Source organism: Cryptomeria japonica, chromosome 6 (assembly GCF_030272615.1).
Source record: "Cryptomeria japonica chromosome 6, Sugi_1.0, whole genome shotgun sequence".
NCBI classification, from domain to species: Eukaryota; Viridiplantae; Streptophyta; class Pinopsida; order Cupressales; family Cupressaceae; genus Cryptomeria; species Cryptomeria japonica.
The window spans coordinates 95,906,428-95,978,516 of record NC_081410.1 but is presented as its reverse complement, the minus strand read 5'-3'; positions in this window follow the sequence as shown (position 1 = coordinate 95,978,516).

Genomic DNA, 72,089 nt, shown 5'->3' with positions numbered 1-72,089 from the left:
ATTTTTTCACGTGTTTGGGCCTTTTTTTTTAGTGTACCCAAGTTTTTTTATAGAAACTCGCTGAGTTTTTGGAAAAAAATCGATGAGTTTTTTGCAAAAACTCGAGCGAGTGTTTTGACGAGTAAAAGTCGTAAAAACTTGAAGAGTTTTCAAAACTCGCTGAGTACTCTGCGAGTTTGCCAACTATGGTCCAGAATGAGGTAGCCAACAAAGGTGGAAGTTTCACAGTGATGGTACAATTCCTAGATGCAGGATTGTAGCCTCCAATATGCTCTACAATTAACACTCGAATCTCACTTCAATTCAGCTTCAACTTCAGAGAAATGGCAACCTAGTGTTTTATGATAATCCTCAATTCACCCAAACTACAACTGTCATAATTTTTTTTAACTCATCTCAACATGCAATCCTAGAATGGAATTTGCAAAAAACAAGAGGTAAGGGTTTTCATCCTGACCTCTTAGTTGCCTTCATGGATTTTCAAAGTTCACCCTTGCTAGCTTGAAATCTTAAAACTCGAAACATCAACAGAGTATCTAAAATCAGGCACTCAAAATGAATCCTAAAATGCAAAGGATAGTGGACGTGACAATGGGAATCCAATCTTGATAATAATTTTTTCATAAATAAACATAGAGCAGTATATGTGGTATAGTGTTAATTAGGTGTAGCTTCCACCTAGTGCACTATATAATTGTCTACAACAATGATACATTTCACTCCATGCTTTATTGTTGATAGTAATATAGGACCTCCAAAATCAATTGAACACTTTTCAAATAGCTCTTTTGATAACACAGGGATCAAATTGTGATCAGGCTTCCCAATCAAATGAGTGTGCATACAAATAGGTTGGCCACCAAGGTATTGCTTTCAACACTTTCAAAGAAACAAACTTTCCTGTATTGTGCCCTATGACTATTATGCCTTCATGACACTCAAGTAATGTCTTCAAGATTATGGTGTAGTATACATCAACATAAAACTTCATCAACACTTTGTTGGCAATTGACACTCAATTGGTTGGTTTCACTATGTTGTCATTGATGGCAACATGGCAATTTATTTCGGCTTCATATTTTGGGTTAATTGTGTATCGACAAGCACTTCATAGACACTTCATCGACACCAACAACAACACCGATAGGTTCAAAGGAATTCTCTGGTTACCGGCAATGCAAACTGACATGGTTTAGGATCAGGTTATCGATATTGGAGGCCGACATCTTTTTGGATCCGACATTGACATTGGTTTTGATATTCATGTATTTATGTTATCTAGGCGACATGTATATTGACATTGTAATTATCTTTGTAAGCCGACATAAGGCATGATGAATTGTGAAGGGTATATAAGTCAGTAGGTTAGATCATTTTGTGTAATGATTGATAGGAGAATAGGATGATGTTTTGTAATGTGAAACATATGAGAGAGATCATGTATGTAAGGATATTTATGTAAGGGGTATTTTGGTAAAGGGTTTAGGGTTTCAGACCGGGATAGAAAGAGCTTAATCGGAACTATATTCAGGCATAAAAGAGGCTATCTTTGCAGTTCAATCATTTCTCCAGATTGTAGTATGGATTTGTATGTAGTTAGTGAGGCTCCTTTTTGTGATTGAGCAGTGTGCTCTAGGCTATAAGCCTTCCTGCAAATGCAGGCCCCTATATTTTATAATATTTCTTCATATGGCCAATGAATTGATATTGTGGGTCACAAATCCCACCATGGTTTTTTCATCTTTGAGGTTTTCCACATATAATTATGTGTGTTATGGTATCCATTTATGTGATTGGCTTATTGGTTGCTTTACTTCTTTCGATTTTATATGTACCAGTATACCGGTTGGTGTATGCATGTTTTAATAAGGTTAAAATTGATTATTCTAGTAGAATACTGATTCAACCCCCCCTCTCAATGTTCTTGGATTCCAACAATTGACATCGGATCCTTGTGCCTCAGAGGAAGTTTAACAACTTGAGTAAGATCCTGAATCCTGAATCCATGTATATGAGTTTGGAGAAGCAACTTGAGGTGGCACTTAAAGATTATGATGCTAAAAGGATGAAGAACTTAAAACTACAAGATGAATTGAATTCTAATAAGGAATTTATTCTTGTCCTATAGGAGAGGTTGTCATCTATTCAAGCTAGGAGAAAGGAACTTTTGCAAAATCAGGATGATGAAGAGAAAGATGCACTTAAAGAACAGTGCCAGAAGCTGAGTCAGGAGAACATGGTTATGAGAAATGGAATGAGAGCTATAACTATGAGAATGTCTAAGGAGATTGAAGACTGAAAGAAAAAAGAAGAAAATCTTGTTGTATCTCTGAAGAATGAATTTGAAGAATGTGGTAGGTTGGTTCATGAGAATGATATATTGAGAACTGATTTAGTACAATCCTAGAGTAATGAACAAGAGATTGAGAGACAAATGATAATTTTGAGAGATGATCTGACTAGTTCAAGTCAGTATAAAGAAAAATTCAAGATTAGTTCAACACAAGTAGATGAGTTATTGAAGAGACAAAGGCAAAATTGTGATTCTAGTGGACTTGGATTTGAATAAGGATAGAGTTCTGGTACTGCAAATGAAGATCAAAACCATAAGGCACTAGTAAGGAAGTTTAATGCTTATAAATTTAATGGTAGATGTTTTGTTTGTAATAAATTTGGTCACATGGCTAGGCAATATAGAAATAGAGCAAATCAGAACCCTGATTCTGCTCTCGGTCAATGTTCTAAATGTAATAAGTATGGTCATAAGATAAAAGATTGCAAAATGAATGTAAAATGTTATGCATGTGGAAAATTTGGACATATGGCTACTCAGTGCAAGTCAAGCAATTATACAGGTTTTAGTAAAGCAATTCAAAAGAACAATGTTACATGTTATGCAAGTAATGAGGCTAGACATATTGTTAAATTCTATAGAAGCAGAAATCCATCGGTTGGTAATGGAGAATCAAATGAGAAAGGGAAAGAAAAGGTTAATGAAATCTAGAAAGATCGTATGCAAAGATGGGCCAGGAAGACTGAAGATCAATCTATAGATGGTAATGCACTGATTACTTATCCGACAGAGGAGGTTTCTCTTGCACCGGTAGGTAGCTCAATTGGTAACTGAGGCAGATGCCTTAGGGGTAGGCAAAATTCATGAAGATGCTACATATGCCCCGGGAAGAGGTTTTGGAAGATGTTCCAGACATTGGAGATGCTTATCTGACATGGAAATTTTTGTTCAAGATCTGGTACCTTTCACTAGAAGTCATTGATTGCAATGAAAGATTAGGGTTTTTCTTGAAGGATAAAAGATTGAATCTACTTCATTTTTTATCACCTTGCATTCAGAGCGATTAAGAGTGATTTAGAGAGATTAAGAGAGATTGAGAGAAATTAAGGGTGATTTAGTGTGATTAGATATCTTCTTGATCAATTCAGAGTGATTAAGGGCGATTCAGTGTGACCGGATATCTTCTTGAGCAATTTCACTAGCGATTGAAAGAGGTCTTTAGGGTTTCTGACCAACAATGATTCACATGTATTTATCTTCAATCATGGAAGTGGGACCATAATCTATACCTATATATGTTATAAATCCGATTGTAGTTGAGGTCAAGGACCGTCCCAAGATGATTTTCGATCAATTCATAGCAATTAAGGGCGATTCAGTGTGATCGGATATCTTCTTGAGCAATTTCACTAGCAATTGAAAGAGGTCTTTAGGGTTTCTGACCGACAATGATTCACATGTATTTATCTTCAATCATGGAAGTGGGACCATAATCTATACCTATATATGTTGTAAATCCGATTGTAGTTGAGGTCAAGGACCATCCCAAGATGATTTTCAAGCAATATCCGCATGTGGCTACCCTGGACGATTCGGTTGGAGCTTTTTCCTGTGTCCTAGAAGGAGTCATGTATGTTGAAGATGTAAGAGCTTACATTTACTGTCATATTGAGGATTTGGGAAAGACTGATATCAAGAGCATGTACATGAATGAGTTAATGAGAGATTTTGGAAAGATTAAACCTGAATACCAACATATTGTTGATCTAGGGTTTACCAGCATTCTGGATATTCCAGAATTTGAAGATGAAATTGTTAGGTATGTTTTGAGCAGAGTGCATGGAGAGTTTATTTGGTTAGATAGACCATATAAGATTACAAAGGAGGCCATCAGAGCAATCACTAGTTTACCACAGGTTGGACAATGTCTGGAGAAGAAAATTTCAAATGACCAAGTTAACAAGATTATCGACACAACATCAGACAGGGAGTCAATGAGAATTAGTACTATCACCAATATAGACATCAGATTAGGAAGCATGGTCATCAGTTAGAAGGTAACACAATCAAACTGGCTAAATTTTGTTTCTAGCTCCTACATTTATGCAGCTTATAAAATGATGAGGGAGAATGAAAAGATAGATCTATGTGGCTAGATGTTAGATGAACCATTTATTAACCTAGGAAATATTAAAGGAGAAAAGAAGGAGACTTTCCAGTATGGTAACTTAATTGTTTGTTTAATGCTATTTTTCATCAATGAGACTCCCAGTTTTGGGAAGAGACAATGGGCATTTGATATGCCGATAGGGAGGCAACTGAAACAGTCTATTGCTACATTAGGTAGTCAAAGAGATTACAAAGTATGGGGATATTTTAAAGCATTTCAAAAGGCTATAAATTCTAGGATGAGGGTTCCTAAGCACATTGTTGAGAAATACTCAACTAACATATGCTTCATGGTTAAGAAAAATGAAACACTCATGGAAGCGATGAAACCTCAGAAGATCTAGATTGAGGAGATGGGTTATGAAGTTGATGCTCATATACTTGATGCTTATGCATAGATGTTAATTGATGCACCGATAGATGAAATTGTAAAAACCTTTGGCACTACTAAGAAGAAGACACAAGAGGTTGAAACTGAGTTCAACTAGAAGAAGAGAGAGAAGTAGGAAGGAAAGGCAAGTAATTTTGTTGAAAAGGTTTCTCGGGACATCAAAAAATTAATTGATGCTATCCGGGAGAAAGACAGGAAGAGAAAAGAACCAAAAGTATTTGTTGAGTCTATTGTAGTAGAATTTGCATCTGAAGATGACACACCCCTGGCATTCAAAAGGGTAATAAGGAAGAAAAATGAAGAAACTAAGGTAGAGGCTAAGAAGCAACCAGTTAGGAAAGTTACTAACAGGGTACCGGCACAAAAGAAAGCACCAAAAGTAACACCTTCAGCCCCATTCGATACTGGAAGGAGAAAGAAAAAGGATGACATTGATTTGGCAATTGAATCTGGTAATGTAACTATCATTCCACCAAAGACTTGTGCAGAGTTAGTTGATGAGATTACTAAAGATGGTATGTTAAAGAATGTATAGTTTTATTATGAACATTTAGAAAATGATGAACAAAGAGAAGTAGAGGAAACAGTTTTTTTATATTTGGATATTTATAAGAAAGCCTTGATAGAAATTGAAAACCAAATACTGACACAGTTGTATGATATGTTAGATGCTAGAAGACTATTAGCAATGCAAGAGGACATGTTATCACTGTTTTAAAATTGGGTTCTTCTTTCCCCATAATTGGCTGTGGTACCTTGAAAATTTTTGAATAGGGTGTAGTCCCAAGTGCTTCAGCTTTGTTCTAAACCTTGGGGTTTAAAGGTTTTTGATTTGTTAGATCTCATCTTTCTTTGTTAAGCCCTCTGGTTTCTATTCTGTCGTTACTTTATTTCACTTAAGTTATGGGTCGTGGGGTCGTAGGAAATGTTCCCCCTTGTTATTTGCCTAGGCGGTCACGTTGATTATTTGAAAAAATTTCACCTTGTATGATTTCATTCTAAAGTGTCGGGCCCAATAATTAGTGATCAAATTGAGAAAGGATCTGACAGTTGGCGCTATTTCACAAGGGTAAAATGCTTCCCCTTTAAGGCCGTGAAATAGCGAGAATGAATGTCAGTCGTCCATGTGTCATGACGAAGGAAGTAAAGGGTGTAGTTGTCAAAGAAAGTGGGGCCCCCGTGGTTTTCTTCTGGCGTATTAAAAGGTAGCATGTGGCACGAGTCACTACAGTCAGCAGGTTAGGATTAAAGGTTCGAAGTGGGCCCCAGAGATGACCTGGTAGGTACAGCTGTTAACAATTCAGTGAGACCCCGTGGTTTCTTTCTGGCAAGTGATAGATTGACAAGTCAGCTCCAAAAATGATGAGGCGCCAGGTGTTCATTACGTGTCTGCAGGTCCACCTCTTCTAAGAGCCTTTAAAAGGGTTTAAATGCTGATCAACTTGAAATATGATCCAATGGTCCGCGCTGATTCGCAAGGGTAAAGTGCTTCCCCTTTAAAGCCACGAAATAGCGAAAATGAATAAGAACCGTCCACGTGTCGTGATGACATGCGGTCTGAAAGCCAAATGTGGGTCCCTATGGTTCTCTTCTGGCAAATAAGAAAATGACAAATCAGCTCGGCAAGTGATAAGGATGCCATGTGTTCATGACAAGTCCACGGGCCCACCACCCTTGAAAGCTTTTTCAAAGAGTTAAATACCAATCAACTATAGAGATGATCTGATGGCCCGCGCTATTTCGCAAGGGTAAAATGCTCACTCTTTAAGCCCGCGAAATAGCGAGAGTTAACGAGGGCCGTCCACGTGTCATGATGATGACGTGAGAGGTAGACCTGTTGAGATGAAAGTGGGGCCCCTCGCGGTTTCTTTTGGCGAATGACAAAGCGGCAAATCAGCGCTGCAGGTGACTGGATGCCAGGTATTAGTGACGAGTCATTGGGCCCACCATTCCTGAGAACCTTTTAAGAGGATTAATTCATGATCAACTTGAGGGATGATCTAACGGCCCGCGCTATTTCACAAGGGTAAAATGCTCACTCTTTAAGCCCGCAAAATAGCGAGAGTTAATGAGGGTCGTCCACGTGTCATGATGATGACATGGCCAAAAAGGAAAAATGTGGGCCCGTCACAGTATAAAGGGAGACACTCGGCCGGTATCAAATAGAATGCGAAGGGATTTTCTAAGCCAATGGTTGGATGCCGCGTGGTATTATGTAGCCAATAGAAGAATGGGACCCAGACTAAAGACAAAGCCGTCAAAAATGAAAAGGTAACAGTGAGACAATTGCAGGAAGGTTGCGACCCGTTGGAGCTAAAATATGAATTCTCGTATGAATTCGATTTTGAAGGGACGGCCGAAGCATGCGGAATCAATGTTATAGTTAAGGCCCAGAATACAAGTATTTGATTTCCTAACAACCAAGTAAGGATATCTTTTAAAAGATTTTGCAGAAGAGCAGACGTAGAGTTATCCTTTTCAGATACAGAGCAAGCGGTTCAGTTGCAGAGAAAATTCCTTCAAGCAAGCATCAGGTTCTCTCATGTTTTGAAGCAATTCTTGTGTGGCTTTTTAGATAAAATCATTCTCGTATTGCAGGATTGTTTGAGAGTGTATTCATTTTCTTGTATTTTCCAATGGCTCCTAAAAGGGAATTTTCTGGCAAGGTTGATTATTTAGAAAGAAGTGTATGTGATGATTTTTTAGAACAGTTGACATTGTCAACTAACCAAGCATCAAAGGCCAAAGAGTTAGTGCCCAGGGCTCCCCGTTTGAAGATAGGAGAAGGATTATATGACAAAGGTAATTGGTTAAGAGACCCACAGGTTGGACTGTCCGGGTTGGGGCTGTTTAGAGTCGGATTTGGAATGAGGAATTCTCCTGCTCCTCAAAATAGCATTTGGGAACTAGATGTCGGGAAATTAGTAGTCCCAGGGGTGTTCATGGATACAGATTTGTTAACCCAAATGGAATTGAACTATGATTCAGTCACAAGATGCATCCGAGATGTAAATGGGAAAACCCTTGTGGAAATCAATGTAGAGGAGTTAAGAACAGCGTTTGGGCTCAATGAGTTTACAAACTTCCTGGAACCCATAAATTTCACACAATTAGCCCAAGTGTACAGTGCACAGAGGAATCATCTTAGAAATGGGCCTCTTAAAGAACTATTCCTAAAAATAGGAGGGTTAGCAGTTGTAGGGCCCAACACACAAGAGTCTTTTTCATTGAGTATGTTTACCCTAAGGGCTAAAGGAATGTATTGGGCACTTTGCCAAGTTCTAGGAGAGGATGCTGAAGCAAATATGCCAAATCATTACTTGTTAATGATTGTTCAGATTTTGAATCCTTCTCTTGCTATCACATTTGATTATGCTTCTTATATTGCCGATGCTATCCATGGAGGGTTGATAGGAATAAAAAATGGAAAGGTGGATAGGCCATTTGGGTGGTATTCACTCTTGATGCACCTTTTTCTCTTCAAAGGTGGTGATTATTTCGCCAGTGGAATGGACCTGGTAAAAGAGAAGGAAGGAGAGAAAATGCCAGTACAACTATGGAGTACTGTGTTGTCATGGGACAGAGAGGATGCTAGTTTCCTAAAGTTCGATAAATATTTTGCATCTAAAATAAGGACTCTCCTTTGCTCTGATAACCCAAGAGTCCCCAAGGTTCTTCTGGAATTCCTAAGGCCAAAAGAATTCACAGAGAACATCAAAATTGTTCATAACTGGGGCGACATGTACTTATATCCAGTCTCCACAGTTTTCAGAGTTTTTGGTTTCAGAGGTACTCCATTTTTGTTACCTTACCAGGTCCCTCTCAAAGTGGGAATAGCTGAGATTCTTAGACAAATTGGTGGCTTACAAGAGGCAGAGCTAACAGGCAGAGGTAAAGGGACCATTTTCCCTGCAGCTACCATAGCCCACCAATTTGTAATTACAAAGGGAGGCTGGAATTGTTTTGAGGATTTCCTCAAACCCTACCATTTATCCACTGCAGTGTCTAGATGTGCTGATCCAGAGGACTTCTTCAATGGTGTGTTCAGGAAGAAGGTAGCATGTAGAGGTAGGCCTCATCAGTTCCAATTTCCTGAAGACCTCATCAGGAATGAATTTGATTTAGATGAGCAGGAGTTGAGAAAAGAGAAGTGGGTGGCTTACAAGAAAGCCTTGGATTTTGTGCATCAATTTGATGCTAGCTATGACCCTTTGTCTAGCTTCTTCCCATTGGAGGAAAAAATAAAAATTTTGGTTCTTTGCTTTGAAGATGTGATGCAAACACTAAAGGAGAAGAGGGAAGCTATAATTAAGAGTAACCCTGAAAAGGCTAGAATGATTTTGGGCAAGTCAGCTTCCACTAAAGCAATCCCTCCTGGTGACTACACCCTGCATAAGAAATCAGGTTACAGTGTGCTGGTGCCTACAACAGGGGAGCCCTCTTCATCCAAAGGAAAGAGGAAGGTACAAGATGTCATTGACATCCAGGATAGCCCGAAGAAGCAAAGGGTGGGGAAGGAAGTGCAATCAGATACACCCTTGTATTCCCCATCCCAATCCCCTATCCACATAGGAGATGAACAGGCAGCAACTGAATATCTCTCGCAATTGGGCAACTTGGGGGAGATTGCATATACCTATGATGAAGTGGAAGAAGGGATGCCAGAAGAGCCCACTGAAGCACAAATGGACATAACCTCAACTGAACTTAAAGGCCAGGAGTGGGATCCTGAGATAAAGAAGGCCAGTAGTGCCTTTTTAGCTGATGACAACTTTGTCACATCTGAAGCATTCATGCAATTCATCTGGAAGCAGCATATAAACAATTATAATGCAAGATGTGAGACAAGAAAGGCAGAGCAGCCCAACAAAGATCCAGCCTCTGTGGAGGAAGAAATAAAATAGGAGATGATGGAAGAATTCAAAACCATCACCCCTGAATAGGGAAGGGATCTAGTAGCACAAGCTGGAGTGCTCATTTTACCAGAATGGAATATTGTTGATGCTCTAGTGCTAGATGCAGTAAGAAAAGAGACTAAACCCATGGAAGGGGTTACATTCAGTAGGGACAATGTTGCACTAGTTATGTGGTCCCTCAAAAGAAATGAGGACAAGAAAGGTAAAGACACCTCAGGGTCAAGTCACCTTGGTGGATTGATGGTTAAAAGAGTACAGAGTACAGGGGTAGTAGAGGCTGCTAGCACTGTGCTAGAAACTGCAAAATTCAGTGTTGCAGTGGCTGAGAAGGAAGCCAAAGAAAAAGACGCCCTCCAGATTAAATTGGAAACAGTTTTGAAGGCCTATAACAATGCCAAGGAGGAGGTAAGAGGCAAAGATAGCATCATTGCCAAATTGCAGAGCCAGCTGATGGGACAACACCAACAAGGTGAGTCTTCAACATTGATGATTGTCTCTTCTCCTGCAAGACCTCCGCCTACTAGCCCCATTATTGAGCTCCCACCATCTCCTGCACCTTCCAGCTCCCAAATGATTGAGATAACTCCCCAAGAATTAGAGAACCTGAAGCAGGCTCGGGCCTTTTATGCAGGGAAATATGAGGAGAAAGTAAAGGCCACAATCTCTAGTTTTGCAGATACAATAAATGCCTCACTGCTTTACAACAATGTGGGAAAAGTCATGGAGATATGGAATGAATTGAGGAGAGATAAGGCCATTTTGACACCCATTTTTGATAGATGGAGGCCTAGGGAGCAAGATTTAGAGTTCATGTGTGTTTCCTATGATGAATCAAGGGCCAATCCCATTATAAAATCTACCTATGATGTTGCTAAAGTTTTAATGCAATTGGCTGCAGATGTGGATAATGTGGATAGGAAGGTCAATCTATGTAAGAAGGAATACACTGATCAGGTTTTTGAATTGCTCCCAGGAATTTTTGCTAATCCAGATCAGCTGAAAGATAAGCAAATATGGCTCACTGAGATAAAAGTCAAGTTGTCAGCAAGGGTCAAGGGAATCATTGATCTTGATGATACCTCTTTCCTTGTTATAACAATACAGGAAATAGAAAGAATTAAATCACATTATAGTTTTCTTAACTCAGAAGTCAACAAACTGAGAAATTCTTGGAAAAGGTTGACTAAAGTTAAAAATGATGTGATTAATTTTTCATGGCCGACAGAAGAGACATATAACGAGTGGGGAGTTAAATATTCCACCCATGATCCGGAGCAGTTGGAGAGCGCCCCTGAAAAGCCAGAAGAGGTTGCAACCGAACAACCTGTTGAGCAGACTGCAGAGGTTGAAAAGAGCGCATAACTGCTTTACGTAAAAATTGTAACCACATCAATTTTGGAAATAATTGTAACAAACTCTCCTCGAGAAGTCCGAAGCTTTGTGCATCCATGTTGTTATAAATGGATACCAGGACTAGAGGGAGAGGGATCGCAAAAATTTTGTAAGAAAATGCTACAGAAAATTATCTGAGCTTTTCAACGTTTAATGGAGAAATAGAACTTTTGTAAAATCTCTTCAAATGAATATCAATATACAGGCCATCAGTTTTGAGTAAAACTCTGTGTTGTCTTCAAGTTTGTTTACAAATTTATTTACTGTTTTCATTCTGAACAATCCAGGATTTTTCTGTTTGATTGAAATTGCAAAGCAATCTCAGTATGAGTGTTTTTTAGCTTTTCTCTTTAGGAGGGAAATTAAATATGTAGGATCACTCATACCAGTAAATTCTTTGGGAGGAACTTTGAATTTTGAGGACCGTAGTTTAGTTTGTAGTGATTGAATTCTTGTAAGTGTTAGGCATATGCAAGGATTAGTGGAAACCAAGCAGATGGGAGGCATAAAGATATTTTGTTTCAGGAGTTTTATTTGAGTTTAAGTGACTCTGTAACCTTGGATAAAGCACTGGTATTAATCGAAGCTGTTTATTGCATGCTTTGTTGATCAAAAATGCTGAAGTTAAGTATCATTCCATTCTTTGTTTTCAGTTGATTTTAAGGTGAATAAATTCACTGGTTTTCTGGACTGGTTTGCTGTGGATTTATTGTTTAAATGGTGAAGTTACTTCACAAAGGTATACCCGCCTGGGCTCCAAGGAAGCCCGAAGTGTAGAAGGTTTAATCAAACCTTGTCATATGTTGTCTCTGAGATTTCCTTATCTTTTGATGTCTCTTCTGCACCTAGTTTAAATCATATTACTCTAAGGACATTGAAGGGAATCAAATTTTGAGGACAACAGGACAAGCATATAAAGATACAAGAGTTGTTATTTGTTTGTGTTTCTATTGCTCTAGAGGAGATGGATAAAACACTTGAAGTTGCAAATAGGAAAATATTTAAAAGAAAGCATAAAATAATTAGTCTTATGTTAGGAAGAGTAAATGAGATAATCAAGGAGACCCACAAGGCATGGGTTAAGTTCTTTGAAGAGAACTGTGGTTTTTATACTTCACCGGAATCTAAGACAGATACTGCAGACATCCCAGTTGAAGGAAAAGTAAAAGTTATTATGGATACTTCACCCTCAATATTGAAAAACTTTAAGATAGTGGAAATTAAGCCCCCGGTACATACAAATTTATAGACAAATGTTGATATTTTGGCAAATACACATAATGTAAAGGTTGATAATGTACAGGATATTAATTTTGAGGATAACAGTCCTCTGGATACAGATGTACGGGATGAGGTTACAGTTCCTAGAGAGGAACTGACAGTTACTAAGACTACACCAAGTGGCGAAGCCACCAGTGCAAGTGAGGAAACTATAAAGGTTAAATCATCAGAGGAGAAGAAAGAGGAATCCGACAGGGAACCAGTAGTGAGGTCATCATTGTTGGCAATTGACACCTCGTAAGTTGAAAAGAAAAGCATAACTGAGATGAGTTCTACTGAACTCGTGATGATGGCTGCACAGAAAATGATGAAGGAGGGATCTATGGATAAAGGTGTTATTGATCAGTCTATCACTATTTTGCAAAGACTAGTCCCAGAGTACAAGTTTGGCAATGAAGCAAGCCCATCCGATAAGCTTAAGATAATCACTAAACATATTTCAAAGGATTTTCAGTCATTGTAGTAGATTTCAAACCGCCAAGCACTAGAGAGGTTCACATAGGCAAAGAGAGCTACATTTGATCAAATGATTGAGTTTGAAAGGAAGGAAATTAATGATAAGTTGAAATTGATAGACAATTATTTAAAGCAGTGTACAAATATTTACAGAGTATGTTGTAACACAGATTTTCCTACAGTTGATTTGGATAAGAGGATTAAGGAATCTCAAGAGAAAATTGTAGGTATAGCCAATTCTTTTGATGGATTGAATTCATTGACTATATCCATTGATGGTCAGATTTTGGTTTTGGAAGCCCAAGTTTCTGCTCTTGAGAAAGAAAAAGATAAAATCATAAGAAGAGCCAGAAGTATTAGAGGTTTGGTGAGTTCCCGGTTGGATTCACTTAGTGTACATAAGAAGGAGTGTATAGATATGGTTGGTAAGCCCACACCGACAAAGTTAAATGAGAAAGAGTCATTTGCCCATATGCTAAATGGACTTGTATCTATTTCCTGCACTTTCAATTCTAGTTGGGATACTTATCTAGAGATTTTGGAGAAGACCTATCCAAAAAATTTTAAATATATTAAGCTTCGGTAAGGTATTCTTGGGATATTCATTGTACATTATCTTTCATTCTTCATCCCATTTTTTATTTTTGGTATTATTTTTGAAATTTTGATGGCACTGATGTCAAAGGGGGAGTGATATAGATGTGAACAAAAAGAGAAAAAAGGGTGTTGTATACATTAGGGGGAGATATGAAGATATGGAGTATTTTTTATTATGATCATAGATGAATATTCAACTCAGGGGCAGCAGGTTCAAGATGAAACCATGATCATTTTACACATGACTGTTGCCATCAATGCCAAAGGGGGAGATTGTTGGAAATTGATGCTCAATTGGTTGGTTTCACTATGTTGTCATTGATGGCAACATGGCAATTTACTTTGGCTTCATATTTTGGGTTAATTGTGTACCGACAAGCACTTCATAGACACTTCACCAAAACCGGCACTAGCACCGGCACTGGCAGATTGAAAGAAATTCTTTGGTTACTGGCAATGCAGGCCGACATGGTTTAGAATCAGGTTATCGGTATTGGAGGCTGACATATTTTTGGATCCGGCATCAACATTGGTTTTGATATTGTTGTATTTATATTATCTAGCCGACATGTATATTGACATTGTAATTATCTTTGTAAGACGACATAAGACATGATGAATTGTGAAGGGTATATAAGTCAGTAGGTTAGATCATTTTGTGTAATAATTGATAGGAGAATAGGATGATGTTATGTAATGTGAAACATATGAGAGAGATCATGTATGTGAGGATATTTATGTAAGGGGTATTCTGGTAAAGGGTTTAGGGTTTCAGACTGAAACATACAGAGCTTAATCGGAACTATATTCAAGCATAGATGATGATATCTTTGTAGTTCAATCATTTCTCTAGATTGTAGTCTAGATTTGTATGTAGTTAGTGAGGCTCCTTTTTGTGATTGAGCAATATGCTCTAGGTTGTAAGCCTTCCTGCAAGTGCAGACCCCTATAATTTGTAATATCTCTTCATATGGCCAGCGAATTGATATTGTGGGTCACAAATCCCACCATGGTTTTTCCTCTTTGAGGTTTTCCACGTATAATTTTGTGTGTTATGGTATCCATTTATGTGATTGGCTTATTGGTTGCTTTATTTCTTTCAATTCTATATGTACCGGTATGCCGGTTGGTGTATGCATGTTTTAATAAGGTTAAAATTGATTATTCCAGTAGAACACTGATTCACCCCCCTCATAGTGTTCTTGGATTCCAATACACTCATCTTGCATAGATGCCTATTTATCAACCAAGTCTACACTCATAGGTGATTAATCTTTTTGTGCATTTTTAAGATGTTTTAGCATTTTGACGACACACAAAGGGTTGTGGGGCTAAATTTTTTCCAAAGAATTTACTAAATTAAAAGAGGTGGAACTGACAAGCATTTAGTTTTTAGGTGTCTTAGATACTATGCGATTTGGAGATGCCACTGTCAGTCAAAGATTCAAGCTATTTTTCATCCATTTTGTTCGAAGCCATATAAAAGATGCTTTGCCCTTTTTATTTAGGAGGTTGTCATTCTCAAGTACAAATTCTTACGAGGAACCACTAGGCGTGTCTTGAAGACACTAACCTTTTTCAGACCACTACATACATTGTAATTAGTAATTATTAGATGTCACTGATTCATTAAGTATTAGATGTCACTGATTCATATGGATGGTAAAGTTTGAAATGACTGAATTTGTCTCTGTCCATTACAGTCAAAGCCTCCCAACCCACTCACTCCCATTGTAGGTCAACATATTTTCTTTGTTTTAGTGTTGAGTAACTTGCCCCTATTCACAATTAACTTACCCTTGTTCACAACCAAGGTCACGAAAGTAGGGATACACAAACACAAATAAACATCAAATTGTGTATGACACCTTAATAAATTTGAAGCATGTTTAGAGAGAGTCCAATATGCTTCTTGCAAAAAATAAACACATTTAGCAGAGGGCCTAAATGAAAAAGATAATGCAATAATGAATTGCATTCTGGAATAGTGTACCAAATTAGGCCTTCTTGAAAAAAAAGATTTGTTTCATCATGTCTCAAGTATAAAAATATTATGACAATACAAAAGTGCTAGGAAATAAAAATTGTTGATGGTGAAAAAGTTCTTGCAACTAATATTGATGCCAATACAAAAATTGTAGCACTAATCATGAAAAAATAATAAGAGTAAAATTATAATAAAAACTCAATTTATGAAGTTTGATAAATATATAAACCATTAGCGCTATATATAAAATTATTGTAATTGTGTTTTTCTGCATGCTCAATTTGATATTTGGGTACAAAAGAGCATTAAGCACCACTTTTCCTACCTGCAATGCATTTTCAACGTCCACTTAACTTGTGGGCCAGATTAGCTAAGTAACTCATATTCATATACTTTAAAAAATCATGCCAAACCATTTTCAGCAAACAATCACTAGAAAAAAATACCACAATGACATGAGCTCAGTTTGTAATTAAATCTTCAACAGACTCCAATATCTTTACAAAACACCAATATTTCTCTAATTTTCTAGGATGGGTTTCAAGCACAAAAACAACAACTAATAATATAGTACCTAAAAAAATTGAAATTTAAAACAAAGTGAAAATAAGTGATCTAATAATTTATTTATAAGCATAATATGATTTTTAATTTTTGAAGTTACAAGGTACAAACAAGTTGAGAATCACAATTGTAAGTGACAAACATCAATATGACAAAAGGGCAATGCACACTGAAGAAATACATATCCGGTTTCAAAAACAAGCTAAAAAATTAGAGTCATCATCCAATGAGTATTTTCCAACCTACTCTACCCTATTGAAACAACCATATCCTACAACATGAGAACAAACAATCCAAGATGGATATCCTACTACTCATCAACCTGATGTGGTTCCTCAAATTCTACATCCCATTGTTGGAACATGTTTTTTGTTGTGCCAAAAGATCGACTTGTTAACACCCAATACAAATGCCAAAGATAAACGGATTCATGGGAGGTGGTTAGTCCATGTCCCCAATCCAATGGGGGATGTTGGCAATTAGTCCAACCCCCTCCCCCCCCTCAACATCACTTGATGGTATTCGAATAGGTGATCCAACTCTAATACCAATTGTTGGAACATGTTTGTCGTTGTGCCAAAAGATCGACCTGTTAATGCCCAATACAACACTAGAGATAAATGGATCCATGGAAAGTAGTCAGTCCATGACTTGAATCTGAAAGGGGATGTTGGCAATTAGTCCAACATCCATAACACAGTTAATCTCTACTTCTACTTAGGTGTCTTGAGATTAATAAGTTGCAAGGCACAATATGCAATGACAAGCTTTCCATTCTCTTTAAGGCAAATCTATTTCTCTGGAGAAAGTGAGGAAGGTATATGAGGATCAATTCATCCCAGAAGCATATGAACTAGAAACTTGTGAGAGGAGGTGAATGTAAAGTGTGTGGAACAATCCTAGAGGCCCATATAGTCACAATCAACTAGGAGGCATGCCTGATGACAAATTATGCTTGTCAGTCTTTGCTGAAATATTATAGCCATCAAATTGTGCTTGTCAATATTATAGCTATCAAATTGTTCTTGTGAATCTTTGTTGAACTAGAAACTTGTGAGAGGAGGTGAACGTAAAGTGTGCGGAACAATCCTAGGGGCCCATATAGTCACAACCAACTAGGAGACATGTCTGATGACAAATTGTGCTTGTTAATCTTTGTTGAACTATTATAGCCATTAAATTTTGTATATCTAATCCACTCAGCTATGACCTATGGAGATTCCCCTAGACAATACAATTTCTAAAGGACCTTCAATAATTCATTTCTCACCCATTGGTCATCAAGGGGAACAATTTCATCAAGTTTTCCCTCATACCACTTTGGATTCAATGCATATGTAATCATGTGTATAGGGTTCTTCATCTTTTCTCCCCTTCATTGAATGGCCTAAATATATTCACGATAAAACTGTAAGGTAGCATCTCTCTCACAAATAGCAACCTTTGCCTAGTCAATCATTCTATCAATGCACTCATGGTTCTCCCCAAGGATAGAACCATTAGAATCCCCAAATGTGATGACACTTAAAATAGGAGATACAAAAGGTTTGATTTATCTCACATTTGACAAAAAAATATCATTAAACACAGTCTTCTTCACCTGCTCTATCTTTGTCTCCCCACACTGGTTGAATCCTATGTCATAATCACAAGTTGCAAAACTTCTTTCAATGAAAGTGTCCTCCCCAATAGAATAAAGTACAAACCAAATTGGATCTCAATTGATTTGAAGAGTTCCTTCCTCAAAAAAGAATTTCTATAATGCCAATGAGTTGTAGTGGTTGCAAACAAACATCTACAGCTCCCTTACATCCAACACAACCTTTTTGACCCACTCAATGTCCAACAACTTTGAGGGTAACATTGACATGCAAGCAATAGGTGGTCTAGTAGATGTGCATGTAGCTATAGGAAAAACTTGCATCCATTGTTAACTCAATTGAAACAATGTTTTTTAAATAGAAAAATGAAAATAAATATTAAAAGACCTAATCTAACCCTTGCTGACCCTAAAAGGTGACTTCTAAGTCACTAACAACACCCAAAACAAAAGCACGATACATTGCTACCACTCAACTCACTCAACAATAGTTCTTTCTACTCTTTGCTCATGGTTGCAAGTGTTATTTGTTTTCAAACATTGTGCTATCACTATTCCTACAACTCAAGAAGTGTCAAATATATGCTAACAAGATCATGAAGCCTACAACCGAGAGAATCGCCATTTAGGGAAAGGTTTTCTTTCAGTTTTCTAAAAATTTTCTGAAAATATCTTTTGATGCCACATAAGATATTTTTTTTTTTTCTTTTTAAATGTTGTATTATTATTTTCTAACCAGTTGTTCATTGTTTATCATGTAATGGTAGGATAGGATTATTTTGTTATCTTTCCCTATCATTTATTTATGTTTAAATATGTAGATACAAGTATGGTAAGAAATGGCTGAAAGCTCTAACTTTGAGGGCCAAGAGACTTGTGTGCAATTGTTGCTAAAGGAATCAAATCTTGTGGTTGGTTGTGCAAACATGGTTTGTCAAAGGAAAATATTCTCATTTACATTAAAGAGCAAGGGAAAGAACAGTGTGGCGAAGAAATTTCATGACCCACCTTTAGATCTTTAATAGTGTTTGCATGCATTCATTTCCTTTGTTACTATTTTCATAAGACAACCATGGCAACCTCTTTCCTACAAAACAACAAATGAGAGGTATAATAATGCACTTACATGGGTATACAAGTCTGTCTATAAAAAGGTATGCACAATGTTATTGGCCAAAGGAATTTGTAGGGATTTCATTATAGACCATTAGGGATTCATGAGATGAAATAGGGGTGTCTATCATTTCTTGTTGATGCAACGATTGCAAATATAAGCCACTGATTTGTGTCATTGTAGTGTTCCCTAAGAAAGTTATGTTTTTTAAGGTAAGTGATTATGATGGCTAGATAAAGGATATTGAATTCATCAACAACATCATCCAAGAATACATTAAGGTGGCAAGACCTCAAAACATTGTCCATGTCATAACACAATTTTAAAAATTGTAAAGTGTGGGGTTGTTGATTGCAGTGAGATATATAAACACATTTTTGTAAATCATATAACATCCACTCACTCAACTTATGCAAAAGCTTGGAACACAAATCAAGTGGATGAAACAACTCTACACTAAGGTCATTAAGATTCAAATGTTTATGACTAATCATCATTTAACAAGCCATTTCAAGGTCCTTGTAGTTGTTCAAGATAACTTTGCCAAATGAAAACATTTTATTTTGTGCTTTAATTTATTCTTAAAACTTTGATCCAATTTATTGATTTTTTATTGATATTGTAAAGTTGGGTTTTTGAAAGGACCCATACCATTATCTACAAAATAGGAAATTTAAAACGATGAAGCTTGGTGAACCAACAAAAAGAAACAACATGAAACAAACAACTCTAAGGCTGCATTACAACAACAAAGAAGCTGAAAGTAGAAAACTATGAATCAAGAACCCCAGGACCAAGGGAGACCATTCAAATCGAGGTGCTTGAAACCAAAGTGCTCTAAGGAACATTGAAAAAATTCAACCTTCTTTACAATGGATCAAAATTCCTTCTAGTCTATACTCCCTCCATTATATGTTTCTCTTGAATCCGAAGGATCCAAGGGACCATGAGATATCCTCTTTCCTAATACCAAATCCCTTTTTTCTTTAAAAATAATAGGTGATCTCCACCATTCATTTGCAAGATCAGAGGCATGAGTATATTAGGTCTCATCCAAACACCTATTATCCTTATATTCCTCCCCCTGACAATCTTCCTTCAATGATTCATCAAGTACATACAACTTTGAGGCAATAATGACATACAACCATGGAATTCCCACATACTACTCATTGCATCCATTTACCCAATTTTGAGGATAAGGTAATCATAGAAGGGAGGGCGTTTTGGTGACCATAGACACTGCAATAAACTGATCAAAGGAGTTGATGATGCTTGTAAAGACCTCCCAATAATCCAATAGTAATCCAAGAATCCTAACCCACATTGTGATCTTGTTGATGCATTCCATTTCAAGGTTAAAGTGTAGTAACCATTGTTCGAGAAATAAACCATTCTTTCTTAGAAACCAATGGTCATCTAGAGGGTCTGTGCATAATGTTCATAATGTGTGAAGGAGATAAAAAGAAACCCTTCAACAAAGCTATAATTTCAAAATAGCCTCTAAATATCCTTTATGCAAAGCCCTCTTTTTAGACACATCAACGTTTGGTCTAGCATCAACAAATCTTCCTACAAGCGAATTCCTAAGCTTTGAAGTCAACCTTTCAACAATATTATTTAGGACACAAAGTAAAAGACCCTTAATCTCCATCAAAAATCTAGGGGCTAAGCAAGACTAGATAGGTCCAAATCCTTGACAACATTAGCCCACAACTTTGTCGACAAATCACCACCACCAACAACTCCAAAATCTGAACCTATGCAAAAAACTAACCAAACTCCCTAGCCACAAAGGTTTAAGTCATAGGAATAACAACACCCAACAAAGAATCCAACATGGAGCAAGATTCCTAACCATTCTCCAAGGCAAACATTCCAAAAGAAAGGTGCACTAAGGCTCGAAAAAGAATGTAATCAATGTTGAGAAAAGAAAAACAAGGGACCCACGAAGAACAAGCACTCACATTCCTATGTGAAATGCCAACCTAAGTCTATCATCTCCACCAACACCCAAGGCCACCTTACAAAGAGAACCATTATTACTAGCCAACAGTTGCAAACAAGCCTACTGGTAAATCTACTTTTCCCTCTGTGGAAGATATTTCTGATAGAAAGGTAGGTAGATTAGCTATTGCAGTACCAGATGTGGTCATAGATCATAATATTTCTCTAATGAAATTTTCTCTGGTGGGGAAATTTGTTGGACCCAGACCTAATATTGAAGTTGTTAGGTATTTTGTGAAGAGAAAGGGGAGGGTGAAAGCATAGGTTGATGTCTCAGCCCTAGCAAGGGTTTTCTTTTGTCTTTTCCTTCTCCTCTGGTGAAGATTTGGAAATGGCTCTGAGTGGAGGACCCTGGATGCTTGGGAAGTCCTCTTTATCTTTAAGAAAATGGTCTCCAAAAATGGAGCTCAATGATTCCTTTTTTGAATATGTCCCAGTCTGGGTGCGGTTTCCTGGTTTGCTACTTGAATTTTGGTTGGAGGACGTGTTCCCAAGCATTGCTAAATCCTTCAGGGAGCTTGTGGCTATAGACTCTATGACATCAGCATGAAAGAGACTGGTGTATGCGAGGATATGCGTTAATATCTCATTGAAAATGGACCTTCCTAGCTCTATCAAAATAAATTCCAAGCTAGGTAAGTGGGAAAATGTTATAGAGTTTGAATCCATCCCTTTTGTGTGCTTCTCATGTAAGAATGCTAGACATTGGGCAAAGGCTTGTCCTAGTGAATGCTCAGAAGAACAATAATAATGTCAAATAGATCTAGAAAGAGAAGATAAACAAAAATGTGGATGGTAGATTGGAAGGAGGAACTGGACTTCCTAGTAATTCAAAAGATATAACATGGATTTCACACCCTTCCTTGGAAGCTTCCATTGCCAAATGGTGGAATATAACTGTGGATGGTTCTGCCATGTTCAAAGTTGCTAAAAAGTTAAGAAACATCAAAGATAACATCAAGGTTTGGAATAAAAAGGTTTTTGGGGATATTTTTGAATCTAAGAGGAAGCTTAAGGAGGAATTAGAATAGATTCAAAATTCTATTCAGGAACATGGTTATAAGAATGTATATAAAGCTAAAGAAGATGAGGTTTCTTCAAATTACAGAGCACTATTTCAAGAGAAGAAATTTAATGGAGGCAGAGATCCAGGGCTATTTGGTTAGAAGCTGGTGACAAAAATACTAAATTCTTTCATATGACATCAATGAAGCATAAAGCAGCAAGTAGAATTTCTAGATTAATTATTGATGATTAAACTCTTGTCAAAGATGATGATATAGGTGATGAATCTATTAGGTTCTTCTCTAACCTCCTGACAGGTAGCAAGGAAATTGACATTGTTAAGCAACAAGATCTAGTTGAAAATATTTTTAAGATTATTGGACCTAATAAGAATAGAATATTATCTGCCATCTCCTCAGTTGATGAAATTAAAAGAGTTATTTTCTCATTTCAAGGGGATAAGGCACCGGTCCCGGATGGATTCCCCATGTTTTTCTTTCAGGAATATTCACACATTCTTGGGGCTGATATGGTCAATGTTGTCAAAGAATTCTTTGGCTCCAGAAGAATTCTTAAAGAAATCAACTCTACCTTCATTGCTCTAATTCCTAAGGTGGTTGGAGCTGATTCTATGGGTAAGTTTAGGCCAATAAGTCTATGTAACTCTTTTTACAAGATAATTTCAAAAGTCCTAACTTCTAGATTGCTAGTTGTTGTTCCCCTTGTTATCTCTGAGAAGCAAAAAGGATTTGTCCTAGGTAGGCAGATTTTGGACTCTATAATTCTTGTGCATGAGAATATCCATTCTCTTAATGCTGCAAACAAAGAGGGATTTCTCATAAAGCTGGATTTGGAAAAAGCCTATGATAGGGTTGAATGGCAGGTTCTTTTTAGGATTATGGAGGCCTTTGGATTTGATGAGAGGGTTATCAAAATCACTAAAGAGCTGATATCTACTCCAAATTTTTCTATTCTTATTAATGGATCTCCTTCCAGATTTTTTAAATCTTCAAGGGGTCTCAAGAAAAGAGATCCTATCTCGCCTATTCTTTTCACTATTTTGGTGGAACATTTGAGTAGATTGATTAGAAATTTGAAAGAGAATAGGACCATCAAAGGTTTGCAACCCTCTTCTGCTAATTTCTTCTACACTCATCAATAGTTTGTTGATGATACTATATTGTTGGGATACTCTTCTGTGAGTGAAGCTTCTGCCTTCAAAAGCACTCTCAGCTCTTATTCCCTTGCTACTGGCCAGCAGGTGAATTGGGAGAAATCTGCTATTTACTTCATCAACACCCCCTTGTTGAGGTAGCAGAGGATTAATAACAAAATTGGTTGTAAGGTTGAGCTGCTCCCCTCTACTTATTTGGGACTCCCTCTTGGTTTGGCTCCTCCAAACTCTTTTTGGAATTCTTTGATTGACAAGTTCAACAAAAATTGGCTGGTTGGAAAGGCTCTATGTTATTGCAGGCTAGTAAGCTACAACTTCTTCAAGCTACCCTTCAGAATCTGCATGTTTATGCTCTTAGTTTGTTTAGTATACTGGTCAAATTTGTAGAAGCATTAGAAAGAATTCAGAAAAGATTTCTTTGGTCTAGTGTGGAAGATAAGAAAATGATTGCTTTGGTTGCTTGGGATAAAGTATGTGGTCCTAAAAGTAGTGGGGGGTTAGGTATCAAATCTCTTAAACCTTTCAACAAAGATTTGTTAGCCAAATAGTTTTGGAGGGCATATGGTATTAAGAGGAATTGGAGTAGGGTGTGGTTTGACAAATACATCCATAATCAGCCCATTCATTCCCTTCTCTATTGTGAAGATATCCCTGGTGGATCTTTTATATGGAATAGCATGATAAAATCTATTAAAGTTGCTAAAGTTGGAGCTGGCTGGGTGCTTTGCAAAGGTAACAAAATCAGATTTTGGGAGGATGTCTGGAACAAAGATGAGCCTCTTTTTAATCAAGATTGTAGCCATATCAATGAAGATTGTAAAAGGAGATTTGGTTCTATAGTCTGTAATTATTGGGAGGAGAATAAATGGGTTAGACTTGATGCTGTTTATGCTGGATTTTCTTCACTCCAACATGATTTGTTGTCCTTTTCTATCAGCAAAGATTTAGATGATGTCTTCTTATGGAAGAGTAATCTAAGGGGTAATTTTATTGTTTCTTCTTCTTACAAAAAGATATCTACTCAGGCTTGCAATTCTATATGGACTAAAGTTTGGAATAGATTCCTCATTCCTAAAGTTAATATGTTTTTCTGTCTTGCAATTCACAACAATATTCTCACTATTGATAACCTGGTTCGAAGAGGATTTATGATTCCTAATAGGTGTGAGTTGTGTCAGAAAGAGGTTGTGTCTGTGGATCATTTGTTCATTCACTGTTCTTTTTCCTGGGAAATCTGGGGTAAAGTGTGGATGCACTGGAAAGTTGATTGGGTTATGCAGAATAGTTTTAAGGAAGTCCTTCGGCATTGGATTTTCCCTACCAAGCTTCCCATCATTAAGACCCTCTGGTCCTTTTTTCTTCCTATGACCTGTTGGCATATTTGGAAGGACAGAAACAATAGAATTTTTAGGGAGACTAAGTGTTCTTCTCAAGTGGTTTATGAAAAGATTTGTAGGGATATTAAAGAAAACATTAATACCATTCACAAAAGCAACAAGCAGTGTAGTTATATTGATATGACTGATAATGAGAGAAGCATTCTAACTAAATGGAAATTGATGAATAAGGTTTGGAAGTCTGATATGAAGAGTAGAAGAGATAATGTGGTTTGGAGGTTCCCTCCTCATGATTGGGTTAAGTTGAACTTCGATGGTATAGCTAAAGGAAATCCAGGTAATGCTGGAGGGGGAGGGGTTATCAGAAACTCTTATGACTTTTGTGTTTCTGCGATTGCCTCTCCCTTTGGAATTCAAAACAACCATGTGGCAGAAGCTCTGGCAATGTTAAAATGTCTTCAGCTTTTTCAAGGCTTCAAATTTTTAAAAGAATTTGGCTGGAAGGGGATTCCCTTAATATAATTTAGGCTATTAAAGGTATTAGTTCCCCTTCTTGGAATATCCAAAATATCATTGATAAGGCTAAAAAAATGTTAGTCGCCTATGATAGTGTGATTATTACCCATACCTTTAGGGAAGGTAATAAGGTAGCCAATTTGTTAGCCAATGAGGGGGTCATTTTAGTGGAAGATGCTAATTATATCAGAGAGTCATCATGTAAGAACAAAGTTTGAGAGCAATTATTTTATGACAGAATCAATGGTACATATTAATCTCATTATTACCCTTCTTGGTTCGGACTTCAATGATAGAATTTGGAGTGAGGTGGATTGTCAAATGATGGCCTATCTCAAGCATTGCACTAATGAGTATAGGTGTGAAGGGCCTTATCATATTAAGTACTAGGTTAATTTGCATGTTTTAAAGGGCTACTTGAAAAACAAGAAAATTACCTTGGTTTTCAATTCTAGCTTCTCTGTTCTTCATCATCTAGTCAATTTGCACTCCCCTGAGGGTTTCTACTTGAACAACTATTACATTATGGGAGGAAATCTCAACCGTAATGAGTCCACCAGTTGTGAAATTTGGAAGGGTGAAAGGAAAATTTGGAGAAGGTTGCATAAATACGGTTTCACTAATTATATGGAGAAATTGCATGGGAGCAAGAAGTCCATTTCTCATGGTTTCGCCAAGGGTTGGAAAAATAAAAGAGTTACTCTATTTGGTCAGACCTAGAGAGTGGATGAATATTTGGTGGCTGAGGTGATTGGTTTGTAGAAGGATGGCATCAAGTTTTATAGAGATCGTAAATTCTCAGTGGAAGCCATAAAAAATTTCCCGAAGAACAAAGAAGAAAGGGCTCGCCTTGCCAAAAAGGATAATACCTCCTATTATCTCCCTAACCAGGTAAAATCCTTTTGGTAGAAAATTTTGAAAGTGTTAATAGAATATCTTACTATTGATGGTAGGTTTTCTAAAGTCTATAATTATCACTTTGTTATCCTTAATCACTTTTGCCATGGCTCTAAGATATCTTTGCCCTTCTATCTGGCCTCCTCCCTTAATGACAGTCTGGCTGACCATGCTAAGAAACCTAATTCCTATGCCATTGCCCACCAAGGTCTTATTTTGTTAATTTATGAGCATCTTAAGGATAAAGTTAAGGCTAATAAGGATGTTCCCTTTGTGGAGAATGCCCATATTTCTCAGGATTATGACAGTTCTGACTCTGATGAGGATTCTTCCAATCTGCCCCCTAAAAATAAATCAAGAGTTAGTAAGAAAGCTGAAGAAGATGCTGAAGAGAAGGTTGAATCTGAACAGGAGTAGGAGAAGGAGGTGGAAGAAGAGGCAAAGAATGAGCAGGAGAAGGAGGTTGAGGGTGAGGAAGGAGAAAAGGATAACAAGCAGAGAGAAGAGGATGCTGATGAGTCTGAGATGGAGAGTCCCTATGATTCAGACAATAGGGATGATGTGGAGGAGGGAAACCCTAGGTTTGAGGATTCTACCTAGGACATGGAGGATGCAGATACTATTATGAATGCTACTAGAAACAACTCTCTGGAAATGTTTAATTTCCAGAAGTGGGTGGTTGATAACATTACCAGCATTTAGGAAAAACGGAGAGAGCTAGATTTTAAAATTGATAATTTGGTTAAGGATATCAATAATAAAGGAAAAGAGGAAAATGCAGAGGATAATAGTGAAGCAGAGGATGAAAAAGAAATTCTAGATTGGTCAGAAGGTGATATTATAAAGGGATATTTGAAGCACCCGGAGGATGTGGTGAGGACTCTCAAAGAAAAGGGTGAGTCTGATAATGATTTGATAAACAATCGGATTCAAAAAATGAGAGTGCTCTGAGGAAATTCATGGAGCATAGCTTGGTTGTGTTGAAGGTGTCTTCTCAAAATATGAATGCATTGGTTGCTTGCCTAGAGAAGGATAAGTAGAATAAAGACACTGTGATTGTTGATGATAAGTCGACTTCTAGTTCTGTCCAACACTCTTCTAGACGCAGAATTGGGCAAAATGCAAAAGAGTTGGAGCTGAAGACCAAAGGTAATCAACAGGTGCAGGAAAGTAAAGATCTGAAAGAGGTAGCAAATGCAATGATGATGATTATCAAGGGTGCTGAAGAGACCACAAAGATTTTCACCTAAAATGCTCTAATTTTGTTCTAGGTATGTCAGTCTCTCGCTGGCCTTTTGTTGTTCTTTACTCTGGATATTGTGTTTTGTGCTGTTCTTTTGCAACCTTTCTCTCTTTGTTCTTTCCTCTCTAGTTTCTCTATTTCTTTTCTTTTCGATATGTAAGTGGGTTTTAGGTCCCTTAAAACCTGGTTTTCCTTAATAAAAAACAATTGGAGAAAGCCCTATTTAAGTCCTCTGTGGAGACCAATAACATCAAATGAAGCACAATGTACAACATACAAACTTGAAACCAAAGCAACAAGCATTACTTTAAGTGAGCTTTAGACCTAGAGCTATTAGTCAGTAACTATGCTAACACTTATATTTAGCTAAGCTATAGTTTGTGTAATAACACAGTCATTCGTTCTTGTAGGGGTGAGTCGACAGTTGTGACTATTAGCATCTTTGCCAACCGTTGGGTGACTTATATAAGTACAATGTAAGGGAACCATGGGAATATTGTTGTTGATGTACTAGCTTTGGAATGAAATAGAAGAGAACATATTTCTGCCATATTGTTGTGATCATTACTTTTAGTTACTATTTTGAGTACAATCGTAGTTGTTGGTTATATGTTCTGTGTACATTTATTGTTTATTCCATGAACTTGAACAACTAACTATAGGGACTACACATTTTGGTGTTGGTGTCGATTCGAATTATGAAGATCAATATGGCAGCAGGCGGTAACCACTAATGGGCTGACCATTTGAACAATAGTTAATAGTCACTGAAGGTGATACACACAAAGATCCCACGTAGGAAGATGTTAGGGAAGATCAACTGATGGATGATTTGGTGGAACTATGGGATGTTTTCATCACTTAGTACGTGCAAAGGGAAGCTCGAGAGAGAGAAGTCCCTAAGGGCATGGTACATGAGGAACTCATAGTAAATTCTGTCGTGTTTGATCTTCTTGGGAGCCTTCCTAGACTAATGGCATGAAACCTCATTGAACAAAAAGAACACAAAGAAGAAATCAGTAGAGAATGTCATCAGTAGAAAATCCTATAGCTCTACGAAGAAAGGATCCATAGGGAAGAGGAAGAGAGGGATACGAGCAAATGACATACCCCTAGAAATTAATGCCCCTACGTCCCAACAAAGACCAATGATGTGGCACCAATGAAGGAGTAGGTCAGGGGTCGGTATGAAGATCCCTACATATAAGAGAATAAAATGAGCAAAGTCATCAACTAAGGGATATTACTGAATGCTTGGAGAGTCTAGAAAGGCAGAGCAAGAATTGGAGCCACAATTGAGAGAGGCTGAAACCATGTACATGGAACCAGTTGGTAGAGGTTGCAAATAACCTACCACTATTGGACGTAGCGGAGAATGATCTTGCCAACCAAGCTGCTCACTCGATGTCAAGTGAAGAGTCTGGAACTCAGTCAAGAGAAATCCGTCAGAGCACTATGACCATGATGAAGGGGTTGTGCGAGACCTACAAGGTGAGGTCACCAAACTCTTTGAGAATAACCTGTACCAAATTGGAAATTTGTCCCTCAGGGTACACTAAAAAATAGGAGGGTTGGACCTAAAAACCCCAGGAAGAGGGTAGTATAGGAGTAAGGGTGACCAAAGCATTAAGGACATGGGTGGACACATAAAAGGCTCATGGATGGAGAAACATGGTTTGATCTAATCAAACATGTATGGTACCTTCTAGGTGGCACATAAAACCCTCCAGATGAAGACAATGACACACACTGTAGAGAACTAAAAGATTCCAAGATTCAGTGGGAGATGGGTCAGAGGACCATGTATGACACTGCAAGACATGCATAACCATTTGGGAGTCGAACGACCAAGACAACCAGGATTATTGGTTGAAGGCATTTCTCACCACCCTTCGAGGGATAACAATTGACTGGTACATAGACCTTGATGTCCAGTATAAAACATAATGGAACAATTTGAAGAAGGCCTTCCATGAGGAATTTAAACTCCTATGTGATGACATTGAAATTGTGGTGGAGATTTACAATACCAAATAGGGAAAAAGTAAGAGTGTTCAGGCTTATAACCAAAGGTTGAAGGAACTTTTGAACAAAATGGAGAACCAATTGGCAAATGGGCTAAATAAAATATGGTTTGTTGAGGGGCTGGTACCATCCCTCAAGTGGAAAATGAAGGTGGTCCCTCTATCATCATATGATGAAGCTTATAACCGAGCGATGGATATTGAAAGTGAGAGTAAAACATCAAAGGGGAAACAAAGGGAAATGATGATTACAGTATGGATGGAAGTAGCGACTGTGAATCCAAAACCGTACAAGCTCTTTGGAAGGACATGTTGTGAATGATGAAGGATTTGAAGGCTGATAAAGAAAGTGGCAGAGATGACAAGGAACTTTGGTGCACCGACTGTAAGGAAAAAGAGCATATGAAGGGAACATGTTTAAAAAAAGTTGTTTGTGACATCTATGAGGTACTGGCCCATTCCACCAAGGAATGCCCATACAATTTAAAAGCACAAAGAACATGAGTGCTCTACACTCAAGGCGAGAAATCTACACCACTAGCCACACCACCTAAACAATCAGCAAACTCAGAGGCTTCACCAGAAGGATACCGCAATAATCAGCACAGGAACAACCATTCCAATAATAACAGGCCAAGAAGCAAAATTTAGTTCAATGCAAAAGGGTGGCCCATGATCCAATGTTAGAAATGTAATAAGTGGGGCCACTTTGCTTGATAATTTTAAAATGAGAACAATGGTGGAGGTTTTTTGTGCAAATGGTGTGGTCCTAGAAACCATGAGGACACTAACTTCCCAAAAAAAAAGGGAGTAAACATGTTGGACATGAAGGAGCCAGACGAGGAGGTACTAGCAATCACAAGATTGCAGAGTACGAAGGTGGTGTACCTCGATCCCCATACGAAGAAGGAGAGACTTTGGGAAGCTAAGGACGAGGTGGAATGGGTGATGGCATAAGAACATAGGGAATCACACAATACTGTGAGTACCCCGCTCCGATCAGATTCCAAGAAAACTATCATCAAACAGATGTTGCAAACCACCATACCCATACGGGTGTCTGACCTTCTGCAAACAATGCCACAATTGAAGATGGCTCTTACAAACATAGTTCATGACAACATTTCCAACCAAGAACACCATCAGACAAAAAAAAAACCATCTGGCATAGACCTTATGGTAACAACTGAATTACCTGGTACGTTTAACACAGACCCCATGTTGCTCATCATAAGCATTGGTCGGAAGCTGGCCATGGTTAAGATGGAGATAATGGGACAGTGTTAGGTCTCGAAGACAACTAAAAGGGGGGGGGGGTGTGAATCAGTTGTCTAATAAATTCAAACCAAAAACTAATTAACCAACTTAATGCTTAATACCGATAAACCAATTAAGTATGTTGGTGGATAGTGTTAACAGTAAATTGCTATACCAGTAAGGATTAATGCATGAAACATAAACATAAATTTATCCACAACACATAACACCAATATTTGTACATGGAAACCTTGTAAGGGGAAAAACCATTGTGGGAAACCTTACCCACAATAAAATGATACTATTGCAGATAGTAAGTGTACATAAATGGGGTCTGCACATGTAGAAAGGCCAATAGCCTAGAGCTCACTGCTCAATCACAAAAATGGGAGTCACACTGACTACAGTTGGATGATTAAATCCAATAAGAATGTACTGCTTAGAATAGCATCTTCATATGCTAAATTCAGTACCAGTGTAATGTTGATATGCTTTCACAAAAACCTAATTTCACCTTCAAATGATGTCTTCATGTATATCCCCACTTGATCTCGCATATACCTTCACTCAAATCTTTTTCACATTCCACACTTGATCTTACAAATAAGATCTTACATTTATACCATACCCTAAGATCAATTTTTGTAGGTCGGCTCTACAAGATATTACAATAAAATCATTTTATAACTAATACAATATCCAATGCAATAACCGATTGAACATGTTGGCTTAATGCATTTACAACATTAATTAATTAACTCCATAGCGTGCCATGTTGATCTGAAAAAGATAAGCCTGTCGGTGTAACCCTAGATAACCTGGACCTATTTGCCGATAAAAGCAAATATGAATATACCAATGATTAATTCTTCAAAATAAAGTGTCCACATGATGTCTTCGACATTACCAAGTGTCTTCCATATCATTCCAGGTGCTAGTGATGATTATATCCTGCCAGTGAGCCATATACCAGTAACTATTGCAATAGTTACTTGTCTGCCGGTGAATGCTGCTAGATCTCCAAAGTGCTAGTGTTTTAGTAGGTGTTGACATCAATGAAAAAACCATACCAAAATACCAACAATCTCCCCCTTTGGCATTGATGGCAACACAAGATGGAAAAACCATCAAAGTGCCAAAACAGAAATGCCAAATACTAAAACCAACAATCTCCTTTACCAATCTCTCCCCCTATGGGTAACATGTATCTTTTCTGTGTTTTTCCATACCAATCTCTCTCCCTTTGACATCAAATGCCAAAGTTACAATAGAATATCATTTGTTAGTTTCATATACAAAATACCAACTATTTTCAATACACCATCTACTCCCCTTGAGAATTAGCTTCCTCATCAAAGCCGGATTTAAGAATGTATCTCTGTTAATTCCGTCGGTTGATGATAGTTATCACCTTTCTAAGTTTCTACCGGTGGGGGTATGACCCCAAGCTGATCTTTGAGATATTCAAAGTCTCCTTAGTTAGAGGTTTAGTAAAAATATCTGCAATCTACTCTTTAGTGTTTACATAAACTAGTTTGACCTGTTTTGCTTCAACATTTTCTTTTAGAAAGTTTAGTTTAATAGAAACATGTTTAGTCTTAGAATGTAGTACCGGATTCTTGGATATATCAATTGCTGTAGTGTTATCACAATAGATAGTTATAGGTTCCTCGCAATTTACCTTTATGTCCTTTAACATTTGTTTAAGCCATAATACCTATGTACAGTTTGTTGCTGCTGCAACATATTCTGATTCTGCTGTTGATCAAGATGTGCAACTTTGTTTCTTGCTTAACCAAGAAATTAATCTACTTCCAAGGAAATATGCTCCGTCGATGGTGCTTTTCTTGTCATCTACATCTCCTAGCCAATTTTCATATGTATATGCACATAATTCAAAATTTTCATCTCTAGGATACCATAATCCAAGATTTGTTGTGCCTTGTAAGTACCAAAAAATCCTTTTTACTGTTGATTCATGATTTTCCCTAGGATTACTTTGAAATCTTGAAACAATACATACTGCATTCATAATATCTAGTCTTGTTTGTGTTAAATGCAGTAAACCTCCTATCATAGATTTGTACCTGGTTGGATTAACAGGTGTTGATTCATCTCTTATTGATAATTTGTCATTTGTAGTCATAGGTGTACTTACCGGTTTAGAGTTTTCCATCCCAAATTTCTTTAGTATCTCTTTTAAGTACTTTGATTGACTCAAAAATATACCATTGTCAGTCTGAGAGATCTGCAATCCTAAAAAGAATTTTACTTCTCCTATCATAGACATTTCAAATTCTTGTTGCATTTTGATAGAAAAATCTTCATATAATCCATCTTCTCCTCCAAAGATTATATCATCAACAAAAATTTCTATAACCAAGATGTCATCATTAGTTACTTTATAGTATAAATTACTATCTGCATTCCCTTTAGAAAAACCAATCTCTAAAAGATACTTGTCTAATCTTGCATACCAAGCTCTTGGAGCTTGCTTCAACCCATACAAAGCTTTCTTTAACCTGCAAACCATATCTTTGTCTTCTATTAAAGAAAATCCATCAGGTTGTTCAACGTAAACCTCTTCTTCAAGAACTCCATTCAAGAATGATCATTTAATATCCATCTGATATACCTTATAGTTTTTATAAGCTACAAAAGCCAAAAATAATCTCACTGCCTCAATTCTAGCTACCAGTGCAAAGGTTTCATTGTAATTAATTCCTTCCTTTTGATAATATCCCTTACACACTAATCTTTCTTTATTTCTGATTATTTTACCATCTTCATTAAGTTTGTTTCTAAAAACCCATTTGGTTCCAATAACATTTTTATCTTTAGGCCAGGGAACTAATGTCCAAGTGTTATTCTTTTCAATTTGCTCTAATTCTTCTTCCGTAGCTTTAATCCAAAATTTATCTTCACATGCTTCATTAATTGATGATAGCTCAATTTGGGAAATAAGACATACCTCTTTATTTGCCAATCTTCCTCTTGTCATAACTCCTCTATATTTATTTCCAATTATCTGATCTTCAGAATGATTCAATCTTACATACCGGGGTGTCTTTGTTTGCTGCTGTTCCTCAGTTACTGTGGAATTTTCAGATGATACCGGTGTAACTGGATCTTCATTCTGTATCGGTGGATTCAGTGTAGATTCATTTGACAGAATCTCTATTGCCGGTTCATAATCCATATACCTTGAAGTTCCTCTGAATTGTTCATCAATTTTTACATTTGTGCTTTCAACAATTTTTTGCAATCTTTTGTTAAAACATCTATATGCTTTTCTCTTAGATGAATAACCAAGAAATATTCCTTCATCACTTCTAGGATCAAATTTTCCAATATACTCATCTCTCCTAATATAGCATTTTCTTCCAAAAATTCTGAAATATTTAAGAGTAGGAATAATACCAAACCATAGTTCATGAGGGGTCTTACTGGTTTCTCCTTTGATGTGAACTTTGTTGAATGTATAGATAGTAGTGCTAACTATCTCTCTCCAATACACATGTGTTAGATTTGCTTCTGATAACATACTTCTTGCTGCATCCAAGATAGTTCTATTTTTCCTTTCAACAACTCCATTCTGTTGTGGTGTCCGAGGTGTTGATAACTGTCTTCTGATTCCATTCACTTCATAGAATGCATTGAATTCCTTAGATGTGAATCCACCTCCTTGGTTTGATCTTAAACATTTGATTTTCTTACCGATTTCACTTTCAACCATTGCTTTGAATAGTTTAAACTTTCCAAGTGCTTCTGATTTTTCTTTGAGAAAAGTAACCTAGCACATTCTAGAGTAGTCATCTATGATTAGCATGAAATATATATCACCTTGCAAGCTTTTAGTTCTAGCTGGACCACATAAATCAGTATGAATTAAATCAAGAGCATTGTTTGATTTCTTTGGAATACTTTTAAAACTAGCTCTAACTTGTTTTCCAAATTGACATTCCTTACAAATTGTATTTTGAGGTTTCACAATTTTAGGTAGATCTCTAACTGCTTTAGAAGTACTGATTTTTACCATGCAATCAAAGTTTACATGACATAGTCTCTTATGCCATAACCAAATTTCATGTATATGTGCAATTAAGCATGCCTTTTCACTGTTATTCAAATGAAAGATATTGCCTCTAGTCTGATTACTGGTTGCAATTTCCAAACTAGTTCTATTCATGGTTTTGCATTTTCCATTTTTAAATTGTAACTGAAATCCTTTCTCAACTAATTGACCAACACTTAAAAGATTATGCTTTAATCCTTCAACATAGTAGACATTGTCAGTGTTATGCTTACCATCAAGAGATATTGAACCCTTACCTTTAATTGAACAACCTTTGTCATCGCCAAATCTTACTAGACCTCCATTATATTCTTGAAAGTTCAAGAATTTGCTTTTGTCACCAGTCATGTGATGTGAGCACCCTGAGTCAATGATCCACTCATCCTTTGTCTCAACTTTTTCTGCCAAGGCCTGTTCTATCGGTTGCACTACAAGTGCCGGTTGATCTTCTATTATAGCAACAAAAACCCATCCATTGTCCATCGGATCCTCATCAAAATCATCAATTACTCCTTCATCAACAACACAACAAGATTTGTCCTTATTTTTCTTGAGTCTATATTTCTAATATTTAGGATTAGGCTTGTATGTTCTTCTAGCTTCTTCTCTTAACCTAGCATATCTATCAGGGCATCTTGAAGCCATATGACCAATCTTATTACAGTTAAAACATTTAAAGGGTGCTTTACCTTCATACTTACTTCCAATTGGACCTTTAGGCATTTTTCTTGCAAATAGTGCTTCAAGTTCTTCAAGTTCTTCATTTTCTCTCCTAGTTTCTTCAAGTTCTTTTGCATAAAAGGCTCTCCAATCAGATTTGTCAAATGATGATGCAGATGATGTTGATGCTTTGAAATCTAGATCTATCTTTATAGTAGTAACAGGACCAAATTCCTCAATTTCAAAGGCTGATATTTTTCCAATCAATGTATCCCTAGTTACTGATGTGTTAGGCATTGTTCTAAGTTCATTTATTGCAGTAACCTTCATTTTGTATGCTGGTGGCAATCCTCTTAAAACTTTTGAAACAATCTCATCCTCACTTAAGGTTCCTCCACAACATTTAATACCTAAAACAATTTCATTTACTCTTTCCATAAAAGCAGAAATTCTTTCATCTTCTTCCATTTTCAGACTTTCATACCTGACTCGGAAGCTTTCAAGTTTTGCAATTTTGACTGTGGAATCCCCTTCATTCAGTGTTTCCAAATGATCCCAAATAGCTTTAGCAGTAGATCTATCTGATAGTCCCATAATTTGCTGATCTAATAATGTGCTCAGAAGTGCTTCTCTTACTTTGCAATCATTTTCTTCATCTTTGGCCATATTTGGAGGATTAGGTTGAGTTGTAGTAGGAGCAGTATATCCATTCTTTGTAACCTCCCAGATATCTTTTCCAATACAGTTCAGATGTGTCTCCATTCTGATCTTCCATATTCCATAGTTAGTTCCATCAAGTTTAGGATTGTCCTTCCTAAAATAGTTGCTAGACATTGGATCTCCTCACGTTGTTAAGCTTCTGCAAAAAGAGGACTTAGCTCTGATACCAATTGTTAGGTCCTGGAGACAACTAAGAGGAGGGGGTGAATCAGTTGTCTAATAAATTCAAACCAAAAACTAATTAACCAACTTAATGCTTAATACCAGTAAACCAGTTAAGTATGCCAGTAGACAATGTTAACAATAAATTGCTATACCGGTAAGGATTAATGCATGAAACATAAACATAAAGTTATCCACAACACATAACACCAATATTTGTACTTGGAAACCCTGTAAGGGGAAAAACCATGGTGGGAAACCTTACCCACAATTAGATGATACTACTGCAGATAGTAAGTGTACATAAATGGGGTCTGCACATGTAGAAAGGCCAACGGCCTAGAGCTCACTGCTCAATCACAAAAATGGGAGTCACACTGACTACAGTTGGATGATTAAATCCAATAAGAATGTACTGCTTAGAATAGCATCTTCATATGCTAAATTCAGTATTGGTGTAATGCTGATATGCTTTCACAAAAACCTAATTTCACCTTCAAATGATGTCTTCATGTATATCCCTGCTTGATCTCGCATATACCTTCACTCAATTCTTTTTCGCATTCCACACTTGATCTTACAAATAAGATCTTACATTTATACCATACCCTAAGACCAATTTTTGTAGGTCGGCTCTACAAGATATTACAATAAAATCATCTTACAACTAATAGAATATCTGATGCAATAACCGATTGAACATGTCGGCTTAATGCATTTACAACATTAATTAATTAACTCCGTAGCGTGCCATGCTGATCTAAAAAAGTTAAGCCTGTCGGTGTAACCCTAGATAACCTGGACCTATTTGTCGGTAAAAGAAAATATGCAAATATGAATACACCAATGATTAATTATTCAAAAAAATGTGTCCACACGATGTCTTTGACATTACCAAGTGTCTTCCATATCATTCCAGGTGTCGATGATGATTATATCCTGTCGGTGAACCATATACTAGTAACTGTTGCAATAGTTACTTGTCTGTCGATGAATGCTGCTAGATCTCCAAAGTGCTAGTGTTTTAGTAGGTGTTGACATCAATGACAAAACCATACCAAAATACCAACAGATAGAAATTTATGAACACCATTGTTGACGGCAGCTCCAGAGTGAACATGTTACTAGAGGAGACATGGAGGGGTCTGGGCAAGCCAACTCTCTAGACACCAAGATTCCACCTGGTTGGTGTTGACCAGCATGGAATCAAGCCCCTGGGGACACTCATGGCACAAAAAGTTGTTTTCAGTACCCAACACTTCTTCCTTGACTTAGTGGTCATACCATTGGAGAAAAAGGCCTATGATGCCCTTTTAGGGAGGGGTTGGATGATTGTGGTGAAGGTGAACTACAACTGGAAGATAAAAACACTCTCCATTGAGAGTGAAGGCCAAAAGTACATGATTGACCTGAGGAATCAAGTCGTAAGTGAAGAAATAGCGTTGTCTGACTTAGACTCAGATGACTCACACAATTAGGTATGGGGATCATAGAATGATAAAAAAATGATGGAATGTGATGATAAGGGGGTTTTGGAACTGGAGGGATGCTTAGAGGATAAAACAAGTTCCCTCATTGGACTCTTCCATTGGTGGATGGAAGACTATGAAGCATTTCACCCCGATTGCCACATGTTGTAGATCTGTGAGATTAGGGAATCAAGTGCAAGTACAAAAGAGGCAACTTTTCCTCCAAAGTATGGGGAGTACTGTGAGGGGGTAGCACGGGTGGATGATACACCCACACACCAGTTCAAGAAGGACAAAGTCATCAAGTACAAGGAGTCCAATGTGAAGAAAGTTAATTTGGGAAATGATGTCGATCTGAAGGTAATCCTGGTTGGGGACGATTGGAACCTCATGTTGAAAGAGGTGACATTTAAAATTTGCCTAGATTACAAGGATATGTTTACATGGACGTACAAGGACCTGAAAGGGATACCCCCAGAATTTTGCATACATAGAATACCTCTCATACCCGGTGCTCAACCCGTACAAAGGAGGCTGTATAGAATGAATAAGAACTATGCAACAAAGGTGAATGAAGAAATTGAAAAGATGTTGTAGGCCGAAATCATCTTTAAGGTAGAAACCAACAAATGGGTATTGCCAATTGTCATCTCTCTGAAAAAGGAAGTGAACCGGATTAGGATATGTGTGGACTTTCAGTGCTTGAATGCAATGACTATCAAGGATCCATTTCCAATTCCATTCATTGACAACATTTTGGAGGAGGTCGCAGGTCACAAGATTTACTCATTCTTGGACAGATTATCTGGATACAACCAAATCAGCATTGTCGAAGAAGATAAACTAAAAATAACATGTATAGTGGAGGACGGAGTATATGCATACAACTTCACGCCATTCGGACCATGTAATGCCCCAACCACCTTCTGATAGATTATATTGCACATCTTTAACGGGATGTCGGTTGGAAGCTTCAAGGAATTCTTGGATGATTGGTCTATCTACAACAAGTAGGAAACCCATTTGAATGCACTCGGGGAGTGCATGGAGATGTAGGCAAGCCCGACTAGCCCTCAACCCTAAGAAGTGTCAATTCATGGTACCACAGGGTAAGCTATTGGGGAATATTGTGTGCAAGGAGGGGTTTAAGATGAACCCTGACAAGGTAGGGGTAATTGTAAACATGGAGAGTCCCATAGATGCAACACGGGTAAAATCTTTCCTCGGAAATGTCGGCTATTCTAGAAGATTTATCAAAAAATTTGCACAGGTGTCATGCCCTCTAGATAAGTTGATGAGAAAAGGTGAACCATTCACATGGGGAGAAGAACATGAGGTAACATTCAAAGAATTAAAATCCCAATTGGTGAGTGCACCAATCTTGGCGTACCTTGATTGGGAAAAGGAGTTCCATGTCCACATGGATGCCTCCAACTTCGCCATCGCCACCACTCTGGCATAAGTAGGCATACAGGGGCTCAACCACCCTATTTTTTTATGAGCCATCTACTCTCTAAGGCTGAATGGAACTATAGTACAATAGAGAGGGAGGCACTTGGGATGGTGTACTTAGTGCAAAATTTCTGCCACTACCTTTTGGCGACACCATTCACCTTTTACGTAGACCATCAAGCCTTAATGTACCTAGTGAACAAACCAATAATCCAAGGACAGGTGATTTGATGGTTGCTATTGCTCCAAGAATTCACCTTTACAATAATCATATGCCTTGGGAAGAGTCATGTCATAGCAGACCAACTATTAAGAATCAAATCCGAAGAGCCTGGGGAAGGAGTAAATGAGGATTTTCACAATGCCCGCTTATTCCAAATAGTAGTACTAACTTCTTGGTATGAGACCATTGGTGAGTACCTATCTACCTCAACATTCCCATGGGACATACCACCTAGCTAATGGTGTAAGCTAGCATTGAAAAGTAAAACCTTTTAACTGATCAATGACCCACTATACAAGATGGGATGAGACCAAATCCTACAAAGATGTGTGATGCAAGAAGAAATTCCAAGTGTAATGAAGGAATCTCATGATGGCTTGGTTAGGGGTCACATGGGGCCTAATGCTACCTCATGTAAGGTATTATTGGAAAGAATGTGGTGGCTGATCTTGCACATTGATGTGCGCAAATGGGTGGTCAGATGTGACACATGCCAGTGTATGGGGAAGCCTCTTAAACAAGACTTCATGCCCTTGTTTCCCTCCCAACCGCAGGAGCTATTTGAAAGATGGGGATTGGATTTTGTAGGAACTATCAAGGTGAGAAATATGTATAGATGTCAGTACATTGTGGTAGCCACAAAGTACCTAATAAAGTGGGCTGAGGCTTGAGCTCTGTCGAACAACACTACTATCAGACGAGGTTCTTCTACAAATAGATTGTGACCAGGTTCGGGATCCCAATTCAGATCACAAGTGATAGAGGGGTTGAATTTGTTAACTAGGGCATCCAAACAATGATGACCAAGTTGAAAATATTTCACAACCTTTCAAGCCCATACTACCCCCGAGCAAATGCCCAGGAAGAGGCCACAAATAAAGTGCTAGTGTCTATCATTTATAAATCTTGTGGAGTGGAATGGGAGGATTGGGAGGAATGTCTTCTAGTGGTATTATGGGCATATTGTACCATGTACAAGGTGACCACGGTCCATACATCATTCCAGCTCATGTACAACCAATAGGTGGTGGTATCAGTGGAGTACATTGTACCAAGCCTATGGATTGTTGTTGATAATCAGTTAGGAGATGAGGAGAGTTTGTATGCTTGACTTATGAACCTCATCAAGGTAGATAAACATTGGATGATGGCACAATGGGTGATGAAAATGGCCTAATGTTGGCAGAAGTACTAGCACAACAAACATCTCCAGTAGAGAAATTTCCATCCCGGACAGTTGGTCGTCAAGTATAATGACCGCAATGAACTTTGTCCAAGGAAGTTCAAAGTTCGTTGGTTGGGGCCCTATAAGATAAGGGAAGTGGTGAAGAATGGAGTAGTGAAAGTGTCTACCCTAGATGATAATCCAATTCGTGACCCTGTCAATGACTCAAAGTTGAAATTGTATCGAGAATGTGATAAACCAGTCCTATCAATCAACATGTTGGGATATGCCACAAAAGGAGACTGGACCATTGGAAGAAACAAAGAACTAGAGGAAGACCCTGTGGTGGCTACAGAACCCTACAGGCATGATGAAAACTAGGCTAAGCCACTCACATTCATAGAGGAAAGACTTGTGCCCAAACAAGTTGAAGGCATCGCTGTACCCAAAATTCCTAACACTTTACAAACGCCTACTTCGATGACCCGACAGTATGGATAAGGGTCATGAGGCACTGGAGGAAGAGATCCCCATATGAAGGACTCCATGAAGGCTATATTGCGTACAACATTTACAAGGAAGTGGAGGCTAAATGAAAGGCATAACGTGTCGAGAAGGAAGAGGAACCAATAGACTTGGAGGAGGAAGTAGACTTAGAGGAGTATGGTGGAACCTTCGAACCATGTCTGAAAATCGTACTAAAAGCCAAAGATTTTTGTGATAGTGCTACAACCAGGCAAGCGAGAAGCTGACCCTAATGCACTTTATCAGGTAATCCCTAACCCTACGGGCCCACCATAAGAGGATGGTGAGAAAGTGACATGATACCAATAGTATGGAGGTCAGTACGTAGATGAAATCTATAAAGGGGTGGGGCCAACACCATTCATAGATAAATATGGGACTTGGAATATGTGGGCACATGTTATCCCGAGGAATGTTATAGGAGACTACCGCACATGTGTGCATGGTTTCATGACTTGGAGATTAGAGTTTGACCTCAGGAGGATCCAACAATGGTAAAGAGAAAAATGGAGGATTCAGAGAGTGAAAGTGATGCTAAAGGACCAAGCAGAAGGAAAGTAGCAATAAAGAAAAGCTAGGAAGAAGACTGAGATTGGTGGCACAAAAAGCTAAATTGCATAAGCAAAAGAAGGTGGTCAATGTGAAAAGAGCAAAGGTGGGACCCCCAAGGTACAACCAAGCAATCAAACAAGTAGTCAGGGGGGCAATAAGTTCAGTACCATAACCACTTAAAGGTATGATAATTTAAATTTATAAATATTTGCCAAGTTAAAAAATTAAAAGGGTATTTTATTTTAAAAGGAGATTATTAAAATTGGAAAAGCGAGCCAAGTATTAAAAATTAAAGAGAATGGGTTAGGAAAAATAAAAAAATTAAAACAAAGGGTAAATATTATAAAGTTGGTGGAGGAGAAATTATATATAGTGAGAAAAAGGTTATTTTATAAAAATTTATTAAAGTATGTTTTGAGAACTCTAACCCTAAAGGCCAGAAAAGTGTATAAATCACCCCTGCCATCCGGTGGAAATCAATCAAACAACCAGTTAAGCAAAGGGAAGAATGGTTGAAGAAGTGGAAGAGAAGCAAACTATTGTACGACATCACATCCTACCAAGAAACAATGTCATACGATATTGTATGGACGGTGCAGGTAGATCAGTTTGGTTAGGGAGAGGCTCGTATGACAGGGCCATATGATTTTGTATGAATCATACCAATGAAGAGGCAGCCATCATATGGAGTCATATGAAGGGGTTTAGGGAATGAGGAAGTAGCCATACAGGTATCATTCACAACAAACTATGGGCCCATACATATAACAAGTGATTCGTACGACCAACCCATGCACACAGCAAGCAACCTGTACGACCAAGTATAGTCGGAGGAAGATGATGAGAGAATGCCATAAAAATAAGCATTGTACGAGCCAGACAAGACCACATATGGTTTCGTACGATGACCAAAGGATTTTTCGTACAACAGTAACAACATTGTGTATGAGGTGCGAAGATATCAGAAGGAAATTTTTGGTCATTTGTGCAGAGTTGGCTAGAGTTCATACTGCCTTCGCTTGGAAAATTGGCGAAGTTGTTGACATTTGTACAAGACTACAAGAAGTCCATAGAGAACTAGTCGAAGGGAGTCTGTATGGTGAGGGAGTGACTGGAAACCCATATAGGGAAGAAAAATTTGGTGACACGAGTATGGTGAAGACAAATTGGAGTGACCCAACTCGAACAAAAAATTCAGACCGTTATAATAATGATCGAGGGAAAGAAAAGGACAAGGGAAAACCATAGAATTCAAAGCACACAATCATGACTGCAACAAGAGAACTAAGCAGCAGTGCCAAAAATCCCAAAGTGTGGCCAAGAATTATGCGAGACCTACATGAGAAAGTGACGGTAGAAACCTTGGCCTTCGAAAGTGTCACGGGAAGCGAATGCCACAACTGGTGGGATGAAACCCCTCTGGACCATGTACTAAAGAAGTCCCTCAGAAAGGCCAAGGTAGAACATGCCATCCAAATTCCAACCTTCAACATAAAATATTTCAAGCTAGTTCTCCAAACCATGGTGTCAGGTTATGATTCTCACAGGTAAAAATCTATAATCGAGTACCAAGACTACACTATCATGGTTTCGTTCAAACCTGGTGACTTTCAAAGGGTATTTGTAATATTAGACTTGGGGGATTCTAAGATAAAACCAACCACCAAAATGAAAAAGGAATGGAAGGACTAGTTGTTGAAGTTGGTATGTTGGAGCAATTTGACTCCTACTGAATGGAAAAGTTTTTGGGCAAGTAGCAACAGTCATGGATTGAAATGTTCCTTCATTGCCATTGGTGACTATCGGATGCTAATGGATTTGGTGAAAAGAAGGTTGATAGGGGTAAGCAGGGCTTTAGACATAGGCATTTGGATGATAAGCCTCATGAATGGACTCAAACTGGGTCACGTGTATAATTGGGTGCAACTACTCTCTGATAGGATTAATGACTTCCTTGCCCTAGAACATAAAATGTTCTACATGTGCCACTATGCCATCAACTTGTTCCTAGAACCTATTCATATGCAGGCACCCTCTAAGAAGTGGGGAAGGTTTTAGCTACAGGGAAGAGTAGAACCGAACAAGCTTGCTATGTACTATTGGGTGCATTTAGACACACTCGGTAGAAATGATGCCACCCAACCAACCAAGAAGAAGAGAAGACAAGAGATGGAAGAGGAAATTCAAGTGATGACATCGAAGGGGAAGAGGAAGAAACATAAGATTTAGAGATTTAGAGTAGTGAGAAGGATTCTAGATGGAACTCCACAATGTAGACTCAAATGAAGTTGAAGAAGTAGAAGGGGCCGAAGTGCAACTAGAAGGAGGGGAAGAAGTAGAGTGACCCACGACACATGAAAAAACTATGGCATGGGTAAATTTTGCATCCCCTATGATACTCTCATCAGGTCACTTGGTACCCCCACTGGCATTGACAGTGGCTACGCTAGTAGGAGACATCACCCTAGTCAGTGTGTTGTTCTAGAAAGTTCCCGAAGGATCCCGTTGAGGTCCAATTCAAGTGTCCTTTTCCTAGGTTAGGCTAGCTATTAGGGGAGTAGTGCAACCAAGAGGAAAAGTTGTATAAACACCTATAGTTAGAGTGGTACTATCAGTTGAGGAAGCCATATACACATCTCCAATAGTCCACCTTATGGAGGATACACCTACAGCCAGGATAGCATAGTCAGTCGGGGCAGTAGTACATGCACCTTTGACAACTCACTGTATGGATGACACACTTGTATAGATGGCAACACCCTCAGGAGATGTAACAATGGCAACACTCTCAGGTGGGGGAGTACAGATGGAAGTACCATCGGGTGGAGGTGTAAAGGGGATTGTGGCAAAATAAGTACAATAGAGTGGAGATGGAAGAGTGAATACAGATGAAGGGCCACTACAGAAGGAGCTAGTCATACTAGATGCTATCGTGGAGGGTGAGATTGATCAAGAGAAAGATGTGGATGCATCACTAGACATTTGGTTGGGAAATTTTGTCCTTGCACCCCATGCACCCCCGCCCCATTCACCGTGCACTATGGTAGTTGATGAGGAGTAGATTTAGGAAGAGGGGATTGGGAACATAGAGCAAACCTTGAGGACAGGGGAGAGTGAACAGGAGCATATGCAGAGTATTATTAATGTGGAGGGTGAGAGATTCCAATTTGGGAATAGTAGGATGAGGGAACCAGATTCACCACCAAGGAAGGAATTATCTGGGAGCCTTCGCATCTCACAACCATATGTATAGGACCTGTCAACTCTATTCGGTAGTTCATGATAGATCTGCATGATTTTTTAGAGGTAGCACGCAACATTGTCGACCAGGCCTTACACATAGATATAGGAGCCCTACCAGAAGAAAAGAAGCTTTTGGAATTTATGACCACCAGAGCGAAGAGGAGTTCACGTAGTAGTTTGTCCACCATGGTTGGCCAGTAGTTGAGACTCCTGAGATGGTGGCAGCCTAGCAAGGTGCATGCATCATACACAGGCAGGGGACCCTTGGCCCCACCTTGTAAGGCATGGAGAGCTCCTACAGGGAGCTATATTTTCAAATGCATCAGGCCCAAGCTAAACAACAAGTTGCTAAGGAAGAGATTGTCATACTTTAGTAGGAGTTGGATAAGCCTATAGAACTTGCCACTATGGAGAAGCAAATTTGAACCGAGCTAGAGGAGGCGGCTGCACTACAGAAGACCCATATGGCCGAATAGAGTGTTTAGATGAAGGAATTGAAGGAGAGGGGGGTGGATCAGTTCGCACAAAAACTTAACTTAAACACAAATTCATATCTGATAAATAACAGTGAAAGTACAATTCAACACCACATCAATAACACACATAACACCAAGATTTTTGATGTGGAAAACTGGTCAAGGGAAAAGCCATGCTGGGAATTGTAGTGCCATAAAATTGCGACCCTAGCAATCTTCGGTTACATTAGGGTCCTCATGCACATGAGATCAAATCCTCTAGCCTGATCGAAGACCGGAGACTGCTCAAACCTCAAAATCAGCTTCTTTCTTGGCTTCCGCACCACCCTGTCTACACTTTTCCCTAGAGAAAGGGGTAGGTTAGGGGCGTGGTGCCCTTTTCCTCCTAGGATAGGGGCGTGGTGCCCATGTCCCTACCCTATTTTAGGGCAAGACCTTTCCTAGAGCATGCATTATAGGTTGTGCAGTGAGCGGGAAACTTCCCTGATGTCAGCTTGTGATGAAAATTAGTTTCATTAACCCTAATTGACATGTATTTAAGAGGAATTTTCCCTCTCATTTGCATAAGAGTCAAGAAGGTGAAAATTTGCGATTAAGCATTCAAGAGCATTCAAGCATTCTTTTCTAGAATTGAGCATTCTTAAGTCTCCATTTAAGGCTAGGTGTTGCATTCAAGTCAAGGATTCAACCATTGAAGGGGAGATTGATTTCAACATTCAATTCTACATAAGCATTTCTATCAACATTGCTTTCACAACCTCCCTTGAGGTGATTTACAATTCAGTCTTTCATTTACATCTACTTGCAAGTACTTTCTTTCATTACTTGGTTAATTCCAAAACTGGGGTTTGACCTAAAGGGAAACCCCCAATCCCAACCCATTTTCCTCTCTTCTTTGTGTGTAGGTTGCAAGTGTGTAGCTGTACTTTCAGATTCAGGCTCCATTTGCAGAGGCGGACAAACCCTTTTCGTTTCACAGATTTTTTGGAGGACTGTATACATTCCCGCCACGGTCTGAGAAGCTTTTCCTCAAATTCGTAGGGTGACTTCATCTCAACATATTACTACTAGATCCAGGTGCACAACTTCATCCCATCCTCCGATCTCAAGTTATAATTAATTTTTTGTCACTTTTGCACTACATAATTCAATTAATTCCTTTCCATTTCAAATAGGAAGATGGGATTAGCTTATCATTCCCATTTCACTCAGAATTCTATCTTCTTCTTTGAAGGTTGAATCTAGTGAATTCTCCTCTCCTCTTCCAATGTAATCAGGTGAAAAAATTTTGAAGGATAATCTGTAGTGAAACTGTCATCTCTCCTTGGAGGGAAAGGGTAGTTTTCCTCTTGATCTCTCATTCACATTTCACCACATTACATTTTGGTGAATCCAATGTCTTGCATGCTTTCCTTTGAACAAAATTGCATATTTTTCATTTGCAAGTTTAATTTTTTTGGAAACTTAGTGGTTAAATCGTTAAAAACCCTAGTTTTTCCAAATTAAAATTGAACTTGTGATTTGTAAAAATTGCTTGTGGTTATCTTAGATCTAAAAAATTGTTTTGTTTGTCAAATTCCATTTCCTCATTGGCTTATTTTGCAAATCAAATTTACAAAATTAAGAGGTTAATTGTTAAAATCCTAATTTTCAAAAATCATCTTGAACTTGTGCAAAAATTGGATTTCCATTTAATTTTTAGACTTTTGATTGTTCTCATTCTTGTTTTCATTCCCACAATTCAAATTTTCAATTTCCCTCCTTTTTCCCAAGATTCAAATTTCAAAATTAAGTGGTTAGGTCATAAAATCCTAATTTTTAAATTTAATTGGATTTTGTGCAAATTTCAAATCAACTTCATTCACATTCAAATTTCTAAACATTTTCCAATGTGTCCCTATCCATTAGGTTTGACCTTTTCCAAATTTGCAATTCAATTCCTCTTTTTCTTCAAAACCCTAATAGGGTCCTATTTTTACATTTGCACCTTTATTTCTCCCATCTAGAGGTTGTAAAATTCGTCAATTTTTTGGGGTTAGCTTTGAAATCATCATAATATTCATCCCTGAAAATTTTGAAAAAAGTTGGTTGGACCATGTGCGTTCCTGCCACGGTCCTCGACATTTTTCCCGAAATTTTGAGAGACTGTTATGACTGTATTTAATAGCCTAAATCCAAAAGATTGGATGATTTTGTCGATTTTTTATCCCTCTAGAATCGAAAATACCTCCAAAATTCAACATTTCAAATTTGATTTTTTTTTAAAATTAAGAGGTTAATTATAGTCTACCCTGATTGTAAAAATTTTGAATTTAAAATTAAGTGGTATTCCCTTGGCCCTAATTTTAAATTTCCTTTCATTTTTGGAAATTGTGTCATCCTCTTCCTTCAACAAAGTTCAAATTGTGTAATCATTATTTTCTTAAATTTTGCATTACTCAATTTTGTAAGCTTTGTTCCTATACTTCAAAATTCAAATTTTACCTCTAGTGCATGAGTTTTACCACTATTAGTCCTACCTATCCTATCCCCGTTAGATGAAGCATTAGAATTAAGGATTCCCAAGGTTTAATTATCGAGGAGATGGAGACTAATTTGGGTGACTTCTTTAATGAGGATCATGCTAATTCCTCCCATCCTAATCATGTCCCTATTCACCCCATTGATGATTTCCATGATGAAAAAGAAGCTTTAACTAGGGTTTATATAGATCAACTTTCCACATTGGAAAATCAATTTGATATCTTTCAACAATGGACATCCCAAGAATACCATAATAGTGAAGCTCTTCCATTAATTAAAGGCCTTAAATGCATGATTCAAAGTGATAAGAATGGAATTGATATATTGTGTTGCATTGCACATGTTGTTGATTCTAATGTCATGCCTATCAAGAGTTGTGCCTAAACCCTAGGTTATTCACAACCTTCAACACAAGTCAATCCTTCTATTCCTTTGACTACTCTTATGACTAGTATTCCTACTTTTACCTCCAATATCATGGTTACTTCAACTCAAAGTGTCATTCCTACAAACATTGGTCATAGGGGCAATCCCTCTTCTTCATTTAATCCTTCATCTTTACCTATGTCTTCAATAAGTATTCCTATTATTCCTAAACCAATCAGTGTGACACAAGGGGGCAATTCCTTCAACAACTTTGTTCCTCCTTTAAGTGTCCCTTTTCCTACCCAATCATCACCTATGCCTACTTATCATAATGTCCCACCACCTTATTCTTAGTCCATTCCTTCTTTTAATGACATCATACCACCTTCTCAATCAACTATGTCTAACAACAATTCTTTTACCGAAATGACAATTAACAATCTTGCTCAAACTGTGTCTTCCTTACAACAACAAATTGCTTCTATGAGTCAATCCAAGTTTAGTGTGCCCACCTTTGATGTTGCAAGCCCACTTTCTCTTGATATTGTTAAATTTGTGCCACCTAAACATGTTGAGATCCCTCAATAAGAACTCTATAATGGAAAAGGTGATCCTCTTATGCATGTCAAAATATTTCAAACTTTGTGTATCATTTTTGCTTATGATCAAAGATTGCTTGCAAAATTATTTACAAGAACACTAAGAGATAAGGCTTTACAATGGTATTGCTCTTTGCCTTCTTATTCTATCACCTTATTTCAACAACTAGCAAATGCTTTCATCTAATAATTTCAAAACAACATTGGTCCCAAAATCACTTTGACTGATTTAATGCATTGTAAACAAGGTGTTAAAGAAAAAGTGACTGATTTCATTGGTAGATATAAGCATTTGTGTGCTCAAATTTATTTTCATGTACCTGATAATGATATCGAAAGAATTTTCATTTCTAATTTACAAAAATATATTAGGGAAAAGCTTCTTTTGTCTGAGTTTACTTCCTTTCCGCAGTTGTGTGCAACACTCCACAATTATCAAATGGTTGTGAGTCAAATGGAGCAATCCACTTGTATGGCTCCGAGTGATAAAGGGGAGATTGTTCAACAACTGTTTGCAAAGTTTAAACCAACAAAAAGTTTCATCAAGCTCAATGATACAATCAAGAACCACAATGTGAATGTTACAACAGGTGTTCCTTCTATTTCTAAATCTTTCCAAAGAGAAAGACAGTTTACTTCCTTAAATGAATCTTTGCATAGTATTATGTCTCAGCAGTTGCTTAGAAATGTTATCAAACTTCCTCTTATAAAACCAGTTGACCTTGCTAAAATTGCATCCCCTTATTTTGAGAACAATTCCTCTTGTCAACTTCATCGTCAGCCTGGTCATGATACTGAGAAATGTTTCGCATTGAAGAATAAGATTCAAAAATTGATTGATAATAATACTATATATGTGGCAGGTGTGAATGATAAAGGGAATAAATTAGTAGCTCCTCCTAATCAAAATCTTAATATTTTTACTAATCCCTTGCCTTCTGATGCCTCTAACATGATTCAGATTGTGCCTAATTCTTTCTCTTCTAAGGAATTCATTTCTATGGCTCCGAACTTGGTTAATATGGTAGAAACACAAGATATGCCTAAGGATCCTTGTACTGCATTTGACCCTAGTGAGACCATTAGAGCACCCGATGACCCTTTATACATAGTTGGGAAGGTTAAGGATATCCCTTGTCATGGTGCCCTTATTGATCCCTCTTGCATGGTTAATGTCATCACTGAGGAGTATATTTTTAGTTTACGATTGCATAAACCAATATATGATGCTTCTAATGTGGTTGTGAAGTTATTTGATGGATTCTCTTGTCCTACCATTGGTGCTATCACCCTGCCTATTGAAGTTCATTCTAAATCCATGGATGTTGACTTTGTTATCATACCCTCTTCCAAGAAATTTCATGTGAAGTTGGGCTATCCTTGGCTATCTTCCATGAAGGCTATTACTTCTCCAATCCACAAGTGTCTGAAATTTCCTCACAGTGGATTAATAACCGTGAACCATAGCTTATTTTGTCTAGCTGAAAGAAGCCCTAGTGTTCTTATTTATTTCTTTTGGCCTAAGTAATTTCAATCTCTTCCATCAAGGAGCGATGCTCTTTTTCAATATTATCAAAAATGGAAGAATGATATGATCTTATCCTTAAGTCAACCTAGATCCCCAACACTTGACATTCCTATTGTTCTTCAAAATGAGGTTCTTCCCCTCATGCATAGAACTAATCTCCCTCCTAAGGAAGATTGTCAACCTATTCCTATGGATGCGACTATACCTTCTCTTAAGGAGAACAACAATATTCTTCCTAAGGTTAGACCTATACCTCCTCCTCATGATGGAACTAGTCTCCTTCCTACACCTAATATTCCTCCTTTCTATGCCGCAGTTCCACCTCCTTCCTCTTATCAAGAGAAGAGGCCTGCTTCTCCTCTTGTTCAACCAAAAAGACCTCAACCTAAACCTTCAACTATCAAGGAGATAAACATTCCTACTTTTTTAAATATTCCTCCTCCTACTCAGCCTTCCACTTAGACCCGATGGAATTATGCAAGAGAACACCGATGAAGACGCCATGTTCAAGCTCATGAATTTGCCCCCCAAAATATTGAATCTCCTCAGACTCCAATAGTTGACATGATTCCCTTTTCTCCCAAGCAACATGTTCAATCTACATCTCCAAATCATAAGTTGCACAAAAGATGTGATGGTTTTACTCCTATTCGTGTTCTTGCTCCTCTTTCTCTAAACTTTGAAGAAGAAATGAGTGAAAATGTTATTCATAATGGCAATACAACTCCTAGTGCTTCTGATAGTGAGTATGAATATGTTGATGTGGACAAGCATTTATCAACTAAATTTTCACAAACCCTAATCCTAGCTCCTAGAATCAAACAAAGTGACTTACAACATGAGCATAGTCCTTGTTTGGATCTTGTGATAGCTCCATCTATCGTGTTTGATGTCTCTCCTCTAGCATGTTTCTCGCCTTCCCAAAATAGTGATTAGCAAGATCGGGAGGTGGATGTCATGCTAGATTAGAAATATTGGCATTGTAGATCTTCTCTCTGTCTCCTTTCTTTCTCTTTTGTGACCATTCTTCTATGTGTCTCCCTGTTCTTCTATTATCCCCTTAATGTCTACTTGGGGATGATGCAAAGCATTGAGATATTTTCTTGGTCTCTTTCATGTTGACTCAAAAGAAATCCTCTCTTCCCTTTCTTCTAAGGTAGTATCCTTCTTTGGTGAATGATGATTATTATATGCATATACATACATGATATACATGAGTTATAATACAACATACTGGCCCTGAGGAAAGCAAAACTACCTCATGTTTTGTGTCCATTATATTTGGGTTTATTCCTCGATTGGGGGCTAAATTTTTGTGATAATGTGTTCCCTCTCTTCTCTCTCTCTGGGGTGTATCCTACCTTAAAAAAATTTCTCCTGATAAGGTGCACGCAATCGCTTTAACGTGGGGGCATACACTTCGTTCATATTTTCCTTCTTGATACTTAGAATTCTTTTAAACTCAACAGCATTACCACTTTCGGTATCGGAGGATGTTACAAGCAGTGAAACATGTGCTTCAGGTTGTAGTCCTTCAAGTTCACTTGATGATATACCACTGATGTTCATGACATTTTCTTTGATTTCTTTGACCTTCTTGGAGGCATCTTTGATAAATTTTTCTCTTCTCTTTGTCCTTTTTTGCACTTCCAAAGAATTTCTTAGATGGTTCCCTTGGTGCATCAACTAGAGCTTTAGAATATGTTTCCAAAACAAGTAGGTCTACCTCATATCCCATTCCAGTAACCCAAATAGTTCTAGGGCTTACTGCTTCCATCCAAGTTTCATCTCTCTTAATCACAAAACAGATTTCCTTGTCATATTGTCAATTATGCTCTATGGCAGTCTCTCTCTTGCTCTCATCTTAGATTGGAATGAATTGAAATAGTCTATGATGTTTTGAACACTGTCAGTGCCCATACCGGTGAAAGCATCTTGTATCTGTCTTCCTACCAGAATATCATAACCAAAATCCTTGTGACCTATGTCGGGTATCTCCTTGGTAAAGTACAACATTAGGCATACTAGAAGATTACCAAAATGGAAAGTGCCTTTCTTGTCTCCTTTAATCTTCTGCAAGTTATCAATTAGTTCATCCTTAAGACATTCACACACATCAATCTTAGCATTATTGTTTACCATCTCATATGCACCGTGAATACATAGGCTAGAAACAAAATTTAGTCTATTTGCATGAGTTGATTTGTATCCTAGTACCATGCTCACATATCTTGAATTATGTCCTTAACATCATTCAATCTAAGTGAACTGTTATCAAATGTTGCTCCTATTAAATCCATGACTCCTCTGTTAGGTATCTTCTTGGTTTTATCAGGCCTACTACCAATTGAAGGTTAACTAGAAACTACCTTAATTGCATCCTTGGTTATCTTGCAAACTAATTCTAACCACATGAATTCTCCATGGACTCTACTCAATACAAGTTTGACAACTTCCTTCGGAAATTCAGGAATGTTCAGAATCTCTACAAAACCTTAATTTTCCACAATCTTATGTTCAGGTTTAATCACTCCATGTAAATTCTAGGGTCTTCTGCAAATGCTACACCTTTCAGAATTTTTTTAAAAGATCCTACAAAATCATCTTGTTTTGCAATCTCAGGGATAATCTTAAATACAAGTCTAGGGTCTTTGACATTTTCCACAATGGTAGGGTTCGAAATAAACTCAGGAACAAAAGATGAGGAAGCCATTTCAAAGATAAACACCTCTTAACCAAAATTTGAATGCCTAAAAATCACTTCGCAGCTTTGCCTTAGAATGCCTTTGCTCAGTTTCATGCTCTTTGATTGTTTGAATGCTCAGTGAGTTCAAAATGAGGGTTTCCCGGTGCTTTATAGACAAAAGGTTCTTAAAAATGCATTAAATGCTCACCGGTTAAGTGAAAACTTAACACATCTTCCGGTAAGGAAGAAATGTATCTTCTCACTATCAACCGAGGGTAGAATGCATGATCTTCAACTTGCTGCAATACCCCTTAACGATTATTCCTTAGTTAGATGAAGAATATCCTACCGGTGGAGGATTACTCTATTCTACCAGTGCAAAGATAGTTTCATCAGTTCTCTGATCACTCTTCTTAATCCATTGTTTTGAAAATTATTGCTTTACTTCATCTACCTTTTCTTTGTCGTTCAAACTAGATCCTTTGTTGTTCACCGATGAATTCTTGATTCTATAGAATTTTGCAATATGTCCTATCTTGTTGCAAGCATAACAAGTTACATTATTCCTCTGAATATCCTTTCCATATCATTTACCAATTTGTGATCTACATTGATTAGATAAATGCCCAAATCTTCCACAAACATAGCATTTCACTAGTGGGTGAGTTTGTATTCTGATTATTTCTTAATCTACACTGATTTTCTTTGTGACCATATTTGTTGCAATTGAAACATTTCCCATTAAATTTATAAACATTAGGTTGTCTTATCGGTTTGTTATGATCTTGATTGTTTGCAGTACGAGAACTTTCTCCATATTCAAATCCAAGTCCATTTGTATCTCCATCAGGCTTCTGCCTTTTAAGCATATCATCAAGTTCTTCTGAACTTTTCTTGAATTTGTCTTTGTGTTTGTTTGCAGTAACCAACTCATTTTCCAAAATTCCAACTTGTCTCACAAGCTCAAATTTATAATGTTGCACGTGAATAAGATCTGTCTTTAACATATCATTTTCATGACCAAGTCTCAGATTTTTATTTCTAGCATCATTAAGTCTCCTAGTCAAGTCTTCTTCACTCTTCTTCCTATCTTCAATATCCTTACATAATCTCATAGTCATATCTTGCATTTCATTCTTCATATTGTTGTTTTCTTGTCTCAAATTATTTGCAATGTCTCTAAGAGTTTCCTTTTCATCATCATCATTCTGAATATTCTCATGAAGTTCCTTTCTTTTATTTTGTGCTATAACAAAGTTCTCCTGAAGTCCTTTAATGAATTCCCATGCAATCCTCAGATCATCTTCAAGTTTGATATTCTTTAATTTTTTTCCATCAAAATCTTCAAGAGCTCCTTCCAACTATTTTATTAAGTTCTCCATCTGTACTGGTGTCAAAATCTTCCTTAAGCTGTTAGGCTTTTGAAAATAGAGGACTAGGCTCTAATACCAATTGTTAGATTCAATGACAGTCCCAAAGACACTGAGAGGGGGGGGGGTGAATCAGTGTCTAACCAGTTAGCAGAATATTTAAACTTATTTATAACTTTGCATCCTAAAATAGCATACTGATAAATAAGAATTATTGCAATAAACAAAAATAATAGAGACAACATAGAAACACACCATAACACAAGATATTTAACGAGGAAACCCAGTGTGGGAAAAATCGGTGGGATTTGTGACCCACAATATTTACTCATTGGCCAATGAATAAATACTACTTACAATGAGGGAGGCCAACAACCTAGAGCTCACTGCTCAATAAAGAGTCACATTGACTACAAAATGGATTATCAAATCCAATACAATGTACTGCTCAAAATAGCATCTCCAAAGCCAGGTTCAGTACCATCTTAAGCTCAGTCTATAACCAAAACCTTTGTTGTCAACTATATCACCTTATACAATAAAATGTCTCATCACACACATATATCAAAATGACTTATAAGATCTCATACATCTATGAGTCTTTTATAATATACCATGTCAACTTACAAAATATAATTACATTACAAAACAATTCATATAAACAAGACTTTATCCCATGTTGGCTGGAGTGTCGGTATGCTTTGTTGTCGATGTAGTCTGAATGCCGGTGAAGTGCCTATCGGTGCTAGTGTCTATAGGTGTATGAATCTTGTGATGTCGGACATGTAGAAACTGAAGAATAATGATGAACAATGAATACCCTAACTGGTATTGAAAGGGGGGGTGAATCAGTACATACAAAAAATTCTCAGCAACTTATCAAGTTAAAACAAGGCTAACTGGTTGTCTTCATTACTGAACTTAACCATGGCAATACTACTTAAACACAATAAGACTTCAAATAGCGTAAATAGGTAAAGTTGAATACTTCAAATACATTCAATACTTGATAACTACTTCAACCATAAACATATGCATGTGGTATATCAGCAATACCATAACCATTAGCTTTGCATGCATAATCACTTAAACAAAGAATACTTAATCATCGCATGAAAAATGCACAACTCATGACACACAAATTTTTCACCTGGAAACCCAAATGGGAAAAACTGCGGTGGGGATGAATACCCACAAGCTTGTTTTGAACTCTTTTGAAGCTTGCTCTTTTAGGAGCCTATTCTCATTAAAGACTTTACAACAAGGTTCTACTAGGAACCGATCATGTTAAACATCACCCGGTTAAGGGATGACTATATACCCTGTTAAAGGTTGAAACCCTATTAAAGGTTACCTTGCTAGAGGATTTAAAGAAATCAATGAACTTGAGTCACCTGATTAGAGGATTTATAGTAAGCTTGCTAAAGCTACCCAACAAAGGGATTTTCCTTCTGTTGAAATGGTTAGAAGACAACAGCTAAAACTCTGATCTAATAACAACACTATATGCTAAGGTAGATCCTTTTCAGTTCCTCTACTCTGCAATCACACTCTGCAGTTTTCTCTCACTAGTCTGGCAAGTATCTCATCACTGGGATACATACACAACTTTTTCCAACAACTTACAATAACAAACATCATCGATCTTACAAACAACAATTAGGATGGTAGCATAAACCTTAAACCCTAAGCATTTAGGTTTACAATTACAAGCGGTCCATCCCTGACCATCCAAACACTTTTCATAGAATGAAACAATCTTAAATAGATCACAAGTCATTCTACATCCTCCATTCGTCACTGCACATAGAAATCAGTAACCCATCATGCTTTCTTCTCACACCGCCAAGAAGAATGTTCATCCCCAAGGTAGACATTTAATGCAGTCGATCTTCACATGCAAGATCCTCAAGAAAATCATTCATGTGCACAAAACTGACATGGCATATCAATCTCATCCTCATTTCTTAGCTAAATCATCAGAGAATATCATTAGTTGCATTGCACAAGCTAGATTGCCAAACCGAAAACCCTAGAGTTGAGACTACCAACCAGTAGTCACACTTAGTAAAACCCTGGCACCGTTTCACTACATCTCTTCATACTGGTTCTCCAAATTGATCATTAATAACAACTTCTTCCAATCTTCATACTAGTTGACCTATACTTATTGACATCAATGACAACATACTTTGTTATCAGTTCATCATATGTCAACAATCTCCCCCTTTGGCATTGATGGCAATACTTACTTAGCATAGCATTGCAACAAGAAACATCATAGACCAATCCAACTAAAATATCTTCATCAGATATCTTCTCCCCTATCTCATATCTTCTCCCCCTATTATATATCTTCTCCCCCTTTGACAACAATGCCAAAGTGGAGGCATAAGCTCCCATACTCCACTATGTTGCTCCCCCTATGGAGTAGCATCCTTCAACACATCAATACTGAAAGATTTGTCACTATAATACCCAACTGATGTGGAGCACACATCTTTAGTTTACTTCATGAAGGGGCAAAACCCCTAATTCACCTCACAAATAGGTAAATGTAGTCTTCAGTAAGGGCTTAGTGAATATGTCTGCTAGCTTCTCCTTACTGGAAACATGTTGTAATATAACCTCTTTGTTTTGAACCTTCTCTCTCAATAAATGATACTTGAGCTCAATGTTCTTAGTTATAGCATGCAATACCAGATTCTTGGAAATATTGATTGCACTAGTATTGTCAAAAAATATACTCACTGTTTCAGATATAGGTACTTTGAAACCATCCAATACATGTTTCATCCATATTGTTTGAGTGTAGTTCATAGATTCTACCACATACACTGCTTCAACTATAGACTGATAAGTACAGCTCTGCTTCTTACTCGTCCATGAGACTAGTCTTCCACCAAGAAAGAACACTCCACTAGTTGTGCTTTTTCAGTCATCCACATTACCTCCCCAATCTGCATTGGTAAATATCTTGAGATTAAAATCACCATTGTATGAATACCACAATCCATAGTCAACAGTCCCTTTCAGGTATCTAAGAATCCTCTTGACTGCTACCAAGTGGGATTCTCTTGGACTTTTCTAAAAATGAGCTACAATGCCCACTACATGAGCAATATCTGGTCTGTTGTGCACCACATAGTGCATCTTACCAATCATTGACCGATACTCCTTCTCATTCACCAATGTTGAATCATCTTCCTTGGTCAGTTTACAGTCAGTCACCATTGGTGTACCAACCAGTTTTCTCTCCTCCATGCTAAAGGTCTTCAATACCTCTTTGACATAGTTGGACTGGGTAATAAAGATACCCTCTTTCATTTGTTGAATCTGTAAACCAATGAAGAAATTTATCTCTCCAATGATAGACATCTCAAACTCTTTCTTCATTTCATCTGCAAAAGCATGGCTCATTTCATCATCTCCTCCAAAGCTTATGTCATCTACAAATACTTCACGGATAAGAATCTGATCACCTTCAAATTTTAGGTAGATGTTGCTATCCTCACTTGTTCTCTAAAATCCTATTTTCACAAGATGAGAGTGTAAATGTTCATACCATGCCCTAGGTGCTTGTTTCAATCCATACAAGGCTTTGTGTAATCTACACACCATGTTACTATGTTCTGATAAGGCAAACCCATCTAGTTGCTCAATATACACTTCCTCTTCTAGGAATCTATTTAAGAACATAGAGTTCACATCCATTTGGTAAACCTTAAATCCCTTGAATGCTGCAAATGCAAGTAGCATTCAGACACCTTCCAGTCTAGCCACAAGAGAAAATGTTTCTCCATAATCTTCTCCCTCTTCCTGAGCATATCACTTGCATACAAGTCTTGCCTTGTTCCTCACAACTGTGCATTCTTCATTTAGCTTATTCCTGAAAACCCATTTGGTACCTATGACATTCTTATGTTCTAGTCTAGGTGCCAAGGACCATGTTGCATTCTTTTCTATCTGGTCTAGCTCCTCTTTCATTGCCTTAATCCAATCTTCATCTATAAGTGCTTCTCTGGAAGTCTTGGGCTCCAATTCAAAAATCATGCAAGTGTTTTCTTTAACCTTTCTTCTTGTTTTCATAGGACCACACAAATCAGTATGCACAAGATCAAGTAAGTTTTCTACTAAAAAAGACTTACCTTTGAAAGTTGAGGAATACATCTTCCCAAGTTGACATTCTCTGCATAAAACATTCTATGGTTTGCTCAACAAAGGCAATCCTCTTGTTGCCTTGATCTTACTATCCTTTACACTATTATCAAATTTCATATGACAAAGTCTCCTATGCCATATCCAACTATCATCAAACTTTGCCATCAGACACAAACTTATCTTGGCATTCAGCTGAAACAAGTTACCTCTGGTTTGCTTACCACTGGAAATAAGTTCACCACTCTTTCTAGTTATACTGCAGACTCCACCTTTGAACTCTAGAATGAGTACTTTATCATTTAGTTGAGCAACACTCAATAGGTTATGCTTAAGACCTTCTACCAAGTAGAAATCATCCACACTGCTCTTTCCATTCAGTGCGATGGATCCTTTTCCTTTTACCAAGCATGGTGCATCATTGCCAAATTTGACAACACCTCCATCATATTCTTCTAGAGACAGAAACTTTCCCCAATCACCAGTCATGTGGTGAGAACAACCAATATCAATAATCCACTCATTAGAGTTGTCAATGTGAGAGACAAGTGCTTTCTTGTCAAACGCTTCTTCCTTTACAGTTACAAACACTATGTCCTCATTCTCTTCATTCTCAGATTCTTCATCAGTAACACCTTCATCCCCTACAACAAGACAATTTATTCTATTTACTCCTTTATACTTTCTAAACCTCTTGAGTTTATCCTTATTGTCATTATTAGGGTACTTAATAGCTATACGTCCTATCTTATTGCGGGAAAAACATTTTAAAGGAAGCTTACCTTTGTATTTTCTAGTGCCTTTTGGAAGTCTCTTGGCAAGAAGAGCTTCAAACTCCATCAAAATCTCTTCATCATTCATACCTCTGATTTGCATGGATTCATAACTGGTACTTACTTCTTTTCCTTTTCTAGTCAGTGCAATAGATGCTCTAAAAGTTGACTCAGTCTTCTGAACACTACCATCATAGCTATTCAACTCATGTGCAGTAAACTTTGCAATGATAGAGTCTAAGGATACCTTGGTTTTGTCAATAGACCTTAGTTACTGAATAGAAACAACTCTGATTGCATAGATCGATAACAATGATCTCAAAACTTTACTAACAATAGTGGCATCATCAATTGTTCCACCAGTGCTCTTGATATCTCCAACAACAGTCTTGATCCTTATGCCATATTGTTGAATGGTTTCACCTTCAACCATCCTCATGTCTTCAAATTTTCCTCTAAGCCTCTCTTCCTTAGCTTGCTTGACATGCTCATCACCACCATAAATAGTTTCCAATGCATCCCAAACATCCTTAGGAGTGTCCTTATCTTGTACATCAATGAACTTAATATCGGACAAACTAATAATAAGGGCTTCCATGACTTGCCCATTTTCTTGAATCTCTCTTTTCTGATCATCGGTTAAAGTGCCAGTTGGGATTACATAGACATTCTCAGCATAGCTCCACTGTTGAGCACCCAAACTCTTGATATACATCTTCATTTTGTCCTTCGATATTTTGAAGCTATCTCTATTGAACTTAGGACCTTCCCTCTTCATCATTAAGGCAAGATCTTTTTCCTCAAGTGGTTAAGCTTATATCACTGAGGACCTGGAGTTGCTCTGATACCAATTGATGAATAATGATGAATGACAAATACCCTAACTGGTACTAAGAGGGGGGGGGGAGTGAATCAATACATACAAAAACTTCTCAGCAACTTATTGAGTTAAAACATTGCTAACCGGTTGTCTTCATTACTGAACTTAACCATGGCAATACCGGTTAAACACAATAAGACTTCAAACAACATAAATAGGTAAAATTGAATACTTCAAATATATTCAATACTTGATAACTACTTCAGCCATAAACATATGCATGTGGTATATCAATAATACCATAACCATTAGCTTTGCATGCATAATCACTTAAACAAAGAATACTTAATCATCACATGAAAAATGCATAACTCATGACATAGATTTTTCACATGGAAACCCAAATGGGAAAAACCACGGTGGGGATGAATACCCACAAGCTTGTTTTGAACTCTTTTGAAGCTTGCTCTATTAGGAGCCTAGTCCAGTTAAATACTTTACAATAAGGTTCTGCTAGGAACTGATCATGTTAAAGATCACCCGGTTAAGGGATGGCTATATACCCTATTAAAGGTTGAAACCCTGTTAAAGGTTACCTTGCTAGAGGATTTAAAGAACTCAATGAAATTGAGTCACTTGGTTAGAGGATTTACAGTATGCCTGTTAAAGCTACCCGGAAAAGGGATTTTCCTTCTATTAAAATGGTTAGAAGACAATAGGTAAAACTCTGATCTAATAACAACACTATATGCTAAGGCAGATCCTTTTCAGTTCCTCTACTCTACAATCACACTTTGCAGTTTTCTCTCACTAGTTTGGCAAGTATCTCATCACTCGGATACATACACAACTTTTGGAAACAACTTACAATAACAAACATAATTGACCTTATAGACAACAATTAGGTTGGTAGCATAAACCCTAAACCCTAAGCATTTAGGTTTACTATTACAAGTGGTCCAACCCTGACCATCCAGACACTTTTCATAGTGTTATCACTGTTTTAAAATTGGGTTCTTCTTTCCCCATAATTGGCCATGGTACTTTGAAAATATTCGAATAGGGTGTGGTCCCAAGTGCTTCAGCTTTGTTCTAAACCTAGAGGGTTTAAGGGTTTTTCAAGTTTTAGACTTTATCTTTTGTGTTAGATCCCCTAGTTTCTATTCTATCGTTACTTTATTCCACTTAAGTCATGGGTCGCGGGGTCGTAGGAAGTGTCCCCCCTTGCTATTTACCTAAGCTGTTATGTTGATTATTTGAAAAAAAAATCGCCTTGTTTTATTTCCTTCTAAAGTGTTGGGCCCAGTAAACGCCGATCAACTTGAGGAAAGATCCGACGGTCGACGCTATTTCGCAAGGGTTAAGTGCTCGCCCTTTAAGGCCGCGAAATAGTGAGAATGAATATCAGCCGTCCATGTGTCATGCTGAGGAAGTAAATGATGTGGCCGTCAAAGAAGGTAGGGCCCCCCCCTCTATGGTTTTCTTCTGGCGTATTAGACGACAGCACGTGGCACAAGTCGCCACAGTCAGCGGGTTAAGATTAAAGTTCAAAAGTGGGCCCCAAAGATGAGTCAGTTCACAGGTGGAGATGACCTGGCAGGGACAGCTCTTACAATTCATTGAGACCCCGTGGCTCCTTCCAGCGAATGAAAAATTGACAGGTCAGCTCCGAAAATGACAAGTGGCGCCAGGTGTCCATGGCGTGTCCATGGGCCCACCATCTCTAAGAGCCTTCTCAAGGGGTTAAACACCGATCGACTGCAGAGAAGATCCGACGGTCGGCACTATTTTGCAAGGGTTAAGTGCTCGCCCTTTAAGGCCGCGAAATAGCGAGAATGAATATTAGCCGTCCACGTGTTTTGATGATGACGTAGGAGATAGACCTGTTGAGATGAAAAGTGGGGCCCCCATGGTTCTTCTTCTGGCAAGTGATAGAGCGACAAATCACCACAGCGGATGACTAGATGCCAGGTGTCAGTGATGACACAGCGGGCCCACCATTCCTGAGGACCTTTTCGAAGGATTAAACAGTGATTAGCTTGAAGGATGATCCAATGGCTCGTGCTATTTCGCAAGGGTGAGGTGCTCACTTCTTAAGGCCGCGAAATAGCGAGAGTTAACGAGAGCCGTACACGTGGCATGATGATGACATGGCCAAAAGGGAAAAACATGGGCCCGCCACAGTATAAAGGGATACATTCGGCCAGTATCAAAACAGAATGTGAAGGGATTTTCTAAGCCAATGATCAGATGCCGCGTGGTATTACGTAGCCAATAGGAAGATGGGACCCAGACTAAAGACAAAGCCGTCAAAATGCAATTCACAGTGAGACACTTGCAGGAAGGCTGCGACCCATTGGAGTTAAAATATGAATTCTCGTATGAATTCGATTTTGAAGGGACGACCGAAGCATGCGGAATCAATGTTATAGTTAAGGCCCAGAGTACAAGCATTTGATTTCCTAACAACCAAGTGTAGAGATCTTTTAAAAGGATTTTGCATAAGAGTAACGCAGAGTTATCTTTTGCAAATATAGAGAAGGTGAATCAGTTGCAGAGCAAATTCCTTCAAGCAAGCATCAGCTTTTTTCTTATTTTGCAGCTATTCTTGTGTGTTGTAACAAGTAGAATTATTCTCGTATTACAGAAGTGTTTAAGAAGCGATATTCATCTGGTTGTATTGCAAATGGCTCCTAAAAGGGAATTTTCTAGTAAAGTTGATTATTTAGAAAGAAGTGTGTGTGATGACTTTTTAGAACAGTTGACGCTGTCAACCAACCAGGCATCTAAGGCCAAAGAGTTAGTACCCAGGGCTCCCCGTCTGAAGATTGGAGAAGGATTATATGACAAGGGTAATTGGTTAAGAGACCCACAGGTTGGATTGTCTGGGTTGGGGTTATTTAGAGTCGGATTTGGGATGAGGAATTCTCCTGCTCCTCAAAATAGCATTTGGGAATTAGATGTTGGGAAATTGGTAGTCCCAGGGGTGTTCATGGATACAGATTTGTTAACCCAAATGGCATTGAATTATGATTCAGTTACAAGGTGCATCCGGGATGTAAATGGAAAAACCCTCGTGGAGATTAATGCAGAAGAGTTGAGAACAGCATTTGGGCTCAGTGAGTTTACCAACTTCTTGGAACCTATAAACTTCACACAATTAGCTCAGGTGTACAGGGCACAGAGGAGTCATCTTAGGAATGGGCCTCTCAAAGAACTTTTTCTGAAAGTAGGAGGGTTAGCAGTTGTAGGGCCCAACACACAAGAGCCTTTTTCATTAAGTATGTTTACCTTGAGGGCAAAAGGGATGTATTGGGCACTTTGCCAAGTTCTAGGAGAGGATGCTGAATCGAATATGCCAAACCATTACTTGCTAATGATTGTTCAAATTTTGAATCCTTCTCTTGCTATTACATTTGATTATGCTTCTTATATTGCCGATGCTATCCATGGAGGGTTGATAGGGATAAAGAATGGAAAGGTGGATAGGCCATTTGGGTGGTATTCACTCTTGATGCACCTCTTTCTCTTCAAAGGTGGTGATTATTTCGCCAGTGGAATGGACCTGGTAAAAGAAAAGGAGGGAGAGAAGATGTCGGTACAACTATGGAGTACTGTGTTGTCATGGGACAGAGAGGATGCTAGTTTTCTAAAATTTGATAAATATTTTGCATCCAAAATAAGGACTCTCCTTTGCTCTAACAACCCAAGAGTCCCCAAGGTTCTTCTGGAGTTCTTAAGACCAAAAGAATTCACAGAGAATATCAAGATAGTTCATAACTGGGGTGATATGTACTTGTATCCAGTCTCCACAGTTTTCAGAGTCTTTGGTTTCAGAGGCACCCCATTTTTGTTACCATAAAAGGTCCCCCTCAAAGTGGGAATAGCTGAGATTCTCAGACAAATTGGTGACCTGCAAGAGGCAGAGTTAACAGGCAGAGGTAAAGGGACTATTTTCCCTGCAGCTACAGTAGCCCACCAATTTGTAATCACCAAGGGAGGCTGGAAATGTTTTGAGGATTTCCTCAAACCCTACCATTTGTCCACTGCAGTGTCTAGATGTGCTGATCCAGAGGACTTTTACAATGGTGTGTTTCAGAAGAAAGTAGCATGCAGAGGTAGGCCTCATCAATTCCACTTTCCTGAAGACCTCATCAGGAATGAATTTGATTTAGATGAACAGGAGTTGAGGAAGGAAAAGTGGGTGGCTTACAGGAAGGCCCTGGATTTTGTGCATCAATTTGATGCTAGCTATGACCCATTGTCTAGCTTCTTCCCATTGGAAGAGAAGATAAAATTTTTGATTATTTGCTTTGAGGATGTAATGCAAGCAATAAAGGAGAAGAGGGAAGTTGTAATTAAGAATAACCCTGAAAAAGCAATAATGATTTTGGGAAAATCAGCTTCCACTAAACCAATCCCTCCTGGTGATTACACCCTGCATAAGAAAGCAGGTTACAGTGTGTTGGTGTCTACAATAGGGGAACCCTCTTCATCCAAAGGAAAGAGGAAAGTACAAGAAGTCATTGACATCCAGGACAACCCAAAGAAGTAGAGGGTGGGGAAGGAAGTGCAATCAGATACACCCCTGTATTCCCCATCCCAATCCCCTCTCCACATAGGAGATGAGCAAGTAGCAACTGAATACCTCTCTCAGTTTGGCAGCTTGGGGGAGATCACATACACCTATGATGAAGTGGAAGAAGGGATGCCAGAAGAGCCCACTGAAGCACAAATGGACATCACTTCAATTGAACTCAAAGGCCAGGAGTGGGATCCTGAGATAAAGAAGGCCACTAGTGCCTTTCTAGCTGATGATAGCTTTGTCACATCTGAAGCATTCATGCAATTTATCTGGAAGCAGCATATAGATAAATATAATGCTAGATGTGAAGCAAGAAAGGCAGAACAGCCTAATAAAGATCTAGCCTCAGTGGAGGAAGAAATAAAACAGGAGATGATAGAAGAATTCAAAACCATCACTCCTGAACAGGGAAGGGATCTAGTAGCACAAGCTGGAGTGCTCATTTTACCAGAGTGGAATATTGCTGATGCTCTGGTGCTGGATGCAGTAAGAAAGGAGACCAAACCCATGGAAGGGGTTACATTCAGTAAGGACAATGCCGCACTAGTCATGTGGTCCCTTAAAAGAAATGAGGACAAGAAAGGTAAAGGCACCTCAGGGACAAGTCACATTGGTGGACTGATGATTAAAAGAGTAGAGAGTACAGGGGTAGTAGAGGCTGCTAGCACTGTGTTAGAGACTGCCAAATTCAGTGTTGCAGTGGCTGAAAAGGAAGCCAAAGAAAAGGAGGCCCTTCAGCTTAAATTGGAAATAGTTCTGAAGGCTTATGATAGTGTTAAGGAGGAGATAAGAGGCAAAGATAGCATTATCGCCAAATTGCAGAGCCAGCTGGTAGGACAACACCAACAAGGTGAGTCTTCAACATTAATGATCACCTCTTCTCCTGCAAGACCTCCACCTACTAGCCCCATCATTGAGCTCCCACCATCTCCTGCGCCTTCCAGCTCTCAAATGATTGAGATAACTCCCCAAGAATTGGAGAATCTAAAGCAAACTCAGGCCTATTATGCGGGGAAGTATGAGGAGAAGATAAAAGCCACAATCTCCAATTTTGCAGACACTATAAATGCTTCACTCCTTCACAATAGTGTAGGAAAGGTCATGGAGATATGGACTGAATTAAGAAGAGATAAGGCCATTTTGACACCCATTTTTGACAGATGGAGGCCTAGGGAGCAAGATTTAGAGTTCATGTGTGTTTCCTATGATGAAGCAAGGGCTTATCCTATTATAAAATCTACCTCTGATGTTGCTAAAGTTTTAATGCAATTGGCTGCAGATGTAGACAATGTGGATAGGAAGGTCAATTTATGCAAAAAGGAATACACTGATCAGGTTTTTGAGTTGCTCCCAGGAATTTTTGCCAATCCAGATTAGCTGAAAGATAAGCAGGTATGGCTAAATGAGATAGATGCCAAATTGTCAGCAAGGGTCAAGGGAATCATTGATCTGGATGATACCTCATTCTTTGTTATAACCATACAGGAAATAGAGAGAATTAAATCACACTATAGTTTTCTTAACTCAGAAGTCAACAAACTGAGGAATTCTTGGAAAAGGTTGACTAAAGTTAAAGATGATGTGATTAGTTTTGTATGGCCGACAGAGGAGACATATAGTGAGTGGGGAGTTAAATATTCCACTCATGATCCGGAGCAGTTGGAGAGCGCCCCTGAAGAGCCAGAAGAGGTTGCAACTGAACAACCCGTTGAACAGACTGCTGGGGAAGCTGAAAAGAGCACATAACTGCTTTATGCAAAAAATTGTAACCTCTTCAATTTTGAAATAATTGTAACAAACTTTCCTCGAGAAGTCCGAAGCTTTGTGCATCCATATTGTTATAAATGGATACCAAGACTAGAGGGAGGGGGATCACAAAATTTTGTAAGAAAATGCTGCAGAAATATTATCTGAGCTTTTCCAAAGTTTAATGGAGAATCAGACTTTTGTAAAATCTTTTCGAATGGATATCAATATACAGGCCGTCAGTTTTGAGTAAAACTCTATGTCGTCTTCAATTTTGTCCACGAGTTTATTTACTGTTTTCATGCTGAACAATCCAGGATTTTTCTGTTTGATTGAAATTGTAAGGCAATCTCAGTATGGGTGTTTTTTGCTTTTCTCTTTACGAGGGAAATTAAATATGCATGATCACTCTTACCGGTAAATTCTTTGGGAGAAACTTTGAATTTTGAGGACCATAGTTTAGTTTGAAATGGTTGAATTCTTGTAGGTGTTAGGCATTTGCAAGGATTAATGGAAATTAAGCTGGTGGGAAGTATAAAGATATTTTGTTTCAGGGGTTTTATTTGAGTTTAAGTGACTCTGTAGCCTTGGATAAAGCACTGGTACTAATCGAAGCTGTTTATTGCATGCTTTGTTGATCAAATATGCTGAAGTTGAGTATTGTTTCATTCTTTGTTTTCAGTTGTTTTCAAGGTGAACAAACCCACTGGTTTTCTGGACTGGTTTGCTGTGGGTTTGTAGCTTAAGAGTGTGAAGTTAATTCACAAAGGGTATACCCACCTGGGCTCAAAGAAAAGCTCGAAGTGTAGAAGGTCTAACCAAACCTTGTCATATGTTGTCTCTAGAATCCCTTTATCCTTGATGTCTTCTCGGCACCCATTTTAGATTGTATTATTTTAAAGGCATTGAAGGGGAATCAGAATTTGAGAACAACACATAGAATGAAACAATCTTAAATAGATCACAAGTTATTATGCATCATCCATTCTTCACCACACATAGAAATCAGTAACCCATCATGCTTTCTTCTCATATCACCAAGAAGAATGTTCATTCCTGATGTAGACATTTAATGCAGTCAATCTTCACATGCAAGATCCTCAAGAAAATCCTTCACGTGCACAATACTGATGTGGCATCTTGATCTCATCCTCATTTCTTAGCTAACTCATCACAGAATATCATCAATTGCGTTGCAGAAGCTAGATTGCCAAATTGGAAACCTTAGAGCTGAGACTACCAACCAGTAGTCACACTTAGTGAAACCCTGACACCGGTTCACTACATCTCTTCATACCGGTTCTCCAACTTGATCATCAATAACAACTTCTTCCAATCTTCATACCAGTTGACCTCTACTTATTGACATCAATGACAATATACTTTGTCACTGGTTCATCATATGCCAACAGAAACCAATTGCCAGTGACTTTCCAAATGGTTGCCATCAATGACAACATCAACTATTCTCATAAGAGTGTAGAATGCCAACGCTCATAAGTGCTCTTGAGGAGTTGAGTAAAACAAGAAGGGAACTCAAAAGGGTTAAGTATGTTGTTGTTGAAGAAGAAGATCGTTTGAAGCAATCAATGGAGGAGACTAAGAAAATGATTTATGATCTCAAACTCCAGTTGGAAGAAGCTAAAAGGATATGTGAAGTTACATCCTCCTATTTGATAAAGAAGGAGAGGGAGCATCAGAATCTGGAAGAAGAGATTGTAATGCTTGGAAAGGAGATTGAAAAGAGAAAGAATGAATTAAAGATGAGGAGAAAATATGAGAGTAACACTAAAGCCTTGGACAAGATGTCGAGTAATTAGAAGCACTCAAAAGATACTAGAGGTATAGGTTTTGAACAAGGACAAAGTTCCAATAGTAAAGACAGATCCTGCAAGGAGATACAATTTACTTCTTCAAGTGAAAGTAAAGAAAAACAAACCTTTACAATTAGTAAAGCTACTGAGAAGAAGACCTATGTTGAAGCTACAAAAAATCAGTGTGTCAACTGGAATGCTCAAACTTTGAACCGGAAGGCTCATTCATTGTACCAAAATGTTGATCATAAAGGCAAGCCCAAAGTTAATAATGTGAGAGGAAGACACCCGATGAGGCAAAGTTTAGCTGGTCAAAAGAGACAAGATTGGTATGTACCCAAATTCCATGGTTACTATTACTAATGTAATAAGTTTGGACATAGAATTGCTAAGTGTAGTTTGATGTGTAGGCCCCCTCATAGTTTTGAAAGTAGAAACCCATTTTCTGCATTGTAGGAGATGAAAGTTATTTGTTATCAATGTAATGGGTTTGGTCATATGAGTTATGAATGTAAGAGAATTTTGTCGATGCCCTATAATAGTTTTTTAAATTCATCTTTCAATGTCAATGTGAAATGATTTCATTGTCAAAATTTTGGCCACATTGCAAAGAATTGCAAACTCAGGACATCTAAGAAAAAGAAGTTAGTACTAGATAAGAGACCGGTACCAAAATTGGAGCAAAAAATTGTAGCTAACAAGGAGAAGGTAGCCAAATAGGTTTGGGTTGAGAAGGATAAGAATAAAGAAGAATCAAGTCTGATTGTACAGACTGCCCTACATGCAGAAATAAGAAATTATGGGTTGTAGACAATGGATGTTCCAATCACATGACCGAAGACAAAAAGAAATTCATCAAGTTTGAAGATTGGAATGGAGGTTCAGTGAGGTTTGGAGACAACTCTTCTATCAAGATAAAAGGAAAAGGTACCCTGAAAATAGATGGAAAATTGAAGGCTCGTGATGTATACTATGTGGAAGGACTATAGCTTAATATGCTAAGTGTAAGTCAGATGTGTGATAAAGGATACAAATTCACATTTGACTCTATCAGTTTTTAGATAAGGAAGGAAAGTACCAGATAGATTGTTGCAGAAGGTAAAAGGACATATAGAAATGTGTTGGCATAATTGATAGAGATGGTGATGACATGAGAAGATGACCGATAAAGTTGATATGATCATGTATATGTTGTCATTGATGTCAACTAGTTTGATCAGATGCAAAACTAGCAAAAGAGAGAAGGAGAAGTTGAATCATGCATTGCCATTAGAATTGATCGTTACGGTTTAGAATATATGTTCATAACATTGGCATGAGTCTGTGATTGAAATCACATCAAGTTTGTTGAATCGGAAAGCATATTTCTAATTGACTATTATGAACTCTATGAAGAAGAATGAATACTGGTATCAGATCTTTAACCAGTAATGATTTAAGGTTTAGCAGTGGATCTTATCATGATCATAACTTAGTGATGATGTGTCATAATCCATGTGTAATGATAAGATGGTATTTGAGCATGAACACGGATCAGATTTCTTGGGAAACAACAAAGTGCTTAGAAGAATGAAACAAGGGTTTGATATCTTATCAAATCAATGTGCGGTGATCATTCAATGACGGAAATCATCTAGAAATTTGTTGTAATGATCTATAATGTATTTTGGTGGAGTGTTTTGTTGTGCTAAATGTAAATTCATTGAATCTTGTTGATGTAATTAGGGTTTGTAGCCGCCCTAACTAAAAAGTGTATTTAGGGCTAGTTGGAGAAGAGATTTTGTGTTAGTGGTTTGAGAAGAAGGTATTACCAAACCAATTTGAAGTATCTGCATGTGTGTAGCAGAGTTGTGCTAAAAATGATCTCGACTAGCAAGAAAGGAAGTGTTGTAATCAGATCATTTGTCCCATTGTTCCCTAACAGTTACAATAATTTGAAATCCCTTAACTAGGTAGATCCTAACAGTTTTGATACTGTAAATCCCTTCACCGAGTGGTTCATTAACTTGAGTTGAAAATCCTCTAACAAGGTTACTCTTAACAGGGTAGATCTCCTAACAAGGTTGAGGCAAAATCCCTTGACCGGGTGACTCCTAACAGGGTCTGCAATTTATCGGTCATCTTCTCATCTCATCATCATCTCGATCAGTTATGCCAACAATCTCCCCCTTTGGCATTGATGGCAACACCAAAATCTCGCCATGTAAAACTGGAACTCACATCAGCTGAATTTGTGAAATATTGTGATGAGAATGGAATCAAGAGACAACTATCTGCACCAAGGACACCACAACAGAATGAGATTCCAAAAAGGAGCAACCAGACCATAGTTGAAGCAACAAGATCAATGTTGATACAAGGGGATGTACCTAATTTTTTTGGGAGAGAAGTAGTTAGCACTATAGTATACACAATGAACTGGATATTGGTCAAGAAAGGTAGTGACAAAACTCCATATAAATTATGGTATGTTCATAATCTTAATGTTAGTCATTTAAAAGTCTTTGGAAGTAGGTGTTACATAAAGAGAGATGACTATACTGGAAAGTTTGATCCTAAAAGTGATGAAGGAACTTTCCTTGGTTACTCAACTAAGAGCAAAGCATTCAAGTGCTTTAACAAAAGAACCAAGAATATTGTGGAAAGTGTTAATGTGAAAGTTGATGAGTATTCTGACAAATTTGATGATACCAGCAAGTCTGATGCAATAGATGAACAAAAGCTAGTGATCATTGAACTGAAAGTTCAAAATGATGTTAATCGTAATAGTGCAGAGGATGTTGCTCAACCAATGGAAGAAGAAGAAGAAGAGGCTTCTACACCAAAACTGGTTATACCTAAATATGTAAGGTTGAATCACTCCATAGATCAGATAATTGGAGACAAGAATGCTAGAGTACAAACAAGAAGAAAGATCATAGAAGGTTCTTGTCTGATTTCCACAAATTGAACCTAAGATAGTGAGGGAAGCTCTCAAGGATGATGATTGGATAAAGGATATAAATTAGGAGTTTGATCAAATAGAGAAGAACAACACTTGGTCACTTGTCCCCAGATCAACTGATAAGAATGTGATTGGTACTAAGTGGGTCTTCAGGAACAAATTGAATGAAGATGGTGAAGTGATTAGGAACAAGGCTAGACTAGTTTGCAAAGGATATGCACAAGAAGAAGGTGAGGATTATGGAGAAACCTTTTCACTAATTGTTAGACTTGAAGAAGTAAGAATTCTACTTGCATTTGTAGAATTCAAAGAATTTAAGGTATACCAAATGGATGTCAAGTCTGCATTTTTGAATGGAATTCTAGAAGAAGAGGTTTACTTTAAACAACTTTGTTAATCTGAGAGGATTCAGTTAATACTAGGATGGGGGGTGAATAAGTATTAACACCAATTTAAAAATAAAAACTTAAAACTTAATAATACTTTGCCAACTCAAATATAAATCAATACCAAACTCATTTATTGATACTGGTAATTGTTGTTAAACATCTGATAAATTGATTTAACCGATCTGCACATTGAGTGTTCAATAAAAATGCATAAACTAAAAGTTAAGCAATAACATCACATCAAAAAAATTCATCGCATGAACACCATATTTTTCATGTGGAAACCCAAATAGGGAAAAACCATGGTGGGAATTGGTACCCACAAAAATTTTCACTCTTTCGGAATGCACCCTGTTAGGAGCCTAGCCCTGTTAAGAGATTACAATATGCCCTATTCGGAGAAGAACCTGTTAGGAGTCACTCAATTAAGGGATTTTGATGTTCATCCTTGTTAGGATCTTATGACTTGTTAGGATCAACCTCTTAAGAGGATTTACAACTCAGATGTTGACCCACCCTGTTAGGGGATTTACATGTTTGAGGCTTTTTAGGACCTACCCGGTCAGGGGATATTATCTGCTGCAACTATTAGGAAACAATAGTGAAATGATCTGGAATTCACACTTGATTGCTTCCTTGATCAAATCCAGTTATGCTCCAATATCTACAACACTAAGACATATCTTACATTTCTCTGGTACAACTTCACACTCTTCTCTAGGACCACGGACACAATGAACATCAACTAAACCAATATAAATAACATTTCCAACTAGGTTGATAACTAAAACCTAGATAAATCATGAATTTACAATACAGATCATCATGGATCATATCAGATCAAGA